At 35.0% G+C, this 72,089-nt stretch overlaps 1 protein-coding gene across 2 annotated transcripts; it reads left to right on the plus strand.

Moving 5' to 3' along the window:
* Positions 1 to 11,041: 11,041 nt before the first annotated feature.
* Positions 11,042 to 50,017, plus strand: LOC110603396 (cytochrome c6, chloroplastic). Of its 2 annotated transcripts, none has more exons than XM_043951620.1 (6): positions 11,042 to 11,217; positions 11,288 to 11,417; positions 34,062 to 34,162; positions 37,742 to 37,773; positions 48,976 to 49,039; positions 49,638 to 50,017. In XM_043951620.1, the coding sequence occupies exons 1-6, from the start codon at positions 11,158 to 11,160 to the stop codon at positions 49,776 to 49,778; spliced, it is 528 nt and encodes a 175-aa protein (XP_043807555.1). In that variant the 5' UTR covers positions 11,042 to 11,157; the 3' UTR covers positions 49,779 to 50,017. The 2 variants fall into 2 exon arrangements, with proteins under 2 accessions (XP_043807555.1, XP_043807556.1); XM_043951621.1 differs by having other exon boundaries at positions 11,294 to 11,417.
* The last annotated feature ends 22,072 nt before the right edge of the window (positions 50,018 to 72,089 follow it).

The raw sequence follows: 72,089 nt of genomic DNA on the forward strand, positions 1-72,089 counted from the left end.
GTGGAGTACGCTCCTCACAACCAAATCTCTCCTTAGGTTTAGATTAATTAGGAAACATTCGCTAATCAACCACTAGCTAACAAGTTGCCAAGGAACGTCCTTAGGATTTTTTAATTTTCAACTGTTATCTGTTTTAAGAAATAGAGAGACCTAATTCTAACTAATCAACCACGTGGTGAACTTGAGTTAGGTTATGCAACTTCTTAGTTTTTACACTAATGGTTACTTGTGTTTGAACAATCTAAGCAATTACGGACCTAATTATTTAAACTAACAATATATTATTTTGCAATTAAGAGCAAGGGGCCCTATTGATCCTAACAGCAAGGCAATAATGACATTGATCAAACCAAAATTAGGCTCATTTTTCATGTTATTATTGATGTTAAATTACACATTTTCTATCTAATTTTGTGGTTTTAATCTTGTTTTGCAGAAAAAGGTGTAAAATGGTAAAATGGTGAAAAATGGCCTTAAACACTCAAAAGATAGTCTGGCCAAACAAAAGACCCTCAAGAAATGGCTAAGAAAGCTGCCCAAAGAGAATGGAAGAGAAATCCAAGAGATCAAGTTTGGTGTGCTGACTGTTCGGTTATCAAAGCCGGTCAAAAATAACCTTTTTGGTTATCAACAATTTTACAACTACAGATAGTGGCAAAAGGATCGAATCCACAGGGAATTGATACTTACCTATTTTCCTTATCAAGACCAAGTAAACAAACTGAAAGCAAAATAAAAAGGGGGGTTTTGAGATTGATTGAATTAAGCTAATACTGAAAGCAATAAAATAAAGCAAATAATTAAAGTATAGAAGATTCAAATATGAGAAAAGCTCTAGTTGAAGAATTGGATCCACTTTAGTTGTTGGGATTGATCATTGATACTTAGGTTCCTTTGTTTGATTCAATAAATTAGTTATGGAGATGGAGGACGCTTCTCACCAACATATCCCTCCTTAAGCATAAATTAATTAGGAAACGTCCTTTAACTAATCACTAATCAACAAGTTGCCAAGTAACGTCCTTGGGCCTTTGGCATCTAACAACTGTCAATTGTATTAAGAAATAGAGAGACCTAATTCTAGCTACCCAAACAAATGGTGATATTGCTAGATCATGCAATTTCTTTAGTTTTTACACCAAGAGTTACTTGTGTTTGAATAATTCAAGTAATTATGAACTTAAAACTATCCAAACTAACAAATTATTACCTTACAATCAAGAATCAATTGGCCCTATTGATCTAAACCACAAAGCAACAATGGAATTAAGCATGAAATTGCATAAATATTGAAAAACACAAGATAAACAATGTATGTTTAGATCTCCCAATCCATAAAATAACCAAAGTTTCACCTAATCTTTAACTAGAAAAAAAGGTTTCAGCCACTCATGGCTGAAACAAAACTCAAAAAGAAAGAGAAGAAGAAGAGAAGGAGTGGCCGGTGGTCTTGGCTTGAAGGAAGGTGTTCGACCGAATAGGACAGAAGTAGAGAAGAGTGAGGCGTGCGACACTTGAAGCTTTTATAGGCTAAAAGTGTTGCCCTAAGTTTCCTTGTGAGGTGGAGCCTTCTTTTGAATTTCAAATTTTGAATGTCCTCTTTTGAATTTTGAATTTTGAATTTTGAATGCTTGAGAGGTAAGTGCATCTTCTTGAGATTTAGCTTCTTGAATAAGCTAAATTTTGAATTTTGAATGTTCTTGAAGATTTGAAATTTGAATTTCAAATTACTTGGCTGAATGTGCTTTCCTTATTTATCTCCTCTTCAGTTGCAACTTAGGTTGTACAAGCATGCTTGTTCTCCTTTATCCTATTTTAGCCAGTTTTAGGAGCATTTTCTCCAAATTACCCCTTTACACTATTTTCCACAAAATAAGATCAAAACCACAAAATTAGGCAGAAAAAGTGTAAATTAATATTAATAACATGATGGTCTAAATTTGGACTGATCATGTGCCAATATCAGTTTGCCCAAACAACAGCCCAAACCAAGTTACAACAGAAAATGAAAAAGGATAAAAAGTAGTGCAGACTTACTGTTTGACCAGCTGTTTGCCCAAACAACTGAGCAAACAATTCCCACAGAGCAGAGACAGAGAAACAGACAGCACGGAACTGACTGTTTGACTGGCTGTTTGCCCAAACAGTAGGGCAAACAAATTTTTGCAGCAGAAAAGCGAAAAAGCAGAATTTCAAAAAAGAATTTTACAAGAAATGGAAAATTGACTTAAGGTTTAGCTCAACCTATCACCCCAGACCAATGGTATGACTGAGGTGACAAATAGGACCATCCTATAGGGGCTAAGGAAAAGGCTCAACAAAGCCAAAAGTAACTAGCCCGAGGAGTTATCTCACATACTATGGGCATACAAAACCACCCCTAGAACAATTATAGGAGAAACGCCCTTTTCTCTTGTATATGGGACCGAGGTAGTCATCTCGTGAAAATCCAATTAGGTAGCTTCTGAACACAACACCTTGAGATTTTAGGGAATTCCGAAGAAATGCAATTTAATTTGGACCAAGCAGAATTTTTGCAAGAAAAGGCCATAATCAAAATGGTGGTTTACAGAAATAAGATATCTAGAATGTTCAGTAGTAAGGTCAGGCCACGTGCTTTTAATGTGAGGGATCTAGTCCTTAAAAGAATAAATATAATGGGTGTCAGTGCTGAGTCTGGTAAGTTGGGTGAGAACTAGAAAGGACCGCTTAGGGTCTCGAAGATTATTCGCCCAGGGTCATATAAGCTGGTGATGCGAACATGAGAATGACACGATTTTTCAACAATAAGCTGCACATTAAAGTCTTCACATTCTTCAAAGATTTAATATGGGAAGCTTTGAATCACAGGAATCAAGGAGAATGTGAGCCATTCATTCTGAATACCATATTTGAAAGACAAGAAAAAGAAATGGCCTTATTTTTCTTAAAATTCTTGGGTCCAACTTTAGCCATCATTTATTTAATTTTAGAAACTCATATATGAGGTATCTTAGTGTGTTTCGATGTCTTGTATAATTCTATATGGATTAGGAGTCAAATTAGTAGGATTAGGTATAGTTTTTCTTATTCAAATAGGATTTCTTATTTCAACTAAGATTTGTCTTATTTTCTTATTTTAATTAATATTTATTTTGTTTTTCTATTCTAACTAGGATTAGAAAATATTTGGCTATAAATAGCCTTTATTTTGTATGTAGGGGAAGGAAGTTAATAAATAAACATTTGATATTATTTTCCATTATGAAGATGGTTAATTCTTTGTGTCTCCAGGTTTAACAACTTATCAAGGTTCAACCTTGTGGCATTATAATATGGGTTTTTTCCATACTTAGTTAACTTATCAATAATTTCTTGTAGTCTTCTCTAGTTGAAATCGCTCTATTATCTATATTTCTAATTACATTGATTGATTACGGGTGTAGTAGAGCAACCTTTGAAAGATATATTTATCTCGTTCTTTATTAGTGTATATTCGGAATTTTTTTTATCACATATTGATCCTGGATTCTGCATCAGTTGGTATCAGATCTAAATGTTAAGATAAATTCTTACTTATCTTATTTAAAATTTTTAAATTTGAGTTTTCTTGTGTTTTTTATTTTTGGCGTTTTGGTCTTTTGCTAGTTTAATTTGTTTATCATCTAAATTGATTTGAGTATTTGTTGATTTAATTTTGGTTGTTAAATTAGTTAAGTTTCATTCTTGATCAATTCGATTGAAAAAAAAATAGAAAATTAAAAAGAAAAAGAAGAAAGAGAGTCGAAAAAGAAGAAAGAGATTCAAAAAAGAAAAAGAAGAAGAAGAAAGAAAATCAAAAAGAGAAAGAAAGGAAGAAGAAGAAAGAGAATTCTTTACGTATCTTGGAGGAATTCTTCTTCTTGTTGGATTTGTTTTCCTTCTCCTAGTTGAATTAGGACTTGAGGTTTCTTGTGCCGAAAAATTTCTTTCCTTTTCCATAAATATTTGGATTCTATTGTTTTAGGGGCTATTTGGATTGACTTTCTCTTATTTTAATTAATTTGATGTCATATTCTATCACCCACATACTTGTGCATGTTTAGAGCTTCAAACAAATTTCTTTGAGACAAAATAATTAATTTAGCTCCAAAAAATTAATTATACATGGAAATCCTTATTTAGTTTAAGTATTTTTGCTTTATTACTTTATTGGGTAGAAATATTTTAGATTCCATATTTGATTTACTTTGTAGTAATTCAAATTCTTACATTTTGGCCTAAATTGTCTTTTCTCAATTCTTGTTTGTTGATTTTTTTCTTTAGTCTTGTCATCTTTGTTTCCTTTACATGGTTAGGGTATTATTTGATTGTGATTACACTCTAAATTGATAAAATCAAGTAGTACATATCCTTGCCTTTGTGCTATCATCCATTTTTGTCTTGTGTCTTCTTTCTAGTGTGTTTCAACTTACTCCTTATTGTTAGGATGTTAATCTTTATTTCTAAGCGTTCTTTTGAGTTGGTTGGTTGGCCTAAGTTCTGAAGTTCAATTTGAGGAATTGCAAAGAGTGGTAATATAGTACAAACACATAAAAAAAATGCTTTGCTACTAACTCTATTTTTTTTTTCTTGTGATCTCTGTTTTTATTCTTAACCATGAGTTTAGATAAATATGGAGATGATAGAGAGGAACTTGAGATGGAGTTTAAGGAGAATATTTCCTATCTTATGCTTTATTTTGCAATAAATAGCTTTAAAAATTGTATTCAGCATTGTAGAAATGAATGGATAAGGAAGTTACATATAGCCTTAGAAAAGCTATGTTATTAATTGAGGAGCTTCAAGTTTATGAAGAGAATTCACGTGAAGCAAAGTTAGAGATGAAAAGGTTTATTAATAAGAAAATAGAAGAGATAAGAAAGAGGAGGATGGAGAAAGAAGGGGAGAAAGAAGAGGCTAAAGTTTCAATTTCAACTTCCAGAGAGATTGGAATTGAAGAGGAAGTTGTAACGCATGAAATTAGCAAAGTTCTTGCTAAAAATTCCATCATTGAGCTTAAAGAAGAGGTTGTAATTGACGATGGACATGATTGATAAGGTGGAGGAGGTGAATGGGGTTGTTTTGAAAGTTGTAGAGGAGAATGGGTCACATCCACATGATCTTTGTATGAATAACATTGTTATGCCTAGTTCTCTTATTCTTGATGTGCAGGTTGTTGATGAGAACATCCATGAAGAGAGTTTCATGCTATTTCTACCTATTGAAGAGGAGGTCTTCGAAGATGCATTGGTTCCTAAAGCTTCCATTCCTGACATGAACATGAGCAAGATTCAAGGACGAATCTTTTCTGAAGGAGGGAATGATATAGATCCAATAGGGCATACTTGCAACAATAGTGTGGAGCAACAACCTTATATCATTCAAATGGGTCTAAAAGGAGTTCAAAATCATATCTATATAAACTAAATCCACTTGGGGCGTGCTTCAATTTATATGGGGTAGATTCGGTGCAACACTTACAACTATGGGCTTAAGGAGCATAATCAAGCCTATGAGCTAAAGCTACAAAAAGAGAAGCCTAAAGTGAAGATGAAGGAACACTTTTGTGAAGATTCACGTCCATTGAGTCCAATTAAAAGGTATACAAATCCATCAAACCAAGTTGACAGATTTAAAGAAATATGTGCAATTGTGCAAATTAAAGAGCATATGGAAAGCATGTGCACAACTCATGAGCAGGCTTGGGGGACGTGTTTATGTATGTTATTTGTGCCTTAATGATGTATTTTGTTAGCCCATTTATTTGGGTTAAGCTTATGCTATATTATTCGCTTTAGTATTACTAGTTTAGTTGTTTAAACCTTATTTTTAGGCCTTAGTGTGCTGCTCCTTGCTATGGGCTTTTAATTTTCGTCCGGCCTTGTTTGGCTCTTTAGGGTTTAGTTTATTCTTATTCTTTCAAGGTTAGGTTTAGTTTTTCTATATAAACTCCAACTGTCCTTTGCATAAGGAGGACTTTTAATCAAAATTCAAAATTGTTCATGCTATTTGTCTGTCTTTATTATTGTGAGAGTGTGAGATTTCATTCTTCCAATTGCATCAAGAATCATTGTAAACTTATCAATTCAATTTTGCCGTTTGTTTTGTTTCTTTAATCCTTAATCATTGGTGTTCTTCTTGTTCTTTGCATTGGGTGCAATAGAAGGGAGTTTATTGTTGATCTTTGGAGTTTTTCCATCTTTTCATAGAGTTCTTGGACTTGATTCACAAGGTTCCATGTCAGGAAGGAAGTTAATGAATAAATATTTGATATTGTTCTCAAGTATAAAGACGGTTAATTCATTGTGCCTCCATGTTTAGCAACTTATCAATGTTCAACCTTATGACATTCTAATATGGATTTTCTCCATGCTTAGTTAACTTATCAAGAATTTCTTGTGGCGTTCTCTAATTGGAATCGTTTGATTATCTATATTTCTAATCACATTGGTTGATTAGGGGTGTAGTAGAGCAACCTTTGGAAGATGTCTTTACTTTGTTCTTTGTCAAGTGTGTTTAGGGTTTTTTATCACATGTTAATCCTGGATTCCGCATCAATTGGTATCAGAGCTTGGTAGTAGATAAATTCCTATTTATCTACGTTTGCTTGTTTTATTTGTTTACTTTCAATTTCATTATTTTTATTTTAAATATTTGCTTCATTGTTCATTTGTTTCAGTTTTTATCTTGTTTATTTCAAAAAAAAATTATTTTTGTTAAGTGAGATTTAAAAACAAAAAAAGAGAGAAAAAAAAAAGTAAAAAAATATGGCATATAGAAGATCCAAAAAATTTCATCTAAGTGACCAATCAAAGATCCTTAAATCATTAAGTGAAGATTGTGATCTCATAAAAGTGCGGATCAAAAAATTTCAAAAAGAAGCAAAAGTCTTAGAGAATCTTCTACTACAATGGACAAAACAATCTCAATTGCCACCATAACATGTTGATAATGAAGAGGTTTCAACTATATTTGAGGAGATAAAAAAAAATGTTGAGGATTATTCAGTTGAAGAAATCCATGCAATTGATATAGAAGCTCCTTCAATAGATCAAAGTCATGCAAATCAAGTTGCTAGTGAGATTGTTGGTGAAGAACACAAGCTCGAAGATGATTAACTTATCAAGAATTTCTTATGGTATTCTCTAACTAGAATTGCTTGATTATCTTCGTTTCTAATCACATTGGTTGATTAGGGGTGTGGTAGAGCAATCTTATGAAAAATATCTTTACCTTCTTCTTAGTCAAGTAGTGTGATGGGGTTTTTTTATCCCGAGTTGATCCTGTGTTCCACATTAGCTGGCCAAATTAGATGGTCAAATCATTCCTCATTCCTAGAATATCTATAATTTGAGAAAAGTTTTATCAATAACAAGTTAACGAGGTATTTTTTCACATGTTGTGTTCTTCGGTGATAAGGAACAATGGGATTACTTTCTTAAAAAAAAATACAAGAATAGGCCACAAGGTGGATTCCGCCAGGCTAGATCACATGCCGGATTCTGCCAGACCATTAGGTATTGGTTCCACTAAATGAGGCCACAAGGCGGATTCCGCCAGGCCAGGTCATAAGGCAGGTTCCACTAGACCATTTAGGTGTTGGTCCCATTAAATGAGGCCACAAGGTAGGTTCCGCCAGGCCAGGTCACAAAGCGGGTTTCGCCAAACCATTCTGGCATTGGTCCCACTAAACAAAGCCACAAGGTGGGTTCCACCAGGCCAAGTCACAAGGTGGGTTCCTTTAGACTATTCGAGCATTGGTCTCACTAAACAAGGCTACAAGGTGGGTTTTGCTAGGTCAGGCCACAAGGTGAGTTTCGCTAGGCCAGGCCACAAGGTGGGTTTCACTAGGCCAGGTCACAAGGCGGGTTCTGCCAGACCATTCGGGTGTTGGTCCCACTAAACAAAACCACAAGGCAAGTTCCACCAGACCAGGTCACAAGACGGGTTCCTCCAAATCACCAATCCAGGCATTGGCCCCACCAATCCAGGTGTTGGCCCCACCAATCAAGTCATTTATGCTAGACAATCGTGAGGCGGATATACTAATCCCCAAAAGACAAAGGACAAAGGTGTCAGTCAAAGATTAATGACCAAGAATCCAGACCGGGTGAAAGTCCCTTATTGTCAAATTTTCTCAAGGCGTTTTATGATGGAAAGGTGGGAGTCCACCAGGCCACAAGCTCAAGTATTAATCATATTTTGCAGAAGATTCTCCAAATTATTTTATGTCTGTTAAATCGGGTGTTAAAACTCTGCAAAAAAGATATGCTTCAGCCCCCTTTTTTGGACCAAAAATGGTGGTCACCAGATTCACAGTTTGGTTGAAAGGTAGCCTCGTACCAATTGTTTAAATCATTGATAGTGACAAGAGGAATAAACAAATGCCTAAGATTAGATATACAAAATATATAAGATTAGATATACAAAATATATATTTTTATTACAAAATATCACAAAGGGATAAGGTGGACTTCAGTAAGTCTCTATTACATCAGAATGTTCTAAAAATCTATTAGCAGAGACCCAGTTGGTAGGGTTGTCTTTAGCCTCTCAACCTCATCCTCTAGAAAGATGTCATCTGTTCAGGAAAAGCCGCATAAAGGATCGTTTCTCCAACTGCTTTTCTGGTCTGGCCCTTGGAATGAATCTTGCACAATTCAACCCCTTTCCCTAGAATCGTGGCACTGAAAAGCTGTTATAGTCAAACTGGTTGCAGTCCTTAGGGCTAAGCATTATGCTTGCACCTTTATGAAGATCTGCCTTCAGTTGTTCTTCGAAGACCATTATGATATCCTCCGCACAGATTTAGTTATTCTTAGGAAAAGAAAAGAAAATACCCCCATTTATGTTTCATACAGATGACAATCATAAACAAAAAGAAGAGAAAGGAGGGTCCTTATACAGTGGCATAACCGGCAAAGCTTTAAATATGCTTTGAAAAAAAAGACAACCATTATGACTAAGGGAAGGCAAAACGATGCAAGCAGCAAAGGCCAATCAAAACATACCACGAAATCGAAAAGTCAAACCGTCACCTTCAAATCTAAAGAATCGAAGATAAATGGGGAGATCTATGATGCTGCATAATAATCGTCCAAAGTAAGTCATAAGTTGTTACCACAAATCAGGGCCATGTAGCAAGGATATGATAAGTAAGCAGTCTCACCCGAGATAAGGAATATATGGACATCTCAAACACCCGGATCGGCATCAAGACTCGCCCTTCCCTCTATAAGGCGAGTCTCGGTACACAGTTACTGTTAAGCAGGGACAGTCCAGTGTATTCTCATTATACCTATAATCACGGGATTACCAAACTATTAGCTAATGATATCCCTTATTAAGCAGCTGACCACATCATTATCGGTTTATCGGGAAATGTCATATTTATCTCCACTTTCTTACATTATAAAAGAAGAATTACAGAGGTAAAAGTATGATATTCTCTTATACTACGGCATGATATTCTCTTATACTACTCAAATTCTAAGCAATTCATTACATTTGTCATATTCCCTAGTATACTGACTTAAGTATCGGAGTGGCTGTCGTGGGCACCCACTGCCTCATGTTCTCTTCTTTACAAGTTTAGCTAATCACAATATAGTTCCATTCTGACCATATCATCAATCTAATCTCTACAACATCAAATAGTAAATTTTTTAAAACGTTAGAGATGTTTTAGTGTATTTTTCAAAATTGACGGACTAAATAGTGAGTTTTCCTATACTACAGAAACCAAATAGTCATTTTTTCTTTTTTTAATATTTTCTTAAATGTGTGTAGCACAAGCGCTAACTTTTTGACATAGTATTGGACATATTTAGTCTAATATCTACAACATCAATTAATAAATTTTTTAAAATGTTAGAGATATTTCAGTGTATTTTTCAAAATTGACGAATTAAATAGTGAGTTTTCCTATACTATAGAAACCAAATAGTCATTTTTTTTTTTTTAATATTTTCTTAAATGTGTGTAGCACAAGTGCTACTTTTTGACATAGTATTGAACATATTTAGTCTAATCTCTATAACATCAATTAGTAAAATTTTTAAAATGTTAGAGATATTTCAGTGTATTTTTCAAAATTGACAGACTAAATAGTGAGTTTTCCTATACTACAGAAACTAAATAGTCATTTTTCTCCTTTTTTTAAATATTTTATTAAATGTGTGTAGCACAAACACTAATTTTTGACATAGTATTGGACATATTTAGCATTTTTAAAAACTTCAGAGCATATGTGGCAAAAATATTTAAAGAAAAATTTACTATTTAGTCTATACAGTATAGTGAAATTTATTGAAATTTATTGGTTAATTGCTTTGTTTTCAAAAATATATTAAAATATCTTTAATATTTTAAAAACTCTACTAATTGGTCTCTTTATTAATTTTAATCGTTATTTATTATTAAAAAGACTTAAATACTCTCGGTAAAGAGAGATTAATTAGTAAACTTTTTATAAATTTAAGTGATCAACTAATAAATTTTTTCAAATTATAAAAATTAAATAGTAAAATATTTAATCGCTAAAACTAACGGATGAACTAACTCGTACGCTTTTTAAAATGTTGAGAACTTTTTAGTACATTTTTTAAAATTAAAAAATCAATTAATGAATTATTTTTATAATATATGGAGTAAATGATTTTTTTTTAATTTAAAATTGAACTTATTTATGCTCCAAGAGAAAAAGATAAGGGGGATCTGGATTTATTTTTAATAATTAATTTTAATTCACTTAAAATTAGTGAAAATTTATTTGATATTATTTATGGTTCAGCTGGTAAAATTATCAATTTAAATAATTTAATAAGATGTTATTAAAAATTTATTTTAATTTAAGTTCATATAATTTTAAAATAAATAAATATATAAATTTATTTTCAATAAAAAATTTATTATTTAATTTTATATATACATATAATTTTAAATTTAATTACATTAAAATATTTTTAACATCTTAAAAACTCCACGTATTAATTTAAAATTGAGAGATGTGCTGACCAATTGCTACAAAAACAAATGTCTCCACGCCAGCACATTTAAAACCGCGGCACTTAAAAACTAACCTAAAGCAACCCGAGCCATCCCGTTTGCACAGTTGTTCATCCTCAGCCCAATCTGCCAAATAAATCAATCCATCAAATGCAGATTCTCTCTCTCATTGCTGGCTGTAGAAACGTAGCATACAACTCCCTTTCAGCGGTATCTATCTATCTATTTTTCTTTGTGTATTTATCGAAGCAAATGAAGAATGACGTGATTGCCTTGCAAGGGAAAGAAAAAGCATAGAGAAATTGAAAACCTAGCTCCTCACAAGCGGATGGAAGTGAAGTTTGTGCAGAGCTTGGCTCCGCCTCTGATTGCTGCTTTTGTCGCTTTATCCCCCTTGTGCGACACCCCAGGTACTTTGTTTTCCTTCACTAACTTGGTTACTTGGATGGATAAGTTATCCGTCAGATATTTTATATTCCCAACATATCCTTACTTTTCTTTTTCCTTTCCCAATCCTTTCATTCGCGGTTAAGAGTTTATAAAACTTTAAATAGAAAATTATTATTTAGTTGGTTTGGTAATAAAATTAATTAATTAATTTATATATTTATAAATTTTTAAAAATTTATTAATTAATTTTATTTATTATTATGTATTATAAAAAATTTAAAATAATATTAATATGAAAAATCTAATTAATAGATATTTTTATAAAATTAAGAGATCAATTAATTTTTTTATATCATTTACACTAAATAAACTATTAAAATTAATTAATAAATTTATTAAAATTTTATAAATATTTTACTATATTTTTTAAAATTAGGGCAAATTAATATACTATACATCATAAATACTAAATAATAAAATTTTTAATTTTAAATCATCTTCTAAACTTTTTATTAAAGTTGGAATAAATTCAAACAAAAAAACGCCAAATAAACAATAAAATTTATTTATAATTTCAAATAAATTTTAATTTATTAAATCTATTAGTTTAGAGAGCATTTTACATTTAAATAGACTGACTCAATATAAATATAATTTAATTTTAATTCAATAGACTAAACATATATTACTTATATATATATATATATATTAGAGCAATAAAATTTAAAATAAAAAAAAACAGCAATATCAAATACAAACTCTATAAAAAAAACATAAAAAAATGTATCACGAGTACTGAAACTTATATATTTTATTATTTTTTTATATTATTGGTAGCATAATTACTTTATGATTTAAGATAATTACGTTTCTAGTATAATAATATGATTTTAATTATTATTAAATTCTTTTACTTTTCTAAAACTATTATAAAAAATTAAATAAAAATAATTATATTATGAAATTATGAGTTTTAAAAAATTACTTATTAAAATATGCTGAAAATACGCCAGCAACATACGTTTTAGAGAGAGTATATATATATATATATATATATATATATATATCCAATCAAATTATTATACTTTTATTTAAAATTAAATAACCTCAGTTTATTTTTTTTAAATAAACTCTTAAATTTTACTTTAAAAAAAAATCAAGATTTAATATAATATCTTTTACTAATAAAATATTATTTTTAACTTCAAATATCAAAATTTTAGTATTTTAATTAATATAAAAAATAAAAAATATAGTAAATAATTTTTAAAATTATAAAAATAATATTTTATTCTTAAATAATATTTATTAAGTTAAAAATTTATTTAACCTTAAAATAAAATTAAAAATTTATTTAATTAAAAAAATAGAATTGAACTTATTTATTATCAAGTAAAAATACAAGTGTTAACTGGACTTTGTTTTTTATATATAGAATTGAACTTATTTTCTGGTTTGCTTTAATCTAATGAATAAAAATATATTACTTAGGAAATTCTTTATATCCTAATTTTTTTAAAAAAATTAAAAACAAATTTGAATGGAAATTAGAATATTACTGTTCAAAATGATTTTGATGCAAATTTATTTTTTTGTTCAAATCTAGTTCAAAATATTCAAAAATTACAAACATAGTATTATATATATATATATATATATATATATATATATATATATATATATATATATATATATATAATAGAATATATAAATTGATAAAATTTTATATTTACAAAATATTATTTATATGGTTTCTATAAGGTTTAGGGTAATTTACATGAACCTTCTGAAATTTAACAAAATTTACAGAGTAATACTTCATTAAATTTTTAATAAAAGATTAGTCTCTAAATTTAATTTCTATCTAATAAAATAGTATTTTCGTTAATTAAAAATATAAATTACTGTTAATTGCCGAAAATATAAATTACTGTTAATTGCCGACCGTTGATCAGAGGTTTTATGTTTTTTATGATCAAAATACTCTTTTAAATAGTTAATATTTTTTTTAATAATAAAATGAGAGATTGCTATTTTAATTTTTTAAAATAGATAAATTTATGATTTTTATCTATTAATATTTTTTATTTATTATCATTATAAATAATTTTAATTTTTAAAATATAAAAATTGATATTCTGTAAGTATACAAATTTTTATACTTAAAAAAAAATCAATTTAGGCAGATTCCAACTATAATATATAAGTATAAAAATTAATTTTTAATTTTAGTTATATATAAAATTTTTATAGGTATAAAAATTAATTCAGATGAACTCCTAAACATAAAAACTAATTTTTAATTAAGTATAAACATTAATATTTAATTTTAAATCGATCATTTTTATACTTACATAATATAAAAATTAATTTTTAAAAAAATTAAAATTATTCATTATTAATTTCTATACATAATATTAATTCTATACTTTAAAAATTAAAATTATTCACTATAATAATAAGTAAAAAAATAATGGATAAAAATAAAAAATTATCAATTTTTAAAAATTAAAATAGTAATTTTTTAATTTTTATTATTAAAATAATAAATAAAATAACTTTTAATTAAAGAAGATGGCATTTTAATCATTAAAAAAAAATAAATTTCTGCAACTAATAGAAATTTACAGTAATAATTTAGAGACTAATTTATTAGTAAAAATTTAATAAAAATTTATTTCTAAATTTTATTAAACCTGAGGAAGGTCGTATAAATTACCCTAAAATTTAATATTATACAAAATCTCGTACTTAACATTTTTTTTAATTAATAGTAAATTTTTTTATCATTATTTATTTTAGTCCAATTTTAAAATTTTATATTAATTATCATCCATGGTCAAAATTAATAATTAAAGGTGCTGCCATGATGATATATGACATGGCATCAACAATAGTATTTTATTTGTTGTTATTGACGTAGCATATAGTATCATAATAAAATTATTCAATATTTTTTTAATTTTTGTCAATTATAACTAAATTCCTCAACTAACTAATTTTAACTTACATTAGTTAAAGAAATATTTATTTTTCATATTTTGAAATTTAATATTTATTTTATTTATAATAACAGTAAATTTTCCTTTCTCACATATATTTTCTTTTAAAAGAATAGTAAAAATTATTTGTGAAGATAAGTAAAGATTCTAATTTCTTTAAAAAAATTAAAAAGTCATATAAAAATTAATAATAATAATAATAATAATTTTAATTTTATTGTGATGGTGAGTAAAGGGAAGATGAGATTCAACGTATAATTTGTTATGGAATGTAAGACAGGATGAGAAAGGCAAGTGGAGGAAGGAAAGAGAAAGGTCCTATCTATTTTTCATTCTCTTTTCACCCCTTCCCTTGTTTCTACTCCATTCCTCAACTCATTACTTTATATTATTTCCACTATCGATAGTCTCTATTTTTCCTCCACTCTATATCATATATATATATATATATTTGAAAAATAGAGTTACACTATAATTGACTAAATCTATATAAAAAAAAAAAATGTGAGATGGTGGGTGCTCATGGCAGCTACTCTGACCTTAAATCAATAAACTGAAAGATAAGGCGAATGTAGAACTTGAAAATAGTTATGTAAGAGAATTGTATACATTTGCCTTTATGATTGTTCCCATTTTATATTGTAAGAAAATGTGAATAAATATAGCATTTCCTGATAATTCAGCGATGATGTGGTTGGCTGCTTAATAAGGGATCCCGCAGAGTTAACTAGTTGGGGATCCCGTGATTACAGGTGTGCTGGGTTATGACTGCTAACGGTAGCTTTATGCCCAGACTCATCCTATCCAAGGGAGGGCATGTTGATGAAAAACCGGGTGTTAAGGTATTCGGGTCTTCCTTTCTTCGGGTGGGACCGCGTTATCCACTTATCAGATCCTTGCTATGTAGCCCAGTTTTGTGGTGACAACTTATGGCTTACTTTGGGCGATCGTGATGTAATATCAAAGGTCCCGCCGCTGGTTTTCGATTTTTCAGATTCGAAAGTGACAATTGTCTTCAAAATCTGTGGCACATGGCTTTTTGAGATTGGCCTTCCTCTGCTCACACCGTTTTGCCTACCTAACTCTTTAATGATGACTGCTCTGTTTATCGAGTCACATTTAAAGCCTACCGTCAAAACTATCTTATAAGAATTCTTCTTTTTCCCTAAACATTACTTTTGCTCACAACTAGAATCTTTGCTTCTAAAAGACTCGGTTGCTTCTTTCTCTTTATATTCTCTTTCTATCACAGTAATTTTTATTTTTTTTTCTCCTTTTAGAATAAATAGGAATACTTCTTCTTCTTCACTTACTCCCAGTGGAGGTTCTGCCTCAAACTCCTCATTCGATAGTCGCATCTGTGCCCCAACCCCTATCATTCCACTGAGAGCGGCTCAAGAAAGCGAAGGTAGCTCAATTAGTGACATCATGTCCATCCTATCGGAGCAAGATGTAGATCGCCTTCATGACAAATATCAAATTCCTCAAGAGACATTTTGTGTCTTTGCTCCTTCCTCAAGCGTTCGTTTGCAAGAGGATACTATTATAGTCTCCGAGGAGCAGCTGAAGGTAGGTCATTTGTTCTCTATGAACTCATTTTTTATTAATGTCCTTCGGTTTCATAAGCTTTCGGTTATCTAGTTGCATCCCAACAACTGGAGAATCTTAGTGGCTTTCAGTTTGTTTGTCTTAGTAACAACAACGAACCAAGTGTAGCCCTCTTCTCTCAGCTATACCAGCTGGGTACTCGCAAAAATGAAGAGTTATAGTTTTTTAGCGGGCGAAAATGCCAGATGATGTTCGACCGGATACCTTCTTTATTAAAGCGGTGGAAAAACAAGCTTTTTGTCCTCCATCACCGGGTCCGAAGGGTTTTGGGTGCCTTCAAACGAGCTGGAACCTATGGATGGAACTGAGGAAGGATGGGGTCCAACTGAGGAGGGATAAGGACATGGCTTTAGTCTTTCTCTTGATGATGGTTAGGTCCCTTCAGAAAATGGACATTACCAAGGCGGTGAGGAACGTTATTTTGTCTTAGCAGAGTCATCTTCAGGCGAGCTAGACTCGAGGTCCTCACCTATCCAGCCTTCCCAGCCTTGGGGGGATCACTTTCCTGGCTAGAGATCAGGGTACTTTTCTTTCTTCCTTTTTTTATATTTTAAACTATTTTACTTACTTTTCAATCTATGTAGATATAGCAGGATCAAGAAGTAAATTTGCTGAAGCAATATGTGTTGCCCGTAAAGGACAACCGATCCCCCTCCTAAGTGTGCTCACGGGCAAAAGAAATGGTCATGCTTCCTCCTCCTCCTCCCCAACCTACAATAGAAGAGTTGGCTCCCTCACAACTTGAATCTTCTATAATGGGTGCCTCTGCATCTGTCTCAGTTCCTAAGCCTTCTGTTGCATTCCCTGCTTCTACTGAGACTACTCCTACGAGCGTAGGGTTTGATTCTTTGTGGCCTCTTAGCATTCAACGCCTAGCATTGGCGCTAACCTGAACGCCCTTTCTCCTTGAGGATCCTAACATGGCTGTCATATTAACCAAGAATGCCTTGAGGCACAGGGACCATCACCTCCTGACTGAGCTCGAGATGGATGAGCTTTTTGACAATGTTATGCACTCTATCCTGGAGAGTGCTCTCTATGCCTATGTGGCCAAAGAGAGTAACAAAGTCCTAAAGCGGGAGTTTGGCGCTCAAGAAACAGACAGGAGCCTCCTGGTAGAGGAATGCTCGAGGCTGAAGACTCGGGTTAATGAGGTATAAGGCATCATGAAGGAGAATCTAGAGTCAGTGGATAAGCTCCGGGCTGAGTTGGGTGAGGCCAATGCTTCCAAACTGGCCCTGGAGAATCAAGCAAAGAGCGCTAGGGATCAAGTGGCTTTTCTTCATTGCCAAGTGCGGGAACTATAGTCTTAGGCTGAGGAAGCCCGGATTGCCTCTACCAAGATCGCTGAGCTTGAAGCAAAATCTCGAGAGACGATGGCCTAGGGTGGGGAGATGTTCGTATAATTCTAGGACGCCATTAAGAAGGAGCTTCTCAGGCATTTTCCTATAGAGGACTTCTCCTAGATCGATGACACCTTGCCTGACGAGGAGAATGAGGATGAGGATGGTAGGGACGGAAGAAGGGACAATTGAAGAAAACCCTTATAACCCGGCTTCTAGTGCAATAACCAATGATGAACCTGTAACAGAAGCTCGGGAGGAGGCGACTGATGATGTCCCTCCTATCCTGTAATAAGTCTTTTATTTTAATGAAAAATATTTAATTTTGATAGCTTTGTATGATTATTATTCAGCCATAAACCTTATCTACTCAAGACTTAAATGATTTCTTTTTAAAACTTTGCTAACGGATTAATACCCAAACCATGATAGCGATAATAAAATAAATAACATGAAAACTTTTGAACAGTAGGATTAACACCCAGACATATGGCCTAGCGAATGCTTGCTTTGGACCTGAGGTACCTTATAGGATTTCTTATAATCTTGACGCTAGTACTGGTCCACGAACAGCCATCTTGTGGCTTGGACCTCAAATGCCTCGAAAATTTTATATGGAGCTAACACCCAATAGTTGAACCTGATAGAACCTGCATCGTGACCTGGCATGAATGACTTGATTAGTGAACCAACGCCTAGTCTTCTTGCTTGGCTTATGCTCGCCTTGTGGCCCAGCCTAGCGGATCCCGCCTTGTGGCCTTAGGCATCAAATGCCTTAGAACTTTATGTGAGTCGAAACTAATGCCCAGTCACTTGGCTTGGCTAATATCTGCCTTATGGATTTGGCATAAAATGCCTTTTTTAGTGGGACCAAAGCCTTGTCTTCTGGCTTGGTGGAACTTGCCTTGTGGCTTTGGTCTCATCGATGCCAGATTGTGGTCGGCGGAACTAGGGGAGAGCATAAATCGGTTTGAACCGAAAAACTGAACCGAACCGATCAATTTCGATTTAATGGTTTGATTAATCAAAATATTCAGTTCGGTTCGTTTAGTATTTTTCAGCTTATTCGGTTTTCGGTTTGGTTCGGTTTAAACGTGTTAAATAACCGATAAACTGAAAAATCGATTTTATACATACTTTTATTATGTGAAACACTGATTTTATACGTATTTTTAAATTTTACATGGATTTATATGAATTTTTTAAGTATTATCATTATATATTCAAACAATATTTATTAATAAATTTATGAGAAATATTTATTAAATTATTCTACTGAAATTAAAAGCATAAAATTAAAAAAATTACAGATTTCAGTTTGAAGTAACCGAATCGAAGCGAACCAATTTTTATCGGTTCGATTTGATTCGGTTATATTTTTATAATCGATTTTTTCGATTTTTAATATTTTTACAATTTGATTTTCAGTTTTTTCGGTTCGGTTCGTGTAACGACCCGAAAATCGGACCGCTACCGGCGTTAGGATCCAGATCGGCTTAAGGCCGCCGGGACCCGTAGCAAGCCTAACATATAACCTGTAAACCTGTATAATCCCATACATGATCAACAACATACATAAAAATTTAAAACTTTTCCTTCAAACATCCAACTCAACCTGAACATACATGCACATAGTCATAATCATAATCATGATCCCTCTGTAGGATCTCATCAATGCCCCAATGGGCAATACAACATGAGATGAGTTGGCTTTCATGAACATTATAAAACATTTTTTATCATGTAATAAAAGGGATACCTCATACACAATGTCAAGCACAATATCTAATCCTCAATATCATTACATGACTGAAACTGTACTTTTACATAACATTAATACATTTATCATGTCCACACTATCTATTACATAAATCAGACTTCATTACTCTTGTAAACCTCCTGGTCTACCCTGTACCTGCAATCCTGGGAAAATGGGAGAGGGGTGAGCTACTAGAGCCCAGTGAGCAGAATAATAAAAACATTTAAATCATGTGGATCATGGAATGCATCACATCACATCTAATCACATCAAGGATGAATTTGTCACCAATAGCCCTCTACATGGTCCAACTGTGCCAGAACGTAGAATGGGTCCTGGTCTTTCCCTTACATAACATATCATAACATAACAGTGTCCAACTGTGCCAGAACGTAGAATGGGTTCTGGTCTTTCCCTTACATAGTGCCAGCGAACGTAGAATCGGTCCCACTGGTCTTACTTTCCGTACCGTACATATCACATCGTCATATCATAGATCGAGGGCTATGGATCATCCAACATTCATCCACATCAACATTTAACATATGCAATGCAACATATTCGTGAATTCTAATGCAAGCAACCTAGTTCATCACATGGCATTCATGATGCATGAAGCATGCTAAAAAGTACATTATTTGCTTTAAAACATAATAAGTTATTCCACTCACCTCTGGACAGCTCTGACCAGACACTGGGGCAACAGACTCACAGCTGGGGTCCTCGGTTCCTCGGGTCCGAACCTACACAGGTGGACTCAAATGAGGGACCAAACATATATGAACATAACTCTAAACTATTCCCCAAAAACCCCCTAAAACATCATGAAATAATCATAGAGAAACATGCAAGAAATGGCTGAACAGGGCACTTTCGGCGGCAGGTTCGGCGGCCGAAAGTCCCTCCAGAGCCGAAAGTCAGGCAGGTTCGGCGGCACCTTCGGCGGCCGAAACTCCCAGACAGAGACGAAACTCATGCATGTTCGGCGGCACCTTCGGCTGCCGAAAGTCCCAGACAGAGACGAAAGTCTCTTTTCAGGGGCAACTTCGGCAGCCGAAAGGCCTGCCTCCCCAGCCATGTTCGGCGGCCGAAAGTTCCTTCGGCTGCCGAACCTGGTTTCTGCCAAAGGGCAGAAACTTGGCTCCCTTATGCATTTATGCCTCCAAACTCATCCAATCATGCATAAACCTATTCTACAACATTCCCAAGCATTCACAAGCAAACATACAAGCTCCTAGGGGCATTAAACCAACAAAAACCCCAACTACAACACACAAGCAACTCACATTGCTCAAAAATACATATAAAACCCATAAACCTAACTATGAGCTAAACATGCATTCTACCCCCATGAACTTGCATAAAACTTGCTTAAAACATAACATAAGCTAGAGATCGACTCTTACCTCTTGAAGATCGAGAGTAGAGGCGACCAAACTTGGAGTTGGAAGAGATTCGGGTTCTTGAACCTCAAAGCTCCAAAACTTTGGTCAAAAGCTCAAATCTTCAAAACGAAGTTAAAACAAGTGAAAAACTTGAAAGATCTAGAGGAAAAACATCAAAGATCGGTGAGGGGCGGCGGAAAGCTCACCTTGGCCGAAAATGGAGAAAAACTCGCCCGTTTTCGGCTAAGGGACCCTTTTATAGTGGCTGGCCAGGCCACGTTCGGGGGCCGAATGTGCCTCCGCATGCATGCCATGTTCGGCGGCCGAACTTGAGGTTCGGCGGCTGAACTTGAGGTTCGGCGGCCGAACCTGGACTTCCCTCCCTTGTGCTTTCAGGGGCCTAAAGGCGCTCCCGAAGGCATGCATGTTCGGCGGCCGAACCTGAGTTTTCCTCCAAGGTTGTTTTCATGCAAAAACTCATTTCCATTTTACTTAAAACCATGAAATACCTTAAAACATTTTATGTAAACATGTTTCTACCCTACTAGAGGCTTCCAACATCCGAGATTCCACCGGACGGTAGGAATTTCGATACCGGAGTCTAGCCGGGTATTACATTCTCCCCCCCTTAAGAACATTCATCCCCGAATGTACCTCAACTAGCACACATAGCATGGCATAAAACATAACATACATACACTGCACAAAAACACATAGGGATCTAACCTTAAAAGAGATGAGGGTACTGATGGAGCATAGACTCCCGTGTCTCCCAAGTGCATTCTTCCAAGTTGTGGTGGTTCCACAGGACTTTCACCATCGGGATTTCCTTGTTTCTTAGCTTTCTGATCTGGGTGTCTATGATCCGTACTGGCTGTTCAACATAGGTGAGATCCTCTTGGACCTCCACATCAGGCTCACTAAGAACCTTGCTCGGATCTGACACAAACTTCCTCAACATCGAAACATGGAAAACCGGATGGATTCTTTCCATCGAAGCAGGTAAATCCAGCTTGTACGACACATTCCCAATCTTTTGCAAGATTTCAAAGGGTCCGATGTATCGTGGGGCTAGTTTACCTTTCTTCCCGAAGCGAACCACTCCCTTCATTGGAGACACCTTGAGCAATACCAGATCCCCCTTCTGAAACTCTAACTATCTTCTGCGGACGTATGCATAGCTCTTCTGTCTGCTGGCAGCAGTCTTGATTCTCTCTCTGATTATGGGTACCACCCTGCTGGTGATCTCTACTAGCTCAGGCCCTGCCAAGGCCTTTTCTCCAACTTCCTCCCAGCAAACAAGTGATCTGCACTTCCTTCCGTACAAAGCTTCATATGGAGCCATCCCGATACTAGCATGATGGCTGTTATTGTAGGCAAACTCCACCAAAGGTAGATGCTGCCTTCAAGAACCGCCAAAGTCCAGCACACACATTCTGAGCATATCCTCGATGGTCTGGATGGTCCTTTCTAATTGTCCGTCCGTCTGTGGGTGGAAGGCAGTACTGAAATCCAACCTAGTACCCATGGCATTCTGCAGACTCTGCCAAAATCTGGAGGTGAACTGGGGCCCTCTATCTGACACTATCGAAACAGGAACCCCATGCAGCCTGACGATCTCGTCCACATATACCTGCGCCAACTTGTCCACAGAGTAGCCACTCCTGACAGGAATGAAGTGAGCAGATTTGGTGAGTCTGTCCACAATCACTCATATGGAGTCCACTCTGTTGGACGCCGCCGGTAACCCCACTACAAAGTCCATAGCTATATTTTCCCATTTCCATTCTGTAATAGATAGCGGGTTAAGCATTCCAGCCGGCTTCTGATGTTCCAGCTTCACCCTCTGACACACTTCGCAGGCTGACACGAACTGTGCCACTTCTTTCTTCATAGCTGGCCACCAATAAACCTTCTTTAGATCTTGATACATCTTGGTGGCTCCGGGGTGAATGCTGTATCTTGCATTATGAGCCTCCCTCATAATGTCTCCTTTTAGCCCTATGTCATCTGGTACACATAGTCTGCTCCCATAGCGGAGGATCCCCTTGCTGTCGAATCTGAACTCACTATCATTGCCTGACTGAACAGTCCTGGCAATCTTCACTAACTCCGGGTCCTCATGCTGTTTCTGAGCCACCTGCTCCAGAAACACGGGTGCCACTCTCATCTGGGCTACCAAGGCACCTGTACCAGACAACTCCATCTGTAGACCTTCCTCAATGAGCTTGTAAAACTCCTTCACCACTGGCCTCCTCTCTGCCGAAATGTGGGATAAACTACCGAGTGATTTCCGGCTTAAGGCGTCTGCCACAACATTTGCCTTACCCGGATGGTACTGAATCTTACAATCATAGTCACTCAGCAGCTCCACCCATCTCCTCTGTCTCAAATTCAAATCTCTTTGACTCAGGATGTACTGCAGGCTCTTATGATCTGTAAAGATCTCACATTTAACCCCATAGAGGTAGTGCCTCCACATCTTGAGTGCAAAGATTACTGCTGCCATCTCCAGGTCATGTGTGGGGTAATTCAACTCATGCTTCTTCAGCTGCCTAGAAGCATAAGCGATCACCCTCTCATTCTGCATTAGTACACAATCCAGTCCCACACGGGACACATCACAAAAGACTGTAAAGTCCTCATCACTAGATGGCAGAGCTAAAACTGGTGCTGAAGTCAACCTCTTCTTAAGCTCTTCAAAACTCTCTTCGCACTGGTCGGTCCACACAAACCTCTGATTCTTCCTGGTTAGTCTGGTCAGAGGAGCTGCTATCTTTGAGAAGTCCTGTACGAACCTCCTATAGTAACCTGCCAAACCCAAGAAACTCCTGATCTCCGTCACTGAAATGGGTCTAGGCCAGTTAGCCACAGTTTCTGTCTTCTTGGGGTCCACCTCAATCCCATTCTCTGACACTACATGCCCCAAGAACGAAATGCTCCTCAGCCAGAACTCACACTTAGAGAACTTGGCATACAAGCCATGCTCCCTCAAAGTCTGCAGAACCAACCTCAGATGATGGGCATGCTCCTCTGCGTTCCTGGAATACACTAAGATATCATCTATGAAGACAATAACAAAGTGATCCAGGTATTGGCTAAATACCCTGTTCATGAGATCCATGAATGTTGCAGGGGCGTTAGTTAACCCGAACGGCATTACAAGAAACTCAAAATGCCCATATCTGGTCCTGAAAGCTGTCTTCGGCACATCTTCATCCCTTATCCTTAGCTGATGATACCCCGATCTTAGATCTATTTTGGAGAAACAACCCGCTCCTGCTAGCTGGTCGAATAGATCATCGATCCTTGGCAGAGGGTACCTATTCTTGGTAGTGACTTTGTTCAACTGCCTGTAGTCGATACAAAGTCTAAGGGATCCATCCTTCTTCCTCACAAACAAGACCGGAGCACCCCAAGGTGAGGTGCTCTGTCGGATGAAGCCCTTCTCTACCAGCTCTTGCAACTGTCCTTTCAACTCCTTCAACTCGGCTGGGGCCATCCTGTAGGAAGGGATAGAGATCGGTCTAGTTCCAGGCACCAACTCTATCTCCCTAGCAGGTGATAAACCTGGAAGCTCATCAGGAAAGACATCCTGAAACTCTCTGACAACTGGCACTGAGGCTGGCTCCCTGACCTGACTGTCTATCTCTCTCACATGAGCTAAGTACCCCTGACATCCCTTCCTAAGCAACCTACGAGCCTGAAGAGCTGATATCAGACCTCTAGGTGTGCCCCTCTTGTCTCCTCTGAAGACGACCTCTGACCCGTCCTGATCTCTGAACCTGACTACCTTATCCCTGCAGTCCAAGGTAGCACCATGGGTAGATAGCCAATCCATCCCTAGAATGACGTCAAAGTCTGTCAAATCTAGAACCACAAGGTCGGCGGAGAGGCATCTTCCCTCAACAAAAACTGGACTGTACTGGCAGACTGACACTGCCACTGACGGGTCACACTTGGGTCCACTGACCCATAGGGGACACTCTAACCCAGAGACTATCAGACCCAACCTCTCAACGGCTCTCGGAGCAATAAATGAATGAGATGCACCCGGGTCCATTAATGCATACACATCAGAACACCCAATGACGAGATTACCTGAAACCACGGTGTTGGATGTGTTAGCCTCCTGCTGAGTCATGGTGAAGATCCTGGCTGGAGCTGATGGACCTTCACCTCGGGAACCAGAAGAAGAGGTTGCCCCTCTCCCTCTACCTCTGCCACTGCCCTAAGTTGTGGCTGGAGCTGCTGGCTGTGCCACACTACCAGAAGCTGTCTGCTGGAGCTGGCCCATAAAAGGCGCTCTAGGACACTCCCGAGCTATGTGTCCCTCCTGTCCACATCTGAAACATGTATTAGTCCCAGCTCGACACACTCCCCTGTGTGGTCTTCCACATCTCTGACATTCTGTACCATCTGAGCCTGAACTCGAGCCACCGCCAAATCCCAGACCGGATTTCAACTTGTTCCAAAACTTATTCTTCTTCGGCTTCTTGGTGGTGTTATCCCACCTCTTCTTACCTGAGCTCTGAGAAGAGAAACCTGGTCCTCCTCTGCCTGGGGTCTTAACCCCTGAAGACTGGGTCACTGACTGCTTCACTGACCCCTCAACTATAGCACTCGCCTCCATCCTTCGAGCCATATCCACCACAGTGTGGAAACTTTCTCTCTCAGCTGACTGAATCAACGAGGAGTACCTAGAATGCAGCTTCATAACATATCTCTTGGCTTTCTTCGTATCTGTATCTAGAGCTTGCCCTGAGAAAGGCAATAGCTCCAAGAATTTATCCGTGAACTCCTCTACACCCATGTGCTCTGACTGCCTCAGTTGCTCAAATTCAATCATCTTCAGTTCTCTGGAACTGTCTGGAAAAGCCCATCCCACGAACTCATTCGCAAATTCCTCCCATGTCATGCCGTCTAGTCTCGGGTCCACATAACACTTGAACCATTCCCGTGCCTTCTTGCACTTTAAAGTGAACCCTGCCATCTGAATGGCCCTGCTATCATTCGCCCCTAGCTCATCAGTTATTGTCTTCACTACTCTCAGATACTCAAAGGGGTCATCCCCTGACTTGTATTTGGGAGCATCCAGCTTAAGGTAATCTGTCATCTTTACCTTGCTCCCACCAGTTGAGCTAGGTCTAGGAGGTTGAGTAACTGGGGCTGCTGGTTCTGTAGGTGGTGGAGGTGGGGGTGCAGCATTCCCCGAGGTGGGGTTTGCCGGGTTTGGATAGAAGGGTGAGGGTGGATAAGCTGGGTACTGTATGTAAGGTGGATAGAAAGGTGGATAAGGCATGTAGGTAGGGTAGGGGTTAAAGCTGGAGTAATCCGACGTGCCTCCCATCGGATACCCTGAACCCTGTGGGAAGGGTGGATAATGGGGTGGAAAACCATACCCCGAGGCCTGAACGCCTCCCTGAGACTCCCCCGTCCCTTCTTCCTCCATGCTCACATCCAGGTTCCCATCCCTCCTCTGATCCTCTTCCATAACCTCCCTCACATCTGAAGAACTTCCTCCTCTATCAGTCCCCCTTCTGCTAGCGTCAAAAGACCTTCTAGGGTCCCTTGACACTCTTTCTCTGTTGGCTCTACAAGACATTGCCCTAGGCAATGTAGGAGGACGGGCGCTCGTGCCCTCATCCTCAGGTGGTACTCCAGTCAATCTTGCCGATCGACGGGTTCCTCTCATCCTGTTTTCTGAAAAACAGTACACATCATACAAACATCAGCATCATATGGTTCATGTGGGCACACATGAACCCTCATCACATATACATCATTCATATCATAGCATCAATGCACATGTATATAATCATGGCATTTCACATCATCATACAAGACAGGACTCAACATCCTATCCTAGTGGACATGATCTTCCAATTGTGCTTGACCTTCTAGAACATCTATGAGCCCGACACTCTAGGTCCGACCATATGAACCTAGGGCTCTGATACCATTCTGTAACGACCCGAAAATCGGACCGCTACCGGCGCTAGGATCCAGATCGGCTTAAGGCCGCCGGGACCCGTAGCAAGCCTAACATATAACCTGTAAACCTGTATAATCCCATACATGATCAACAACATACATAAAAATTTAAAACTTTTCCTTCAAACATCCAACTCAACCTGAACATACATGCACATAGTCATAATCATAATCATGATCCCTCTGTGGAATCTCATCAATGCCCCAATGGGCAATACAACATGAGATGAGTTGGCTTTCTTGAACATTATAAAACATTTTTGATCATGTAATAAAAGGGATACCTCATACACAATGTCAAGCACAATATCTAATCCTCAATATCATTACATGACTGAAACTGTACTTTTACATAACATTAATACATTTATCATGTCCACACTATCTATTACATAAATCAGACTTCATTACTCTTGTAAACATCCTGGTCTACCCTGTACCTGCAATCCTGGGGAAATGGAAGAGGGGTGAGCTACTAGAGCCCAGTGAGCAGAATAATAAAAACATTTAAATCATGTGGATCATGGAATGCATCACATCACATCTAATCACATCAAGGATGAATTTGTCACCAATAGCCCTCTATATGGTCCAACTGTGCCAGAACGTAGAATGGGTCCTGGTCTTTCCCTTACATAACATATCATAACATAACAGTGTCCAACTGTGCCAGAACGTAGAATGGGTCCTGGTCTTTCCCTTACATAGTGCCAGCGAACGTAGAATGGGTCCCACTGGTCTTACTTTCCGTACCGTACATATCACATCGTCATATCATAGATCGAGGGCTATGGATCATCCAACATTCATCCACATCAACATTTAACATATGCAATGCAACATATTCGTGAATTCTAATGCAAGCAACCTAGTTCATCACATGGCATTCATGATGCATGAAGCATGCTAAAAAGTACATTATTTGCTTTAAAATATAATAAGTTATTCCACTCACCTCTGGACAGCTCTGACCAGACACTGGGGCAACAGACTCACAGCTGGGGTCCTCGGTTCCTCGGGTCCGAACCTACACAGGTGGACTCAAATGAGGGACCAAACATACATGAACATAACTCTAAACTATTCCCCAAAAACCCCCTAAAATATCATGAAATAATCATAGAGAAACATGCAAGAAATGGCTGAACAGGGCACTTTCGGCGGCAGGTTCGGCGGTCGAAAGTCCCTCCAGAGCCGAAAGTCAGGCAGGTTCGGCGGCACCTTCGGCGGCCGAAACTCCCAGACAGAGGCGAAACTCATGCATGTTCGGCGGCACCTTCGGCGGCCGAAAGTCCCAGACAGAGACGAAAGTCTCTTTTCGGGGGCAACTTCGGCAGCCGAAAGGCCTGCCTCCCCAGCCATGTTCAGCGGCCGAAAGTTCCTTCGGCTGCCGAACCTGGTTTCTGCCAAAGGGTAGAAACTTGGCTCCCTTATGCATTTATGCCTCCAAACTCATCCAATCATGCATAAACCTATTCTACAACATTCCCAAGCATTGACAAGCAAACATACAAGCTCCTAGGGGCATCAAACCAACAAAAACCCCAACTACAACACACAAGCAACTCACATTGCTCAAAAACACATATAAAACCCATAAACCTAACTATGAGCTAAACATGCATTCTACCCCCATGAACTTGCATAAAACTTGCTTAAAACATAACATAAGCTAGAGATCGACTCTTACCTCTTGAAGATCGAGAGTAGAGGCGACCAAACTTGGAGTTGGAAGAGATTCGGGTTCTTGAACCTCAAAGCTCCAAAACTTTGCTCAAAAGCTCAAATCTTCAAAACGAAGTTAAAACAAGTGAAAAACTTGAAAGATCTAGAGGAAAAACATCAAAGATCGGTGAGGGGCGGCGGAAAGCTCACCTTGGCCGAAAATGGGGAAAAACTCGCCCGTTTTCGGCTAAGGGACCCTTTTATAGTGGCTGGCCAGGCCACGTTCGGGGGCCGAATGTGCCTTCGCATGCATGCCATGTTCGGCGGCCGAACTTGAGGTTCGGCGGCCGAACCTAGACTTCCCTCCCTTGTGCTTTCGGGGGCCTAAAGACGCTCCCGAAGGCATGCATGTTCGGCGGCCGAACTTGAGGTTCGGCGGCCGAACCTGAGTTTTCCTCCAAGGTTGTTTTCATGCAAAAACTCATTTCCATTTTACTTAAAACCATGAAATACCTTAAAACATTTTATGTAAACATGTTTCTACCCTACTAGAGGCTTCCGACATCCGAGATTCCACCGGACGGTAGGAATTCCGATACCGGAGTCTAGCCGGGTATTACAGTTTGGTTTAGAACCGAACCGACCACAGCCCTAGGCGGAACCCGTCTTGTGATCTGACCTAGCGGAACCTACCTTGTGGCCTTGATTAGTGGGACCAACGCTTAGATTGTGGTTTGGCAGCAGCTGCCATGTAACTTAGCCTGGCGAAACTTGCGTTGTGGCCTTAATTAGTGAGACCAATGCCTGAATTGTGATCTAGCGGTACCCACCTTATGACTAGGCCTAGTGGAACCTGCCTTGTGGTCTTGATTAGTGAGACTAATGCTCGGATTATGGTCTGATGGAATCCGCCTTATGACTTGGCCTGGCGGAACCCACTTGTGGCCTTGATTAGTGGGACCAACGCCCAAATTATGGTCTGCGGTACCCACCTTGTGACTTGGCTTAGCAAAACCTACCTTGTAGCCTTTATTAGTGGGATCAACGCTCGAATTGTGATCTGGTGGAACTCGCCTTCTGACTTTGCCTGGTTGAATCCATCTTATGGCCTTGATTACTTGGACCAATGCCCAAATTATGATCTGGCAGAACCCACCTTGTGACCTGGGTTGGCAGAGATTGCCTTGTGGCCTGCAATGAATGCTTTTTAATCTTTTTCGAAGAAGGCAACCCCTTCATTCCTTGTCATTGAAGAACACAATATATGAAAAAACACCTCATTAACTGTCATTGATAAAATTTTCTCAGTGTTACAAATATTTCATGATTCGACCATCTAATTTGGTTAGGCTATAAGACCTTGGACAAATAACCTTCGAGACTCTAAATGGTCCTTTCTAATTTTTGTCGAGCTTACCAGATCGGCTGTTACATCTGTGGTTTCCTTACTTCTCTTGATCATCACTAGGTCCTTCTGCAATTACATGAATAATCCCATAGGCTCCCGAATCAGGGGTAGTTTTAGGAGTTGTTGCTTCGGGTTTAGGTCTCATCTCTTCTCTATCCTTTTTGGTGAAATTTAGAAGAGTATCGTCTCTTATCAGACTCTCGATCTTATCTTTCAGTTGCTGACACTTCTCCATCGTATGATCATGATCTTCATGGAAACAGTAGTACTTAGTTCTGTCTCGTCTTTCCACTTTCTCGGGATTGAGCTTAGGCGGCAACCTGACTTTTTTGTCGTTTTTCCTTATTCATATTAAAATACGTATCCGTGAGTCATTCAATGGAGTATAATTCTTATACTTATTTTGGTCATCCCTCCATTAGGAGACGGGATAACTCTTGTGATCTCCTTCATGTTCTCGCCTCTCCCGCTTTTGGCTTTGCTTTTTGTTCACCCTCTTGTCTTCTCTAAGTGCTTGGATTTCATCATCTAGCCCGATATACTTTTGGGTTTTGTCTATCAATTGTTGATATATTGCGGCTGAGTTTTTTTATTAAGGAATCCATGAATTTTATATTGCACGTTCCTTTCTTTAATGCTTCCCACGCTATCTCATGATTTAACTCCTCCACCTGTATTACTTCAACATTAAATCGTAAGATAAAACTCCTTAAAGACTCGCCTTCTCCTTGGTAGATTTTTTGCAAGTCAGAGGAAAGTTTATTTAGGAGGTATACAAATAATAAGTTTGGATTTAAATAACGTAGCAAACTGCGTAAACTTTTTAATTAAACTTGGGCTCAGATGTTGATACCATTTTTGAGCCAAACTTGTGAGTGTTGATGGAAACACTCGGCATAACATGAATTCGTTGATATCTTGAAGCTGCATAGTCGTCCTGAAGATCGTCAGGTGGCTCTTGGGATATGTTGTTCCATCATATTTGTCCAAGTTAGGCAGCTTGAACTTAGTTGGAATATTTCTGCTAAGATTTCTTCCAAAAGAGGCGAGGAACCATCCAAGTCAAAGTCCTCTTGCTCCTTCTAGTACCATTGCATAGCCTTACCAGCTTCTAATCGATGCCTTTCGGAGTCCTTTAGGTCATATTTTGACCGCCTCTGTCTAAGTCCTTTGGGTATTTATGGAGGTTTCCTCCTTTCTTCTAGAAGTCATGTTGGACGTCTCCCCTCAAGTCTTATACTATTCGAGGGTAGCTTGCAAGCTTTGGATGTATTGGAGCATCTACTTGTTGTTCAAATTGTTGAGATCTGCTTCATTGACCATTGAGGATGTGTTTTGTCCACTACTAAGAGAGAAAAAAATGATGGCGCCCTCATTAGTAGCAATATTAGCAGTAACTCATGAACTACTGGCCATTTTGAGAGAAATTTCTTTCTAAGAGAAAATGAATAAAAGACCGGATTTAATCCAAATGAACAGGAAGGATTCAATGGATTTTCTTGGTAACGGAACCAAATGATGCGACTGAAAAATAGAGCTGTGCTGTGATTGGATAAACCTGCAAAAGAAAGAACGTGAGGTGGTGGGTGCCCATGGCAGCTACTCTGATGTTCAAGTCAGTAAACTGGAGAATAGGACGAATATAGAACTTGAGAATAGTTGTGTAAGAGTTTGGTACTTTTATCTCTGTGATCGTTCCCTTTTTATACTGTAAGAAAATGAGGATAAATATAACATTTTTTGATAATCCGGCGATGATATGGCTAACTACTTGATAAAGAATCTTACTGGGTTGACTGGTTGGAGATCCCTGATTATAGGCGTAACAGAGTTCGCTGGGATGTGTCTGCTAACGGTAACTTTATATCGAGACTCGTCCTATCTAGAAGAGCGCGAGTCTTGATGAAAAACTAGGTGTTAAGGTGTCCGAACTTTTCTTTTCTCGGATAGAACCACGTTATCCACGTATCAGATTCTTGATACGGAACTCAATTTTATGGTAACAATTTATAGTTTATTTTTAGCGATCGTGATGTAATATTATATATATATATATAGTTGCTGACAATTTTTATATAATTTTGTTGATACTTTTACATGATTTTCTTATTTTAAAAATTAAAATTATCTATTTTACTTATAATTTTTATAAAATTGCATAAAAAATATATGGAGAAATATAGAAAATTTTATATTTATCCTATTAAGTAACATAAATATTTATTTCAAGTAATTTAGATTATAATATTTTAATTGGCTGTAATTGAAAACATTTGAAAATTTTACTATAATGGGTAAAAATCGATAAATTCTGAATACTTGTATTATGATACTATGTGATAAATCAATAATAATAAATAAAATAATATTATTAAAGTCAATCAATTGCTCATTAACATTCGCAGATTCTTAATTTGATCATAAACTATAATTGATAAAAAAAATTTAAAATTAGACTAAACCGATAAAAATAAAAGAATGGACTATAATTAAAAAAACATTAAAGTATTAGTTTTTTTTTCTTTTATAAACTATTTAACCTTTCTATAATAAAAGCTAAAAGGAAGCTAAATGAGTCAATATAATCTCTCTCTAGAAAAAATTTTAAATAAATTTTTATAAAACTTTTCATAATTTCATTTTTAAATTTTTAAATTAAAAAATTTTAAATTTTTTATTGCAAAAATTTTTCAAAAAAATTAATTTATTTAAATTTTTACAAAATTATTAATTCCAAATCGATATAAAAGAATTGAATCAAATCGATTTTAACCCTTACATAATAAGTAAAAGTCTGTAACTAAGCATAAATTGAGACTGAACTATGTCAATTAGTTCTGGTTTTTAAATTGGACCAGAACCTTATAATAAGTATCAGTTATAGGCTTTTTCTCTAAATTGGAGTGGAAATTGGTCGATTTAAAATAATAATTTAATTTCAGTTAGACTTTAAACTTTTAAAATAAATTATCTGATAAAATGCGCCATTTAAAATTGATATACGTACAAGTCAATTATTAAATAATTAAAGATTAAATTTTTTTATTTTTCTTTTTACTTATAAAAATATTATTTGAATTTAAATATAATACCATTTTATTTTTTATATTGTGCAAATGATACTTTTGTACAGTGTAATTATATATTTACTTATTAATTCAATAATATTTATGTTTATTTCTTAATTTTTTATTTTATTTTTTTACTTTTAAATTTTTTAAATTCAAATCGAATTGACATATTAAAATTTAAATTTAAATAGAATCAAAATTGAAATTATAAAATTATAATTATAAGTATTTTAAAACTGAATTGAATTTATGGAAACCGAAAAGAATCAAAACTATTTTTAAACAGTTACAAATTAGATCAGTATCAAAAACTAAATCCTACTGTGGATTTCAAACTGGAATTAGACTAAACCAATATTTGTCGTTAATCAGGTCTATCTTCCCAACTAAAATAGTTAGTAAAAGATAACCAATATCAGAATAATTGATAAATAATACAAGTATAGTTTAAAATAAGATTAAAGGATAAAATAATTCTAACTTTTTTAACAAATTATATTTATATTTCAATTTTTTAATTTTAAATAATTAAATTATAATTTTGATATTGATCACGATTTTTAGACATAATTTTAATAAAATTCAATTTTGCTATTTATCATTTTATTTGACTTTTTTTATTATTTTTTAATTTATATTTTTAAATCTATTAAATAAAATAATTGTAACATTTTTACAAAATTACATTTATATCTAAATCTTTAAAGTATTTTATAAAAAAATTTAATTTTTTTATAAAATTATGTTTGTATTCTCATTTTTAAAGATTGGACGGTGAAAATGCAGCTATCAAGACACCCACAAAGTCACGTTTATATACTCCTAAATAACGTTTATATCCTCTAAATAATATGTAAAATCTAGATTTGCCCTTAATATTTGTATTATCTAGATTTTATATATTGATAATCTAAATTGTTTAAGATATTATTTTAATTTAAAATTAAAAATTAGTTAGTTCTAGCTAATTTTATTTTTTAAAAAAATTATTATTCGATCTCCATTACGTAGAAAAACTCAATGATTAATCGTTTGATTTTAAAAAAATATTAAAATATGTATAAAATTTTTAAAAATTTTACTAATTAATTTTTTCATTAATTTTAACTATTAAGTGTCGAAAAAAATCTAAAACATTCTCAATCGAAGCGATAATTAATTTATATTTTTATAAAAAGAATCTAATTAATAAATTTTTTTGTATTATAGAAACTAAATAATAGAATATTTAATGTTTAAAATTAATAAAGGATCAATTAGTATATTTTTAATATTTTAGAGATATTTTAATATAATTTTAAAAATTAAAAGAGTAAATTTTTTTTATATTATAGAAATTAAATAATAAATTATTTTTTATTTTTTATTATTTTTTTGACTATTCATATTTTGCTTATGGTTGTAATTTTATCATATTGTTTTGATGTAGTGTCACTAGGACAGACAACTGCAGATATACAGAAAGGGGCAATCTTATTTAGTCGTTCTTGTATTGGGTGTCATGACGCGGGTGGAAACATAATTCAACCAGTAAGTCTAATTAACTCTTTTTTTAAATTTTATCTCTCTTATTTTGTTGCAGTCATACTCCCATTTATTATTTTAGAATGTTCAATAAGCAAGACTATTGAAATATTAAGTTTTTAAGTTCAAACTTGTTACGGTTAAATATCTAAATTAGCCTTCAAACTTTATCATCAAAGTCAATTGAAGTCTTCAAGTCCTTATAAAATCAAATCTACTTTCTTGTAATTAGAATATAATTAACTGAAGAGTGATAATTTTTTATCTAAAAGAATTAATAATGTATTTAAACTTAGAATTTCATTGTTTAAATTTAATTATATTAGCACTTGTTTTTTATTAAATATAGAATCAAAATTTACTTAGTTTTTCAATTATCATCTAAAATTTGAATGCATAATAAATTGAACACAATTAATAATTCAAGGAACTACAATCTTCAATCACTAAAATTCAAAATTACTAGTTCTAATTCAGAATTATCAAGAGTAGAACTAAATAAAACTTGAATAATTTGTTGACAATTGAAAATCACACAACGATTTGGTGGTAGAAATTTTGCAGCAAATAACACGCACTGACTCAACGCTAATGCTAACGTTTCGAAAATCACCGAAAAACCATTGCCCTCTGAGTAACTGGAAATAGTTCTCTCAAGCATTTCTTCAGAATTATCAATATTAGTTGTTATTTCAATATTATTATATATAATAATAATTATAATATTATTTAAGGATATAAATAACTTTAGTACGTTGCATATGTCCAAAAAAGATACCTGTTCCGTGTCTTTCTATGGACACTACAAGTTTGCAACTGTTGAGAACAATTATTCTCATCAATGTCTTGCAACCGTGGTTTTCAAACACTTCTTTTTTTTTGAAAAAAAAATAAAGCAAAATGTCTTTTTAGTGTAACTGCTTGTGATCTATAGGAAGTGAATTTCATTTTGTGACATTCAATTTTTCTATTCTTTTTCTTTTACGCTTTTGCCTGTTTTTTTTTTAATTCCTTTCATATTTTGATTTGAGTTTTTATGGTTAGAAAGAAAAAAAAACGAGTAATATTTTTTTAAACAAGAAATAGGAATTAAAGAAGTAAAATCTAAAATCTCTCGGATTTACTCAAATACACTTATCACTATACTAAATCTATGAGTTCAAGTAATTTTAATTTTTTTTAATAGGCATTATATTCTAGGGATAAATTTTTATTCCACCTTTTATGTCAAGAAAGGAAATTAAAGGTAATTTTTCTAAAATGTATTTTTATGTCAAGAAAGGAAATTAAAGGTAATTTTTCTAAAATGTATTTTCCAACTAAAAATTTCTTAAATTTTATGTAGGGGCTTTGTTAGAAAAAAATTTTAAAAGTTTATAAATTTTTATATTTATATTTTTATAATTTTAACTATAAACTTTAATCAATTTTAACTGTCATACGTTGATTATTTTTTAAAATACTTATTAATAAAAAATTCTAAATATTTACCTTAATTTATATTTAAATATATCAAAAATTTAAACTGTTTTCGATTTATTATAAAATTAAATTGAATGTGAAAAATTAATTATAAATTATAATATAATTCATAAAGTTTTATTTGATTAATAAAATAGTTATTAAAATACATATTTTTATTTTAATAATATTTTTTTATTAGTTCCATTATTTATTTTTTATTCTTATTTTTATATACATATTGCATATTAATAAAAATTTAAAATATAAAAAATTAATAATCTAAAAATATATAATATTTCATTTTATTTAATATTATTAATATAAAATATGGTTTTTAAGATAATAAATTAATATATATCATATGTATACTTACATAGATGAACAAACCAAAGAGAGAAATATTAAATAGGTGATAGGTCAACAACTTATGAGAGATGTGGTTAAAAAATATGAACTTTTATGAGATATGACTTTATAAATTAAAATATATTTAATATTATTAATATGAAATATATTTTTCATAAATTAAAAATATGGCTGAAATATATAATATTTATACATTATATAATTTTATATAATGAAAATGTATTTATAATAAATATTTATTTAGTATAATATATTTAATATTATATAAAATAAAATTATTTTTAATATAAAATTTAAATTGAAGGACTATATATTTTATTAATATAAAATTTTAGAAATTATATTTTAATTTTCTATTAAATTTTTTATATTTAATTTAGTTTTCTCAATTATAATTATGATAAATTTAAAAATTTTAATTGTATTATTTAAAAATTTAAAATTTAAAATATAAATATAAATTAAATAAACGTTTGAATTTTCTTAATCTAATAGATTTCTTAAGGAATAATTTATGTTATATGACATAACATGTGATTAAAAAGGATTAAAATTAATTGAATTTAATGATTAAAATTGAGGTAAATATTAAAAATTGAATTTATTATTTAAAATTTTAAATTTAGAATATGAATGTTAAAATTCATAAACTTTAAATTTTTTTTTTCTGATAAGCTTTTATTCAATCTTTTATTTATCTTCCATTCCTTTTATCATTTTTATTTTCCCTAAATTTCTACAATACTTATATCTTCTCCTGAGCTCGATAACCCTAATAATGTATGTCTCACTAAACAATAATAGCTAAATCCGTTGACATTTGACAAATGTAACTTAGACCATAAATATTATAATAATATTTTTAAAAAATCAAGTTCATAATTTTCTCTATTTAAAAAATAATTTATATTTATTATATTTATTTTAATTAAATTAAAAGTCATAATTAAACTAATAAATCTAAAATGATTAAATTCATTAGACTAGATATAATTGTAGTCATAAATAACCGTTTACTTTTAATTTTATTAGAGTTAATATGATAATTAATTTTTAAATGATTCTTAATTTTTTAGGAATATTTCACCATAATATTTATGATCTATAACTATGTAAAAAATTATATTTATTGATATAAAAAAATTCAAAAATAAATTATTGGCTGAAATTATAATTAAACTGAATTAAAATTAAAAATTTAATCAAATCGAAATAGGATATATTTGTTATAAAATATTTAGAATATAATTATTGAAATTAATGAAGTCTAAATATTTTTTTTGATAATAATTTAGATGCCAATTTAAATAATGATATGATATTTCTGTTAAATTTAACGATAAAACGTAATATAGGATATAAATAAAATTGAGTGATTAATATTGAATATATTCAATTAATTTTTATAATTTAAAATATAAATAATTTTTTCGTCACTATCCTTTTGATTAAGAATTTGATTAAGGTAATTAAATTTTTTATAGATGAATTTTATTTACATTATTTATTTTTTTAACCCCACATGCTAAATCTTTTTATAGAGTAAGTTTAACTAAACTAAAATTTTGTATTAAATAATTTATATCAATTAAAAATTCTCTTGAAAAATAATGGATTTTTGTTAAACAAATAGAGTTCAAATACTTACTTTTTTGTTTTAGTCCATGGACATTGATAAACGTAGCCATTTTTCCTGGTCTCTAATTCATACTGAAAAAAAAAAAAAAAAAAATCATAATGCCTTATTCATTGCAGGGAGCCACTCTTTTCATGGAAGACCTGCAAAGGTAAATTAGCCTATCCTAATTCCAATACGCTACCAGAGTTCTTTTTTTTTTTTTTCAATTAGTAACGAAATTTTTTCAATTATTAATTTAATAAAATATAATAATGTTTAGTGATGGATTTGGTTTTCTACTATGAAAGTCGTTGTTAATCTAGAAATTAATAACAAATTTCATTTGATAAAACTTTAAAAAATAAAAATTTAAATTCGTTAATAAATATATTAATGAATTTTAAATTTGTTACTAAATTTTAAAATAAAAAAAAACAATTTTATGTTAAAATTTTAAATTTGTCATTATATTTTATGTTAAAATATTATTTTATTATTTTAAATTATTTTAATTTTAAGATAATTAATTATTATAAAATGAAATAATAAACTTAAAGGCAAGTAAAAGAAAATAAAAGAATATAGAAAAAAATAGGAAAACGAAAGAAATTGAGGAAAAAGAAAGAAAATGAAAGAAAAAAAAAGAGAAAATTGAGAGAAAATGAAAAAAAAAAGGAAAAGAAGTAATAAAATGAAAAAAAATAAGAGAAATAAAAAGAGAATGGAAGGTGTAAATGTTACAGGAGGGAAAAATAATGTTTACTCTATTATAGATACAATTAGAAATCTCATATTTATATATAATTTAAGGAATAAAAAAGAAAAACTAACTATACTATTACATAATTATCTATAAAGAACTGACTAACTATATTACTCTAGAATAATTTAGAATAATTATTTTTCTTTATTTTCTTGAATAACTGAATTTCTTAATACCTCGCAAGCTGGAGAATGAATATCAAGCATTCCCAGCTTGACCTTTAAATTGGAAAAATAGGTAGAGTCGGTGGTTAGTGAAAATGTGAGCAAGTTGAGTAGCTATGGAGAGAGGAAATAATTTAAGAACACCAATATATATTTTTTCTTGAACAAGATAACAATCCAATTTAATGTGTTTTGTGCGCTTATGAAAAAAAGGATTAGCAGCAATGTGGAAAGTACTTTGATTATCACAAAAAACCATCACAGGGGATTGATAAGTAACCTATAAATCATGAAACAAATAAGTTAACTATTGTAATTCACAAGTGAGAGTAACAAGGGCTTTATATTCAGCCTTAGAGGATGAACGAGAAACTGTGTGTTGTTTCTTAGACTTCTATGATACAAGGAAGAGCCAAAAAAGACACAAAAGCCAGTCATAGATCTTCAAATGTCAACGCATCTAACCCAATCAAAACCACTAAAACCTTTTAACTGAAGATCAAATGTTATAGAGAAGAAAATATCAGAACCTAGACTGCTTATGTGCTACCTACAAATGAAAATTAGTAGAATATAATAGGTATTGACTTAACTATTGAACAAAATAAGTTAGATCAGATCTTGTAGTGGTAGATATAATAATTTGCCAACAAGTCTTCTGTATGTAGAAGGATCAGGCAAAAGAGTGCCTTTATTCTTTTGAAGTTTAAGGATACTGCTCATCGGTGTCTAAACATGTTTGGAGGCAATGTAACCTGCATCAGGAAGAATATCTAAAGCATATATTTTTTTTTATTAAGTACAATACCCTTGGAAGATCTAGCAATCTCTAATCCCTCAAAAAAAAAAAAAAAAAAACTTAAGATTTCTCAAGTCTTTGATTTTGAAAGAGGTGTCAAGAAAATCTTTAACAAGTTGTATTTTTTTTATATCATTGCCAGCAAGGATAATGTCATTCACGTAGACTAATAGAGCAGAAAAAGAAGAAGAATTATGTTTAATAAAAAGAGAATAATCAAATTTATTTTGAATGTAACTAAAATTAAGTAAAACGGTAGAAAGATTGGAGAACCATTGTCCACTAGCTTGCTTTAGGCCATACAAAGACTTGAGAATCTTGCAGACTTTAGGCTTATAAAATGAAAACTATATTTGAAACACATGGATAATAAGAAAATAGGCCACACTCTCTCCAACACATATAGACATGTAATACAATTTCAGATCACGTAATGCATGTATAGGCAAATTGCACTTTGGCCAATTTTGTTATTTTAGTATTTTAGTATTTGTGGGATTTGTTTTAAATTAATTTAGCCTAAATTAGAAGGCAAATTCATGCAGCCCATTTAGAAAGGAGATTTCTCCAAAACAATTTAGGAAAATAATCTTTAATGTAATTTAGATTTGACTATTTGACTAGATACCCTTCCTATATTATAATTACACCTTTCCGCACCAGAATTAGGGTTGAAACTATAAAAACGCCCTTAAGGTGGCAGTTATGAGGACAATAAATAAAAATAATGTTATGAATAATAGTTTGGTTCTTCTTCATTTTTTAGCAATTATCAAAGTTCAATCTTGTGACATTCTAATATGAATATCTTCTATACTTAGTTAACTTATCAAGAATTTCTTGTGGCATTCTTGAAACTGGAATAATTTAATTATCTATGTTTCTAATCACATTGGTTAGGGGTGTAGTAGAGCAACTTTTGCTCCATAATCTTTGTTTTTAATCACATTGGTTGGTTAGGGATGTGGTAGAGCAACTTTCTGGAATATATCTTGCCTTGTTCTTTATCAAGTTGTGTGACGGGATTTTTAATTACATGTTGATCATAGGTTCCACATCAAGTTATCGCTCTGATACCAACTAATGCGAAATCCAAGACCAACATGTGATAAAAAATCCCGTCACATAACTTGACAAAAAACGAGGCAAAGATATCTTCCAGAAGGTTGCTCTACTACACCCCTAACCAACCAATGTGATTAGAAACATAGATAATCAAGTGATTCCAGTTTGAGAACTCTACAATAAATTCTTGATAAATTAACTAAGCATGGAGGATATCCATATTAGAACGCTACAAGGTTGAACCTTGATAAGTTGCTAAATAATAGAGATGAACTAAAATATTATTCGTAACATCATTTTTTTCATTCCCAATTATGGCTGCCACCTTAAATGTGTTTTTATAGCTTTCAAACTCTAATTCTAGTGTAGAAAGGTATAATTACAATATAGGAGGACTATCTAGTCAAATAGTCAAATCTAGATTACATTAAAGATCATTTTCCTAAATTGTCTTGGATGAATCTCCTTCCTAAATGGATTGCATGAATTTGTCTTCTAATTTAGCCTAAATTAATTTAAAATAAATTTTAAAAAATACTAAAATACCAAAATAACAAAATTGGTCTAAATACAATTCGACTATATATGAATTACGTGATTTGAAATTGTGTTGCGCATCCACATATGCTGAAGAGTGCGTTGCATATTTTCTTATTCTCCCATACTTTCCAAATATAGTTATCATTAAGCGATGATAATTTGACTTGTCATAATTTGGAGCTTCCCATATTAAATCTTTGAAGAGTGTGAATACTTCAATCCATAAGTTGTTGAAGAATCGTATCATTCCCGTACTTGTATCACAATATGCCCACTGTGCAAAAACTATGCAGCTTGAATTACTAGCCCTTGAACATAATAACACTTGGGTGATCACTGAACTTCCTAAAGGGAAGAAAGCCATAGGCTGCAAGTGGATTTACAAAGTTAAATATAAATCTATTGGTGAAATTGACAAGTTTAAAGCCCGTCTAGTAGCCAAAGGCTACAATTAAATAGAGGGCTTGGATTACAAAGACAGTTTCTGTTGAAAAGTGGTAGAAAAAGATATAGAAATTAAATGAAAGATGAGCAGAATATTTGCTTGAGGCGTGATAATAATCACTGTCCTTAAGGATAATTCGCCTACGGTTGCGTATCCTCCAGGATTCAACAAGCCTTCTGAATTACAAATAACCCAGGAGCAAGAACAGCAGCAAATATTAATTACCGAGAAATAGAGAAGAAGCAGTAGAGAGAAAGAGAAGCATTTGTTTTTTGTGTGATCCTGAATAACGTAAATGCACTGCTATTTATAGTGCTTAGCGTTATTCAAATCCACAATATCAGCTAAAAATATGGTTTAATTAAGATAAAGATTAAGATATCCACAATATTAGCTAAAAATATGGTTCAGTTAGGATAAAGATTAAAATAACTTAAAGTGGAAAAAATCTTTTTAACCAACTTAAAATCTGTAACTTATTTCAAAATATTTTAAATTATTTATGATTCTTTTGAAATAATTTGTTAAATATCCAACAATCCCCCACTTATTTCAAAAGGATTGGAACATAAATTTAAGTAAAATATTTTTTGGGTATAGTAGAATGTATTAATTTTGGTGTCTTTTGAATTGTGAAAGATAATTTACTGAATATTTGGTGAAGTTTAAACTTCTATGAACCAAACGATTCTTAGTATAAATTAAACTTTTCACCAATCACAATGTACTTTCACAATTCTACTGTTTGACGCGGTGTTGTACTAATAAGCCATGCGTGTGCCTGGAAGTTCATGAGAGCTCTAGAAATTTGCTTTCAATCTCATAGGAGCGGCTCCACTCCACTCTCATATAGGTCATTCTATCAAGTGTATACAGCAGCTTATATGCCACCTATAAAGGATATGAAAATAATTAAGAGTTTTAACTCAACCTCACTTTCTTTGCAGTTTTAGCACTAACACCACAGGTAGGACTTTATAAAGTGCTTAATATAAATCAACTAATGATTTGTTATTACCCATATGAACTTATTTCATGGGATCGCCAATCATATAGGTTAGGTTACCATCATTGTTGACTTCCTCCAATAGGCTGTAGTCCCATACCCCTCGATGTTTCATTTATTAATTTCTTTCCCAAGGGTTTAGTCAGAGGATCGGCCAAATTCACTTCTGACTTCACATAATCAATAGATATAACTCCATCTTTTAGTAGCTGCTTTACCACATTATGTCTCAACCGAATGTGTCTATTTTTACCATTAAAGGTTTTATTTTTTGCAATGGCTATTGCAGCTTGGCAATCACAATGAATAGACACAGAAGGTGTTGGTTTCATTCCTAATGGAATGCCTGCCAAGAAGTTTTTCAACCACTCGGCCTCATTACCAGTCAAATCTAGAGCATTAAACTTTGATTCTATGGTTGATCTAGCAATAACAGTTTGTTTTGCTGATTTCCACGATATTGCTCCACCACCTAGGGTGAAAATATAACCACTAGTGGATTTGATCTCATCTGAATCTGAAATCCAATTTGCATCGCTATACCCTTCTAACACAGCAGGAAATTCACTATATAGAATACCATAATTTATGGTACCTCTCAAATATTTCATTAAACGTACCAAAGCATTTCAATGATCATGGTTAGGACTTTAAGTGTACCTGCTCAGTCTACACACTGCGTAAGCTATATCTGGTCGAGTAAAATTCATCAAATGAATTAAACTTCCAATAATTTGAGCATATTTAGACTGAGATACAACATCTTCAATATTTTTCTTTAACTGACTGTTAGCATCAAATGGAGTGTTTACAGGTTTCACATCAAAATTCTCAAATTTCTTTAGAAGTTTTTCAACATAATGTTCTTGAGTCAACATTAACCCATGATCATTTCGTACAAAATTCACACCCAAAATTACTTTAGCTTCTCCCATGTCTTTCATTTTAAATTTAGAAGATAAAAATTGTTTTGTTTCTTGAACTATATCAAAACATGAACAAAAAATGAGCATATCATCCATATATAAGCATATAATTACACAATCATTTCCAATAAGTTTTGTATAAACACATTTATCAACCTTAATAGAAGAAAAACCATTACTTAACAAAACTTGGTCAAATTTTTTATGCCATTGTTTTAGTGCTTATTTTAAACCATATAAAGATTTAAGCAATTTACAAACTTTAGTTTCTTGACCTAAAACAACACAACCTTCTGGTTGTACCATGTAAATAATCTCTTCTTCGAAATCACCATTTAAAAATGCAGTTTTTACATCCATCTGATGGATATAAAGTTTGTAAATAGAAGTCAAAGCAATTAAAATTCTAATTGAAGAAATTCTAGTAACAGGAGCATATGTATCAAAATAGTCAATGTTTTGTTTTTTAGTAAAACCTTTTGCAACAAGTATAGCTTTATATTTATCAATTAAACCATCAAGATTTAATTTCTTTTTGAAAATCCATTTGCAACCAATTGGTTTTGCTCCATGTGGTAGATCAACAAGTTTCCAAGTATTATTTTGTAAAATAGAACCAATTTCAACTTTAGTAGCTTCTTTCCGAAATAATGCATTAGAAGAAGAAATTGCATCTGAAAAAGTTAAAGGATCATCTTCCAAAAGATAAGCATAAAAATCATTTCCAAATGATTTTTCTTTCCTTTGTCTTTTTGATCTTCTTAACTCTTTAATTTCACTTTCATTTATATTTTCACTAACAGATGCATTAGAAACAACTTTATTTCTCAGAGGAAAAATATTTTCAAAAAACTCAGAATTTTTCGTTTCAATAATAGTGTTACAATCCAAAACATCACTTTTGAGTACAAGAAATCTATATGCAGTACTACAATTAGCATAACCAATAAATAAACAATCAGAAGTTTTTGCACCAATTTTTCTTTTCTTTGGTTCAGGAAGCATAACTTTGGTTAAACACCCCCACACTTTTAAATATTTTAAGTTAGGAGGATAACCCTTCCATAATTAATAAGGTGTAATACCAATTTTTTTATAAGGAATTCTATTTTATAAGTGATATGCAGATAAAATGGCTTCACCGCATAGATTATCTGATGCATTAGAACTAACAAGTAAACAATTCATCATTTCCTTTAAAGTTCTATTTTTTCTTTCTGCTACCCCATTTGATTAAGGTGAATATGGTGGGGTAATTTCGTGGATTATGCCATATTTTTCACAATAATCATTAAGTAAGACATATTCACCTCCTCTATCTGATCTAATTCTTTTAATTTTTCTATTTAATTGATTTTCTACTTCATTTTTACATGCAAGAAACATGTCAAAGGCTTCATCTTTATTTCTTAAAATATATACTTTAGTATATCTAGAAAAATCATCAATAAAATTTCATAGTATCTTTTTTCATCTCTAGCCATAGTTTGTTTTAAATCTCCTAAATCAATATGAATTAAATTTAATAATTCAATTTCTCTAAAAACAGAAGCACAAGTTTTCTTTATTTGTTTTGATTCAGCACATACTTCGCATTTATCTAAGCATGAATAATTAATATTAGATATAAGTCCAATTGCATGCATCTTCTTAATATAAGGTAAACTTACATGACTCATTCTATCATGCCATAATTTAAAAGAATCAATCAAGTAAGCAAAAGAATCAACATTTTCATCATTAACAATCTTGAAAACATTCAATACAAACAGTTCATTATTACAATATTCCTTATCTACAAACACATTATTTTTAGTTATAACTACTTGGCCAGATTCAAATGCAACTTTCACTCCATTTTTACCAAGCAGAGCAACAGAAATCAGATTAGTTCGAATTTCAGGGACATGTAGCACCTCATTCAGTTTCAAAAATTTGCCAGATGTGAGACGAAGAAGCACTTTGCCTTTTCCAAGAACTTTGAGTCACCAAGAAACACAGAATCTTCTCCTGTACTGGCTTGAGTGTAGAATGAAAAAGCACTTCTATTTGCACAAATGTGCCTCGTAGCACCTGAGTCTATGATCCATTCATTCATATTAGCCACAAGATTGGCTTGAGAAATGACCGTAGCAATTATGTCATCTACTTCCACCAAATTTGCCTTTGGTTTAGCAGGATTGTCATTTCTCTCCATTCTTTTCCTACATTGAGGTGCATGATGGCCTGGCTTGCCATACACAAAACAACTACCTTTTTTTCTTAAAAGTAGGATTATTAATATTTGGTTTATAATCATATTTCTTTTTATACCTTTTGTTTTGGTAGTGTGGCTAGTCTTGGATTAAGTTGGCGTTGGCAGCGATCTCTTTTCCTTTAGCTTTCTTGATCTCTTTCTTGTTTGTATTTTCAATGATGATATGAGTGATAAGCTCAGAAAGGGACAACTGCTTATGTTTATGCTTGAGTTGCTGCTTGTAGTCGCTCCACAAAGTCGGTAATTTTTCAATTAGCAAACCAGCAACAAGCTCCTCTTGAAGTGTTATATTTTCTGATTTCAGGTCCTCAATCAATTTGTGGTATTCATTGATTTGTGCCTTTATATCTTTATCATCCACCATCTCCCATTTGTAAAATTTGCTAATAGTAAATTTCTATTTGCCAACATCCTCAGCAGTATATTTGGCAATTATGGACTCCCATATTTGTTTTGCTTCTTTATAAGAGCAATAAACATCAAAGAGATCGTTAGATAATATTCTAATAATAGTGTACCTACATACCTTATTAGCATGAACCCATAATTCCCATTGTTTATTGGAAGTTTCTGCAGGTTTCGCATTGGTGAGAGCAAAAGCAACTCCATACATATCAAGAACTGAAAATACGTTCCTGCCATCATTTGAAATTATCACCATTGAACTGTTCAATTTTGGAGACATCTAGGAATGGCTTGGACATTGTCATGGCAGGTTACATCATAGCAGTAGGAACACCATTTGGAATGCCAGTGGCAGAAGGATCAACAGGTTCAGTAATGAAAGTATTGTTAGAAGAGGTAATTTCAGCCATTATCCTTAAGATTGTTGAAAAGTGGTAGAAAAAGATATAGAAATTAAATGCAAGATGAGCAGAATATTTGCTTGAGGCGTGATAATAATCACTGTCCTTAAAGATAATTCACCTACGGTTGCGTATTCTCTAGGATTCAACAAGCCTTCTGAATTACAAGTAATCCAGAAGCAAGAACAACATCAATTATTAATTATCCAGAAATAGAGAAGAAACAGTAGAGAGAAAAAGAAGTATTTGTTTTTTGTGTGATACTGAATAACGTAAATACACTGCTATTTATAGTGCTTAATATTATTCAAATCCACAATATCAGCTAAAAATATGGTTCAGTTAAGATAAAAGTTAAGATATCCACAATATGAGCTAAAAATATGGTTCAGTTAAGATAAAGATTAAGATCTCCACAATATCAGCTAAAAATATGGTTCAGTTAGGATAAAGATTAAGATAACTTAAAGTGAAAAAAATCTTTTTAACCAACTTAAAATCTATAAATTATTTCAAAATATTTTAAATTATTTATGATTCTTTTGAAATAATTTGTTAAATATCCAACAGTTTCTCCCCTATTGCCAAATTAACCACTGTCAGACTTATCATAGCCGTAGAAACCAATAAACAACGGCCCATCTTTTCATTAGATATCAGCAGTACCTTCTTATATGGTCATTTGAATGAGGAGATTTATATGCAACCTCCTCAGAGATATAATAAAGCTTGCCAGGACAAGTATGTCTCCTCAACTAGTCTCTTTATGGCCTCAAGCAGCCTAGAAATATGACATATAATTCTCAAGATTCATTACTGAATTTTCTCAATCATCTCATGATTATTATCTTTTTGTGAAACATGCTTTTGATTCTTTTATGACACTCTTGATATATGTGGGTGATGTAATCATCACTAGAACTTCAATATCGGATATCACTGCTATTAAGAATGCGCTACATTCAAAATTCTCTATTAAGGATTTAGGATTCCTTAAATATTTTTTGGGCCTCGAAGTGGCAAGGTCTCCTGATGCTACACCGCTTAGCCAAATTAAATTTATCACAGACATTTTGAGAGATGCTGACATGCTCTATTGGAAGTCATCCCCTTTTTATTACCTAAAGGGCTTCATTTGTTTCTTGATTCTGCGCAAGCTCTTAATAGGCCAGATACCTACAGAAGGTTAATTGGCATACTTCTCTATGCCAACTTAACTAGACCATACATCAGTTATGTTGTTCAGTTTTTTAGTCAATTCATGTGTACTCCTAGGCAATCCCATTGGGAGGCAGCGATGCATGTCTTGAGATACTTAAAAGGTACACTCTACTAGAGTTTGTGCTTTCCTATTTTTGGAAGTTTATAGCTTAAATTTTATTGTGACTCAGATTGGGCCGCTTGTTCATTCTCTAGAAAGTCCCTTATTGGTTACTGCATATTCTTTGGTTTATCCTTGATTTCTTGAAAAACCAAGAAGTAAAACACTATATCTAAGTCTTTAGCTGAAGCTGAATATAGAGCTATAGCCAGCACTATCTCAGAACTCCTCTGGATCACCTACCTTCTTCAAGCTTTACATCATGAGATTTCACTTCTCATTCCTCTACACTGTGATAAAAAGGCAGCCCTCCATTTAGTTGTAAATCCAGTTTTCCATGAACGAACAAAGCACATTGCCATTGATTATCATGTAGTACAAGAGCAACTGCAAAAAGGCTTCATCAGCACATCCCATCTCCCAACTTTAGAACAAGTAGCAGATCTTCTTACCAAGCCACTTTCTGCTAAACATCACTAATATCTCACTTTCAAGTTGCATCTGACTCATCTCCTAGCTCTAACTTGGCGCCGGGAGAGGTGTAGAGAATTAAATCCATATTTATTTTACATATAAATATTTCTTAATGCAAATGCTTTTTTAATTTCTATTCTTAGTTGGCTCACATATAACATGTTTGTATAAATATCTTCTAAGGCCTACTTAGGAAAACCTCAGCTACAAAAGACTATATCAGCTATTTTCCATAGCCTATATAGGCTTACCTTTTGTATAGAACAACTCCATTCTTCTCGAGACATTTAATAAAGTGTTTTTGTATTCTCCTCATCTCTCTGTCCTTTTTCTTCATGCAGTAATACATTAATAGTTAGTCTAGTTATATATATAATAAACTATTTGCTCTTAAAATTAAATTTTTGATCCATTCTTCCGTTCACGGATATTAGCAACTCATTTATCAATTTAAGAATTACTCGAACTAGACTGTCTTTCTTTATTTTTTTAATTGTATTTTAAGTATAATTATATTTACAATTAAAAAATATTTTAAATTAGATAGCCATTAAATTTAACAAGTTAATGTAAAAAGTATAATTTTATTAATGACAGAGAATATGTCATTTTTGTCATAAGTTAATTTCAGACCTTGATTCGGAAAAAACACAAATTATCAGATGTTTTTCTTAATTTTTTATAATTTTATTATAATCAATTAGATATTTGTATATGACTAAACATATATATATAATATTATAAAAATGGCATCTAAATTTGGTGGCTAACGTGGTAGAAATAATGGAATGGGTTGCACCTGCAGAAATGGAGCAGCCACTGAAGAAGAGATATACCGCATTACTTACTTTGGGAAGGGAAGAATGCCGGTAAATTTCCTCAAACTTTTCCCTTTAGACCACTCACTTTGTTTAAAACTCATTGTTATTACCACATTAATATGAATTTATTTTTCATTTTTAAATTTACATTATATAGTAATCTTGAATAAACAACATATAAACATGTATTTGAGCGTATATTTTAATTAATAAATGAAATATTTAGTTAAAATTATAGTAGATTCCACATTAAAATTTAAATAAATAGCATTGAGCTAAAAAGTTATATTTACTTTTAAAAGTTATATTTACTCTTAAATTACACAACGAATTTAATAAAACTAAATATTATATTTCGTTCTAAATTTACACTTAAATTACTATTAAAAAATTAAAAAAAATTATAATTTGTTAGGATTTATAAATGAAAGTCTTGTTCTTTTAGTATATTTGGATTTATTTAATATTTTTAGTGATAATTTAAAAATAAATTAAACTAAAAAATAAATTTATATTTTCTATTCTCATTCTAGAATTTAGAGGTAAATTTAATCTATTTACCAATAAAATTATAGTGGTATATACCTTTGTTTAGTTAGGAATTTTCCGCAGATATAAAACTAACTCTAATATTGTGAGTGGGCAGGGATTTGGGGAGAATTGCACGCCACGAGGCCAATGCACCTTTGGGCCACGTTTGCAGGATGATGAAATTAAGTTGTTGGCTGAGTTTGTGAAGTCGCAAGCTGATCAGGGCTGGCCTAACAACCAAATTATTCAAGATTGATGATGGCTTCCCATAATTCTCTAGAAAGAAAATAAAAATAAAAATTAAAATAAAAATGAAGAAGAGAGAGATCGCTTGCCTATTTAGATTAGGAGGCTATGTAATTTTCAACGTAATTCTTTAAACTTATACAATTGGCCAGTGTCCTCTTCCATAACCCCTTTTGGCCAATTCCTCTCAACCTTGACGATTGTGATTCATAAGATAAATGTATTGCATATGACCTCGTGTTTTTTCTATTTTGGTTTTTTCAGTTGCACATATTCATTAAGTTTCATTTATGTTAAATAATTTTTAAATCTTATATATATATATATATATATATATATATATATATATATATTAGTTAATGCTTAATTAATTTTTTTAGAAGTTTTTAATAAAAGTACTAATTACCAGTTCAAAAAAAAAATAAAAGTACTTATTAAATAGGTGGTCTGTTGACTTAAAAAGACCCAACTTTAAGTTTTTTTACATTTATAACTTACATTTCTTTACATTTATAACTTAAATTTTTAATTTTAGATCAATAAGTCCCAACTTTCAAATTTATTATAATTATAAAATAGCGCCAATTTATTTTTTATCAAAAATAAAATTTAATACATTGCACTCACATGGAATTATTTTATTTTATATTTTTTAAAAATCCATATAATCAGCTACTTAACTCTAGTCTAATCCACATTTAATCACAACCCAAATCTCTAATTAGTTTAAACCCCTAATTTAAAGAATTGAAATCTTCAATTTAAAATTCCTAAACCTATCGCAAAACAACATTCTTGAGGACCTATTTTTCTTCGTTGGCAGTAAGCATGGTCCACAAAGAGAGAGGGGGCGAGTTCTGCAAACATTCCAGAGGACCCATTCTTCCTCGTTGGCAGTAAGCATAGTCCATAGAGAGAGAGTGCGAGTTCTTTAAACCCACGAGAGGACCCATTATTTTTCGTTGGCAGTAAGCATGGTTTGTAGAGAGAGAAGGAGCGAGTTCTGCAAACCCACGAGCGTTGTCCTCCATTTGGCACTTCATTGTCTCCTAAAATAGCTAGCAAGCGAAAAATTTAGAAGGAATATCTGAAGAAAAAGCAAAGAAGGTAAGATTCGACCAACTTTCAAAAATAATTATTTGTATCTTTGTGAAATATTATTATATTAATAGCTTCAAGAAAATATGTGAGATGCATATTTTATTATTGTAGTGTATTGCATTGTGTATCTTTTATTGTATTTATGTATTATTTACAATACTTATCATGTATTTGTAATTGGATTACTAATTTGCACAGTATTAGTATTTATATTTGAGATTTCTAATATGGATCATTTGGCTTTTATTAATTGGGTCTTTTATTTATATTTTGATAGACTAATTGAGTTATTTCAAAATATTATATTGTATATTTGAAATTTGTAACAGTTTTCCTATTGAAGTTCATGTGGGAGGAAAGTTTACTGAAGGGCAATATGTCAAGTATTCAGGAGGTATTTGTATACTAGATAGTTGGACAAAATTGTGAGAATTTGACTTACACTGATATTGTAAGTAAATATAAGGAATTAGGCTATTGTGAAGTGACAAAAATAGGATACTATAAACCTAAAGGCAACTGGGAGTTTTAGTTTTTGGTGAAGAATAATGCTGAAGTAAAATAAATGTGGTTGGAGGGTGCTGAATTTAGATTTTTGAAACTTTTCATTGAATGCAAACCTATCACTGCAAATAGTGAAGAGGGAGATAAATTATTCTGTGAAAAACATTATGGATCTAGTAGTAGAAGAGCTCTTAATAATAATAGTACTAATGATGTTGGGGAAGTTAGTGTTGTTGATGTGCCAATTACTATACAAGCAAGTGAGTCACAGTTCCAAAAAGAAGTAATAGAGGTTCAGATAAATGATGTTCCATTTATTAATAATAGTGATGATTTGTCAAATAACAGTGAGCATGTACCAATACAGGAACATGAGGAAGATAGTTCAATGGAAGAAATTTTAGATGGAGATTATGAAACAGATGATGAAGAATTTCTTTATGCAATGAAAAATAAGACAACATTGATAAAGGCTTACATGAAGAGTTTGAAACCACAATTGAGACAGATAAAAAGGGGATTGAGAATAATAGTAGACAACCTGATTTAGAGGAGGATGATGAGTTTGATACACCATATAGTAGTGATGAGAACAACATTGATTTCATGAGAAAGCAAAAGAAAAAGAGATTGGTTTATAACTCCAGCTGCAATCACAGTAATTTGACTTTTAAAGTAAGGATGATGTTTGACAGTGGCAAGCAATTTAAAGACTGTATTACCAAATATACCATTACTAATGGCTATAACATTAGATGGAGTAGGATGAATAAATTGAAAATGGAAGCAAGATGCAAGGGTTCATGTCCATGGGTGATATATGCATCTCAGCCAAAAGGGGAAAGGACATTCATAGTGAAGAAGTATAGTGCAAATCCCTGCTGTTATAGGACACTGACAAACAAGCTTGCAACTTCAGATTGGCTAGCTTAAGAACTATTGCATAGATTTAGAAGAAACCCAAATTATGGTATCAATGAGATGATACTTGACATACAGGAAAAACATGTATTAATAGTTAATAAATGGCTTTGCTACAAGGCGAGAACAAAAGCTTTGGCTATTTTAATAGAGAATTTGGATGGTTTTTATGCAAAATTAGGTTCTTACATTGCTGAACTTAAAGAGATAGATGGTGAAGGAAAATTTGAACTTCAAACAGAAGCTATTGGTGCTAATGGTGGTCCAGTGTTCAAGAGGCTTTATATTGGATTTTCAAGCTTAAGAAAGGGTTATCTGGTAAGATGTAAACCTTGTATATGTCTAGATAGATGTTTCTTAAAGACTGGTATGGGTAGAGCACTATTCTGTGGAGTTGATAGAGATAGAAATAATCAAATGTTTCCTATCTCTTGGTATGTTGTAGAAGGAAAAAATGAAGATAGTTGGAGATGGTAACTGACCATATTGTTTGAAGATCTCAATATCATTGATAGATTTGGTTTAACACTAGTATCTTATCAGCCGAAAGTAAATCAATATCAATAATGATTTATTTGCATGTAATTTTCATAGTTTCAAATTTGGTGATTCATATTTGCAAATTTGATTTATAAGGATTGGCTAATACAATAAAGGATCTAGTGTCATATACAAAGCACTGAAATTGTACAAGACATATATATGCAAATTGGAAGAAGATGCACAAGGGGGAGGAATTCAAGAAGTTGTTTTGGAATGCTGCTTATGCAACTTATGAGGCTGCCCTTAAGAAGCACATTAATGCAATGAAAGAGTTAAGTGTGACAACATATGAAGATTTTATGGTGCAGGATCCAAGAGTTTTTTGCAAAGCATTCATTAATTGCAGGCCTAAATGTGATATGGTGACCTCCAATCTTGTAGAAACTTTTAATTCATATATATGCAAGGCTAGAACAATGCCTATAATTTCAATGCTTGAGGATATTAGAAGTTGTCTTATGGAGAGAATTTACACCAAATTACAGAATATGAACAAATTTGAAGATGCAATCTATCCAAGGATAAGAAAACAAATTGAAAATTCTAAGTTGGACACCAAGTTATGGACTGTCAGACCAGCAGTGGGAAATAAATTTCAAGTTGCAAATGGGGAGAGTAATCATACCTTCTTTGGCCATTAAACCCCCCAAATGCATTGACTTGCTGGTCCTCTTCTTGAAGGGAAGGACATAGGTCAGTTGGGTGTCCTATGTTTGTACATATTCCACATGGCCTTGGTTGCTGAAGTTGCTGAGCTTGTTGGGCCTGTCCTACAATAAGGCTACGGACAGCAGAAGTTAGATTAGAAATTTGGAAAGCTAGGGAAGATGTACTTACCTCGTTTACTCTCCTTGCCAACTGCCCTTGGTCTCCATATTACTTTGAGGATGCTGCCAAGGTAGAAATCAATTCCCTTATGGCTTGGGGTGTCTTGTCTTCAATTGAGACTCCACATGCTGCATCAATGAACTTTCTTTCTGAAAGTAGCAATCCTCCATAGAAGTATTCTATGAGTGATTTGTCTGAAATGTCATGTTGAGGGCAGCTTGTGCACAACCTTTTGAACCTTTTCCAATACTCATATAAGTCTTTAAAATCTCTTTGCTTTACACCACTTATCTCTCTATGGATGCCAATAGCTTTTGAGGTTGGAAAGAATTTGCTCAGGAATGCTCTTACCATACCAGTTCATGAGGTGATGGATCCGGGAAGCAAGTAGAACAACCAATTTTTGGCATAATCATCAAGGGAAAAAGGGAAGTCTCTAAGTTTAACATGCTCTTCAGAAATACCTTGGGGTCTTAATATTGAGCACACAATGTGAAATTCTTTTAAGTGCTTATGGGGGTCCTCATTTTTCAAACCTCTGAATTTGGGAAGGAGATGTATCCGACCTGTTTTTAATTCAAAAGGTGTTGTCAAAGGAGGATAGGTGATGCACAAGGGTGCTTAGTCACCTATAGGTGTGGCCAGCTCGCGTAGTGTCCTTTCTTGCTGCATTGGGACTCTTATGGCTGCATTTTTAGCTTCAATTTCTGCATAGACAGCAGGTGGTTCAGCAAGTACTCGATTTTCTGGTGCAGCGGCTTGCATCTCGGCTTTTGGTACAGGTGCGACAGTAGGTGCAGCAGCTGGTTCAGCAAATTCTATAGCAGGTGCAACAGTTGATTCAGCAACAGGTTAAGTAGCAGATTGTATGGCAGATACTAGATTTGTTGTTGTTGCTGATGAAGATGGTTTTGGGGCCTGGTTCCTCAAGTTTGCTTGCTTTCTCAAGCTCTTGGCAGTACGCTCAATTTCTGAATCGTAAAAAAGAGCTTCTTTATGGCCAGTCTTGGTCATTAAAGGAAAATTCATTAGTTAAATCAAATCCCCGGCAACAGCGCCAATTTTTAATAGCGGTTATCGAAGCTGTCAAAAATAAAACTATTAGTAATCAACAATTAAAACTGCAGATAGTGATAATAGGGTCAAATCTACAGGGATTTGATATTAAGGACTTTCCTAACAATGACTTGGGCAAGTTAACAATAAAAGTAAAATAAGGGGGTTGTTTTTTTATGATAGTGAACTAAAATTAAAACTAAAGTAGTAAAAGAGAGCAATAATTAAAAGATGAGTAAATCAATAATAACAAGACTCTAGTTGAAGCATATGATCCATTTCAGTTTGGAATTGATCATTGATACTTTGATTCTTTTATTTATTTCAATAAATTAGTTTAGGTTGTGGAAGACGCTCCACACAATCAAATTCCTCCTTAAGTTTAGTTTGATTAGGAGATGTTCGCTAATCAAACACTAGTTAATAAGTTGTCAAGGAACGTCCTTGGGGTTCTTCACTTTTCAACTATTAACTGCTTTAAGAAATAGAGAAACCTAATTTTAACCTTGCCAACTGCGTGGTTAAGTTAGATCATGCAACTAATTGTTACTTGTGTTCAAATAATCTAAGCAATTATGGACCTAAATTATTCAAACTAACAATATATTGCTTATCCAAGTAAAAGCAACAGGTCCTTATTGATTCTAAAAGCAAGGCAATAATAACAAGAAGAACAAGTTGCATAAATATTAAAAAATAGAAGTTTGACAATGGAGTCTCAGATATTCCAATTCATAACAAAACTGAAACTTCTCCTACTCCAACTAGAGGAAGATGTGTTTAGCCACTCATGGTGGACAAAAAATACATAAGGAGAAAAGAAAGAATAGAAGAAGGTGTGGTGCTGCAGATGTTGCTGCCGAAAAGTGGATGATCTTCTGCTGCTGCTTGCTGCCCTTTTATAAGTGAGAAACCCTAGATTAATCCTTCTTGAATTGAAATTCTAATTTGACTTGGTCTTTGATTCCTTCTTTGCTTTGTATTTCATCATAAATAGACCTCTTAGAATGAAGGACTTCTTTTTGTGCGGTTTGGAGGTGTCTTGGATGAGTCTTGGAGTATTTGAGGTAGGATAGAACTCTTAAACTCTTAAAATTTTGAATTTCTGCGTTTTCTTGCATTTCTGTACTTTTCTATTGGCGACAATTGATTTGGGCAGTGATTTGGAAAAATCACCTGCCCAAATCGTTTCTGCAAGACACTTCCGTGTTTCAGCTATCACTGGCTTATGGTGATTGGGCTAGTGATCCGGGCAAATTGTCCTGGGCATATCACGACTTTCTTTCACTCGTGAAGCTTTCTTGGCCATTCGTTAAGGTCAGCACTTTGAGCCATTTTTTACCAAGTTTCTATTTTTCATCTTTCCTGCAGAAAATATCATTAAAAACACATATTAAGCTAAAAAATGCATAATTCATCAATAATAATAATAGTAAAAATGTAGCTAAATTATGCTTGATCATGAAGCATGAAATTGTGGATTATGTAGACCCTTATTATAGCAAGACGCAATACACTGAGGTATACAGTCATGCTATAGACCCATTGAATGACTCAGAAATGTGGTCAAATGTCGAAGGTCCTCTAATTAAACAATCTCATCACAAAAAAAAAATGCTTGGAAGACCTAAGAGAAATAGGAAGAAGGATGCATTTGAAGAACCAAAGATAAGTTCCGAAAGGTTAAGTAAGGAAGGAGTGGTGATGATTTGCCAGCATTGCTTAAAATCAGGACATAATAGAAGGGAGTGTCCTGATAAAGATAAGCCACATGTAGAAAAGCCATCTAAGGTCAGAAGATATATCAATTGTAAACACTATTTTATTAACAATTTTAAAACTTTGATAATCTATTTATGTATTTATTTATAGGATAAGATAGGAAGACCAAAGACAAGTTCACTGAACAAAAGAAATTTCTGAGACCAATGTAAGCAACGCATCTGTAGACCAGATTATGAGACAAAATGCAATAGACAGAAGAGTATCAAGACAAGAACATGGAGTACTTATTTCAGAGACCAGTGGCAATATTTATGCTAAGGTATTACATTTAATGTCTCTTTGATGTATTGTTTGTTATATTGATTTGATAAGAAATAATGGTTGTTTATGTAATGTGTACAGATACCAGAAGAGTCATCTGTTACTTTTATTAGTGGACCGGCATCAATTGTTGCTGCAGCTAGAAGAGTAGAAAGTAGCAATGCAAGCCAATCTTTTCAAGCCATTGGATCACAATCACCATATTCCTAGAATGCATCCCAAGAAGACATCCATCCTTCATCAATGCAGATAAACAAATTGCCTGTTAGGAGACCTCAGTATTAGAGAACATAACTATTTCATATTGCCTTTTATTTTTTGCCTATCAATGTACAACCAGTTTATTTTTGGTCCATTGTGGTTTAGCTGCGGTTACATTATGCCACATTATTTTGGTATTATGTGGTTGGATTACATTGACATATAGCCACTAATTTGGGTACTTATTAGAATAAAAATTATTTTGGAATGCAAAGTGAATTTATCTGTTATTTTGCAACAATTTAATGTTATTTGTCTCTCACTTTTGAACAAATGACTATTATTATATGCTTGAGAATGAGATTATTATTTGTTGCTATATATTTTATTGTTTAAACATGATTCAATATTCAAACAGGTTGCTTTTTTGGGATTTGGAATCTATTTCATATTGCTTTCTATTATTCTATTTTTTAAAAAATAGAATTCAATAAGGTCCTTTGTAATTATTATTCTAGATCAGTTTAGGTCTTTCAGAAATTGAAATATAAAAAAATTATAAAATATGAGTGCTAGTGGAGGAGGGTATGCATAATTGTCTTTCTATATTAGTTCTCTATCATTTGGATTGATACTAATGGTCAAGAAATTCAAGGAATGCTTGAGGTTACAAAAGAATCTCTAACCTGAAGCATTCATGGAATTTTACCTGTCAAGAGTATGATATTTTGGTTTTGATGCTTTGTTTAAAAATATGTCCTCTATCAAACTTGATAATATGGTTGTAACTATCAAACTCTCATTTAATTAGTCAAAAATAAAAATTTCACAAATTCAAACAATCTTGCAACACTTTCATTAAAAATATGAAATTTTTGTGTTTTGCAAGTACATTCATCATTACAAATAAAAGGAGCAACAAGCATAGTGAAATTATACAAATAAATCTAACTCTTCCATCACATGACTCGGCACATTTATCATATTGCAGCTTGTGAATTGTTTGAAGAAGCTTGATTTTGTCTTCCCTTAGCTCACGGATCTTTAGTTTTTTCATCAATAACTTTTCTTCTGCTCCTTTCAATTTTTGTTCCACATTGCAGACATGATCATCCTCAAAAGCACTTGCTGCCTCTAAAGTTTCTATTTTGTTAAAAAGTATATCAAATGCAACTATTTCTCTTGAATCAAGTCTAATCTCATCATCTAACCATAAAAGAAATTGCAATTTGTAACCAAATGCAAAAACGTATTCAACATAAATTTGTTTAACAGTAATATTAACACAAATATAAACCCAGCAAAATAATGAATATTGAACTTCTTAAGTATAAGCTACTACTTTTCTTATAAATTTTTTTAACTAATTTCTTCTATTGATATTAAGAAAACTTTTTTAAAAGTACACAGTTCGAATTCTTTTATAAGACATTTGACAAAATTTCAAAATTTCCACAACAGAAAATACCAATATACATAATCTCATTCATTTCTAAGTAACTTCAACGCAATATCACAACAGCCCTCTTAGAATTTCTAGGTTCAAATATATTACATAGCTCATCTTTCTTCAAGAAGTTGTATATATCTTTTAAAAGTTCTATACAAATTAATTTTATTCTATTTTTGTTAGTGCAGAAATCGACATTTCCCCATTAATAGATGAAAGAAACCATAAATCATGTGAACACATCTTAATTATTCATAACAAACACAATGTAGAAAAAGCAAAGCCAAAAAAAAAGAGAAAATATTTAATAAAAAAGTATCATAACCATCCAAAGGCTATTACCTTTCTTAATGGATAACAATAAAACCCATCTAAGTAAATTTCTATTTCAACGTAATATCACATCAACTCTCTTAGAATTTCTAGGCTCAAATATATTAAACAGCTCACCTTTCTTCAAGAAGTTGTATACATCTTTTAAAAGTTTCATATAAACTAATTTTATTCTATTTTTGTTAGTGCAGAAATCAACATTTTCCCCATTAATAGATGAAGGAAACCATAAAATCATTTGGACACATCTTTATTATTCATAACAAACACAATGTACAGAAAGCAAAGCCAAAGAAAAGAGAAAATATTTAGTAAAAAAGTATCACAAGCATCCACCGGGTATTACCTTTCTTAATGGATAATAATAGAACCCATGAAATAATCATGTATTCACAACCTATTATGTAACATCCTCAAATCCATAGCTAGAGTAGTGCCACAATTAGGTATGGGTTAGGCTAATTCACCACTTGAGCAAGTGGCATTAGGGGAGGTGTTAGCTTATCCCGAGTTACTTAGGGGAGGTGCTAGCATAACTCTAAACTGCTAATAACTGAATCATAGAAAACTCAAATAAAGAAACAGATACATTCAGAGATAAAGCAGATAGTGTGATTAGCAAGTCGGAACAAGTCACTTTCGGAAGGTGCTTAGGGTTTCCCGGTGTGCTTGCTTGAGGTGCTTGTTTAAATCCGTCATGCTTACTTAAGTAAAAAGGACTTCTAAAGGCTAAATGCATAATTTAGTAGGTCAATCTATGATTATTGAAAGTTTGAAAACTAAATTAAAGCATGGTAAAGAGTTTAGTAGGTTAAAATGTGAATATGGAAAGTTTAAAGATAAAATTTAGTTTAGTCATTCATGTTTTCCACCTCTTCACCTAAACCCTCCATGTGTCACCTAACTATGTATGAAAGAAATGACAAAGCAAAGTGAAAAATTGGGTTGTCTTCTCCATCACCTCATTGTCGTAGTTCACACCATTGAAAAATCAAGATTTTGTTTTGTCTTCCTTCCACCAAATCCAAGCAAAAATCTCATCAAATCAACTTATTTCTTTAACCAAAATTCACCCTAAGATCAAGAGATAAAGGAAGAGATACATATTGAAAGAATTGAAGAAGAAAAGTTTAGGGTTCCATATGCACCAAGCTTGAAAATCAAAGGTGAGCTTAGAAATGTGTAAGAAATAGCATCTTCTCATTTGTTCATGCATGAATATGAATTATAAAGCTTTAATTTATAATTTATTCAATCATTTTCTAAGATATAAATTGACCTAGGTGAAGGAATATCAAAGGGAAAGGAGATAGCTAGAGAGTAGAAGTGGAAAAGAAAGAGAAATTCAAGAAAGGTTTGGTGTTTGTATGATTTTCTGTTTTCCTTTGATTTTCTCATAGATATGTGAAGTTAGGGATTGATTTTACTTACTGTAAATGTTGCTTTGATTGTATAAAAATGTTATATAAATATTAAAATAGTGTTTGAAAGGCTTAGAGTAAAGAAATTTAACATGAGAGCTAAAAGTGCAAACCTGGCAGAATAGGTTGTAATAGGGCAGCTTGTGTTAACAAGTTCATAAATTATTGTGAATTTATTAAAATTAGGACTAAGATATACCAAATAAAAGCTGAGACAAAGAGCTAAAACTTCCATGAATTGACAAAATTCTAAATCTATAGGTAAGATGATATAAATTGCAAGTGAACCTAAACTGGACACAATGATAGTGCATCTAGAACAGAGTGTATTGATTATACCATAACTAATTATGTACTCAGTGAGATTTATCAAGACTAGTGCCAAATGAATCTTAAGAAGTATACCTAAAACTTTGTAGAAGACACTTAAGCTAAATTTGTATGAAAATGCATGAATTTAATATGTTTTGTGATACTATAAACAAGTATCAATACTGAACTGATTAAGATCTTGTTGAACAGCTTATAACGAAAAATTCATAACTTAAACTAGGATGATCAGATTTGTATGAATTATACCTTGTTGGAAAGTGACTCGCGGTTGTCGAAGCCAGTAAAAAATAACTTTTCTGGTTATCAACAATTTACAACTGCAGATAGTGGTGAAAGGATCGAATCTACAGGAAATTGAGAACTTACCTATTTCCTTATCAAGACTAATAAAATAAACTGAAATAAAAATAAACTGAAAAAGAAGAAAACTGAAAACTAGATAAACTGAAACGAGATAAACTGAAACGAGATAAAACTGAAACGAAATAAAACTGAAACGAGATAAAACTGAAATGAGATAAAACTGAAAGCAAAATAAACTGAAAGCAAAACAAACTGAAAAGAGATAAAACTGAAAACGAGATAAACTGAAAGCGGAATAAAAATAAATTGCAGTAAAAGTAAAATGGGGGGTTTGAGATTGATTTGATTAACAAACTACTGAAAGTAATTAAAATAAGCGAATAATAAAATAAAAGAGAAATAAATAATAAGAAAGCTCTAGTTGAAGAGTTGGATCCACTTCAGTTGTTGGGATTGATCATTGACACTTAGTTTCTTTTGATTGATTCAATAGATTAGTTATGGAGATGGAAGACGCTTCTCACCACCATGTCTCTCCTTATGATTAAACCAATTAGGGAACGTACTCTAATTAATTACTAATTAACAAATTGCCAAGGAACGTCATTGGGCCTTAGGCATCAAAACAATTGTTAATTGCATGAAGAGATAGAGAGATCCAATCCTAACTACTCAAACGCATGAGATGTTGCTAGATCATACAATTTCCTTGGTTTTTACACCAGGTGTTCTTATGTTTGAATAATCCAAGCAATTACGGACTTAAATCACCTAAACTAACATATTATTACCTTGCAATCCAGAATCAATTGGCCATATTGATCAAAACAACAAAGCAACTATGGAATTAACCATGAGATTGTATGAATATTGAATAACAAAAGATAAACAATGTTTGATCAAGTCTCTCAATCCATAAAATAACTAAAGCATCACCTAATCTTCAACTAGATAAAAGATTTCAGCCTCTCATGACTGAAACAAAAATCAAAAATAAAAGAAAAGAAGAAAGGTAGAAGAAGAGATGTGAATCCCGTAGGTGTCTCCAAGGTGGTGTGTAAACATTGTGTGGAGGCTCCTTATGTGTCTTTTTATAGTTGAAAGTGCTGCCCTAGGTCATACTTGCTTCCTAATTAGTGAAGAGGCTGCCCAAAGTGTTGAAAAGGAAAGAATCGCGTTGCAAATTCTCCAGAAGGAAGGAGGCATGCGGATTGCAGAAGAGGAAGTGGAGCGCAGTCATTGAATGCAGAAGGGAAAGTAAATCTGTCCAGTCTTTCCTTTTTAGGTGGAGCCTTCGTTTGAATTTTGAATGCTGAACGCAGAAGAGGCAAGTGCGTCTTCATGAGATCTTGCTGCCTAAATAGGAAGATATGACTGCTGCAGTGTGTGTACATCTTTGAACAAGGAAAGAAAGATATGCGATTTGAATTTCAAATAATCTTCTGACTGAGCCTTCCTTATTTGCTTTTACTTCTGTACTTTCCTTATTTGAAAACTTTCCTTTTCTGAAAACTTTCCTTATTTGAAAACATTTCTTTTTGGCACTGTAACGACCCAAAAACCGGACCGCTACCGGCGCTAGGATCCAGATCGACTTAAGGTTGCTGGGACTAGCAGCAAGCCGAACATACATCCTGAATACCTGTCAAATCCCATACATGATCACACATATCCATAAACATGAGAACTTTTTCTTTTATTTTACCAAGCTCAACCTGCGCATGCACATAAACATAAACATAAACCACACACTGGAGCCTCATCACATACTCCAATGGGGAATCTCATCAGACATCAAGCTTGGTTGAACATAAACATCATAAAACATAGATCATGTATATACATGGGATTATTCAAACATACTATGGTCAAGCACAATTCTAATCCTCAATATCAATATTACATAACCTGACTGCTCATATTCTTACATCATTAAACAAATCATCATGTCCACATCTAACTATTACAAATCACATGACTTTACTTTTCTTGATTCCCTGATCTAGCCCGTACCTGCAAACCTGGGGGATATAAGGAAAGGGGTGAGCTACTAGAGCCCAGTGAGTAGAATACTATAACATTTAAAACATATGTCATCATGTAATGCATCATATCACAGACAAATCACATCAAGGGTGAACCTGTCACCAAATAGTCCCAGCATCCTATCTGTGCCAGGCCGTAGAATAGGGTCCTGGTCTTCCTGTCATATCATAACATTACTTACCATTGCCCTAGGGCCTCATCTGGGCACCTGGTCTTTGCGTTCCATACCGTGCCAGGCCGTAGAATGGGGTCCTGGTCTTTCATACCGTGCTAGGCCGTAGAATGGGGTCCTGGTCTTTCCTCAGGGACTAATTGGATCATACAGCATTCACCCACATCCACAACAAAGAATGCAGTGCAACATATTCGTGGATTCTAATGCAACAACCTATTATATCACATGGCATTCGTGATGCATGATTCATGCTAAAACTTGCATTAATTTAAAACATAAGATTTATTCTACTCACCTCAGGCTAACTCTGACAACGAACTGAAGCAGCTGACTCACTGCTGGGGTCTTAGGTTCCTTGGGTTCGAACCTACACAGGTGGACTCAAATAAGGGACCAAACATACTAGAACATGACTCTAAAAATATCCCCCAAAAACCCCCTAAAACACCTCAAAATAATCAAAGAATTCATGCAAATGAGGGCTGAACAGGGCACTTTCGGTGGCAGGTTCGACGGCCGAAAGTCCCTCCAGAGCCGAAAGTCATGCACCTTCGGCGGCACTTTCGGCGGTCGAAGGTTCTCTCTAGAGGCGAAACTCATGCATGTTCGGCGGCACCTTCGGCGGCCGAAAGTCCCCTCCAAAGACGAAAGTCCACTTTCGAGGGCAGGCTTCGGCAGCCGAAAGCTTACCTCCACAGGCAGGTTCGGCGGCCGAAAGTCTCTTCAGCTGCCGGACCTGAGTTTCTTCCAAAGTGGCAGAAACTCCGCTCTTATGCACATTTGCCTCCTAAAACCTTCAATCATGCATACAACTCAACCCAAAACATGTATAAATACATACATAAGCTCCTAGGGGCTTCAAACTATCCTAAACCCCAACTACAACACATCAAAAGCAACTCAGCAACCTACATTATCCATAAACACAACACAAAACCTAACAAAGCTCAACTAACCTAAGCATGCATTTCTACCCCAAGAATCATCTTGAAACTTGTTTAAAACATATAATGAGCTCAAGATCGGCTCTTACCTCTTAAAGATCGAGAGGAAAAATGATCCTAGCTCGGAGATGGGAGAGATCGAGTTTCTTGAACCTCCAAGCTCCAAAACTTGCTATTTGCTTAAAAATCTTCAAAACAAAGGTGAAAACTAATAAAAATCATGGAAGATTTGAAGGAAGAACTCAAGATCGGTATGAGGGCGGCGAGACTCACCTTGGCCGAAAATGGGGAGAAAAAGCTCACCCGTTCGGACATGGGGACCCCTTTATAGGTGGCTGGCCAGACCACTTTCGGGGGCCTAACGTGCCTCTGCATGCATGCCATGTTCGGTGGCCGAACATAAGGTTCGGCGGCCGAACCTGGACTTTCCTCACTTATGCCTTCGGGGGCCTAAAGCACTCCCGAAGCGCATGCATGTTCGGCGGCCGAACTTGAGGTTCGGCGGCCGAACCCGAGTTTTCCTCCAATGCCATTTTCATGCAAAAACTCATTTTCTTTCTTGCTTAAAAACATAAAATGCGTTAAACATTTTATAAAAACATGGTTTTACCCTTCTAGAAGTCTCCGACACCCGAGATTCCATCGGACGGTAGGAATTCCGATACCGGAGTCTAGCCGGGTATTACATTCTCCCTCCCTTAAGAACATTCGTCCCCGAATGTTCCTCAACTAGCACATGCAAAGCATATAACACATCATACACATGAAACACATGAAACATACAAGAAACTAACCTTAGAAAAGATAAGGGTATTGTTGGAGCATGGACTCCCGTGTCTCCCAGGTGCATTCTTCCATATTGTGGTGGTTCCAAAGGACTTTCACCATCGGGATTTCCTTGTTTCTCAGCTTCCTAATCTGGGTGTCAAGAATCCGCACTGGCTGCTCAACATAGGTGAGATCTTCTTGGATCTCCACATCAGGCTCACTAAGAACCTTGCCCGGATCTGACACGAACTTCCTCAACATGGAAACATGGAAAACCGGATGGATTCTTTCCATTGAAGCAGGTAAATCCAGCTTGTACGACACATTCCCAATCTTCTGCAAGATTTCAAAGGGTTCAATGTATCGTGGGGCTAGCTTACCTTTCTTCCCAAAACGAACCACTCCTTTCATAGGAGACACTTTGAGCAATACCAGATCTCCCTCCTGAAATTCTACCTGTCTCCCACGGATGTCTGCATAGCTCTTCTGTCTGCTCACAGCAGTTCTAATCCTCTCTCTGATAATGGGCACCACCCTGCTGGTGATCTCAACAAGCTCAAGGCCTGCCAAGGCCTTTTCCCCCACTTCTTCCCAGCAAACAGGTGACCTGCACTTCCTCCCATACAAAGCTTCATATGGAGCCATCCCTATGCTAGCATGATAGCTGTTATTGTAGGCAAACTCCACCAAGGGTAGATGCTGCCTCCAAGAACCGCCAAAATCTAGCACACACATTCTGAGCATATCTTCTATAGTCTGGATGGTCCTCTCCGACTGTCCGTCGGTCTGGGGATGGAAGGCAGTACTGAAATCCAACCTGGTACTCATAGCATTCTGCAGACTCCGCCAAAATCTAGAGGTGAACTGGGGCCCTCTATCAGACACTATCGAAACAGGAACCCCATGCAGCCTTACCACTTCATCCACATACACCTGCGCTAACTTATCCACTGAGTAGTTGCTCCTGACATGGATGAAGTGAGCAGATTTGGTCAGTCTGTCCACAATCACCCATATGGAGTCTAACCTATTGGACGCTGCTGGTAACCCCACTACGAAGTCCATAGCTATATTCTCCCATTTCCACTCTGGAATAGGTAGTGGGTTGAGCATTCCAGCCGGCTTCTGATGTTCCAGCTTCACCCTCTGACATACCTCGCAGACTGACACAAACTGTGCCACTTCTCTCTTCATAGCTGGCCACCAATAAACTCTTTTCAGATCCTGGTACATTTTGGTGGCTCCAGGGTGAACACTGTATCTGGCATTATGAGCTTCCCTCATAATGTCTCCCTTCAGCCCTACGTCATCTGGTACACACAATCTGTTTCCATAGCGGAGGGTCCCCTTACTGTCAAATCTGAACTCACTATCCTTGCCTGACTGAACAGTCCTGGCAATCTTCACTAACTCTGGGTCCTCATGCTGTTTCTGAGCCACCTGCTCCAGAAACACGGGTGCCACTCTCATTTGGGCAACTAAAACACCTGTACCAGACAACCCCAACTGTAGACCTTCATTCATGAGCTCCAAAAACTGCCTCACCACTAGCCTCCTCTCTGCTGAAATATGGGACAAACTGCCAAGTGATTTCCGGCTTAAGGCGTCTGCTACCACATTCGCCTTACCCGGATGGTACTGAATCTTGCAATCATAGTCACTGAGCAGTTCTACCCATCTTCTCTGCCTCAAATTCGAATCTCTCTGACTCAGGATGTACTACAGGCTTTTATGATCTGTGAAGATCTCGCATTTTACCCTATAAAGGTAATGCCTCCATATCTTGAGTGCAAAGATTACCGCTGGCATCTCTAGGTCATGTGTAGGGTAATTTAACTCGTGCTTCTTTAGCTGTCTAGAAGCATAAGCAATCACCCTTTCATTCTGCATTAGCACACAACCCAGTCCCACACGGGACGCATCGCAAAAGACTGTGAAGTCCTCATCTCTAGTCGGCAGAGCTAACACCGGTGCTGAAGTCAACCTCTTCTTGAGCTCCTCAAAGCTTTCTTCACACTGGTCGGTCCACACAAACCTCTAGTTCTTCTTAGTCAGTCTGGTCATGGGAGCTGTAATCTTAGAGAAGTCCTGGACGAACCTCTTGTAGTAACCTGCCAAACCCAAGAAACTCTTGATCTCTGTCACCGTAGTGGGTCTAGGCCAGTTAGCTACAACTTCCACTTTCTTGGGGTCTTCCTCGATTCCATTTTCTGACACCACATGCCCTAAGAAGGAGATGCTCCTCAGCCAGAACTCACACTTGGAGAACTTGGCATACAAGCCATGTTCCCTCAAGGTCTGCAAAACCAACCTCAGATGATGGGCATGCTCCTCTGCATTCCTGGAATACACTAAGATATCATCTATGAAGACAATAACAAAGTGGTCCAGGTACTGGCTAAACACTCTGTTCATGAGATCCATGAATGCTGCAAGGGCGTTGGTTAACCCGAACGGCATCACAAGGAACTCATAATGCCCATATCTGGTCCTGAATGTTGTCTTTGGCACATCCTCTTCTCTTATCCTCAGTTGATGGTACCCTGATCTCAGATCTATTTTGGAGAAACAACCTGCTCCTGCTAGCTGGTCGAATAGATCGTCGATCCTTGGCAACGGGTACCTATTCTTGGTAGTGACCTTGTTCAACTGCCTGTAGTCGATACAAAGTCTGAGAGATCCATCCTTCTTTTTCACAAATAGCACTGGAGCACCCCAAGGTGATGTACTCGGTCAGATGAATCCTCTATCTACCAACTCTTGCAACTGCTCCTTAAGCTCCTTCAATTCTGCTGGTGCGATCCTGTAGGGAGGAATAGAGATCGGTCTGGTTCCAGGCATCAATTCAATTTCAAACTCTATCTCCCTAGCAGGTGGTAAACCTGGCAGCTCGTCTGGGAAAACATCTAAGAACTCTCTGACCACTGGCACTGAGGCGGGCTCTCTAACATGACTATCCAGCTCTCTCACATGAGCTAGAAAACCCTGACAACCCCTCCTGAGTAGCCTATGAGCCTGAAGGGCTGATATCAAACCTCTAGGTGTACTCCCCTTGTCTCCTCTGAAGACAACCTCTGACCCATCCTAACATCTGAACCTGACTACCTTATCTCTGCAATCCAAGGTAGCACCATGGGTAGATAGCCAATCCATCCTTAGAATGACGTCAAAATCTGTCAAATCTAGAACCACAAGGTCGGCGGACAGGCATCTTCCCTCCACAAAAACTGGACTATACTGGCAGACTGACTCTGCCACTGATGGGTCACACTTGGATCCACTGACCCATAGGGGACACTCTAACCCAGAGACCATCAATCCCAACCTCTCGACGGCCCTCGGAGCAATGAAAGAATGAGATGCACCAGGGTCCAATAATGCATACACATCTGAACAACCAATGATGAGATTACCTGACACCACGGTGTTGGATGTGTTTGCCTCCTACTGAGTCATGGTGAAGATCCGTGCTGGAGCTGATGGACCCTCACCCCTGAAACCCGCTGAAGAAAAGGCTGCCCCTCTCCCTCGACCTCTGCCACTAGCCTGAGTCGCGGCTGGAGCTACTGGCTGAGCCACACTACCAGAAGCTGTCTGCTGAGACTGTGCCATAAAAGCTGCTCTAGGACACTCCCGAGCCATGTGTCCCTCTTGCCCACATCTGAAGCAGGCTATCGTCCCAGCCCGGCAGACTCCCTTGTGTGGCTTACCACACCTTGCACATACTGCATTATCTGCATCAGAGCTTGAGCCACTACCTAATCCCAAACCTGACTTGATCTTGCTCCAGAACTTGTTCTTCTTAGACTTGGCTTTACCCCATCTCTTATTGCCTGAAGCTGCTGCACTCAAGGTAGAGGGATCTAGCCTTCCCCCACCCGGGGTCTTGGAATCAGAAGACTGTGCCACTGATTGCTTAACTGTCCCCTGAATGATGGCACTGGCCTCCATTTTTCGGGCTATATCCACTATGGCATGGAAGCTCTCCCTATCTGCTGACTGGATCAAGGAGGAATACCTGGAATGGAGTTTCATGATATACCTCCTTAACTTCTTCTGGTCTGAGTTAAGATTTTGCCCTGCAAACGGCAACAGCTCCAAGAATCTGTCTGTGAACTCGTCTACACTCATCTCTTTTGTCTGCCTCAGCTGCTCGAACTCAATCATCTTCAATTCTCTTGAACTGTCAGGGAAAGCCCATCCTGCAAATTCATTTGCAAACTCCTTCCATGATAGGCCGTCCAAGCTCGGGTTCACATAGTTCTTAAACCACTCTCGGGCCTTCTTGCATTTTAGTGTGAACCTAGCCATCTGAATGGCTCTACTGTCATCAGCTCCTATCTCATCTGTAATTGTCTTGACCCTCTCAAGGTACACAAACGGGTCATCCCCTTTTTCATACTGAGGAGCACCAAGCTTCATGTAATTGGTCATCTTGACCTTGCTCCCCCCAGATGAGCTAGGTTTAGGGATTTGGGTTTCTGGGACAGTAGGTGCTGCTGGTGGTGGAGGAGGTGCAACATCCCCTGGGGTAGGGTTTGTTGTATCTGGATGGTAGGGTGGGGGGGAGGATATATAGGGTACTGTGGGTACGGTGGGTAGAAAGGTGGGTATGGCATCTGAGAGTGATAAGGGTTAAAACTGGGGTAATCCGATGTACCTCCCATCGAATACCCGGGATTATGTGAAAAGGGTGGGTAGTAAGGTGGCTGAACAAATCCCGAGGCCTGAGTGCCTCCTTGGGACTCTCCCATCCCCTCTTCCGACATACTTACTCCGAGACTGCCATCCCTCCTCTGATCCACATCCATCTGATCCCCCACATCCTCTGACATATCCCCTTGTACTGTTCCCCTCACTGATATGCTTCTACCCAGATCCAAAGACCTTCTAGGGTCTCTTACTGCTCTTTCTCTGCTGGACCTACTTGACATTGCCCTAGGCAATGCAGGAGGACGGGCATCAGTGCCCTCGTCCTGGGGTGGTACTCCAGTCAATCGTGCAGATCGACGAGTTCCTCTTATCCTGTTTTCTGAAAAACAACATACATTACATAGAACATTAGCATCAAATGGTTCATGTGCAAACACATGAACGCGCATCACATACATCACATACATAGCATATCATTAATGCACATGCATAAAATCATGGCATTTCACATCATCATACAAGACAGGACTCCACATCCTATCCTAGTGGACATGATCTTTCCTATTGTGCTTGACCTTCTATGACACCTATGAGCCCGACACACTGTAGGTCCGACCATATGAACCTAGGGCTCTGATACCACTCTGTAACGACCCGAAAATCGGACCACTATCGGCGCTAAGATCCAGATCGACTTAAGGTCGCCGGGACCCGTAGCAAGCCGAACATACATCCTGAATACCTGTCAAATCCCATACATGATCACACATATCCATAAACATGAGAACTTTTTCTTTTCTTTTACCAAGCTCAACCTGCGCATGCATATAAACATAAACATAAACCACACACTGGAGCCTCATCACATACTCCAATGGGGAATCTCATCAGACATCAAGCTTGGTTGAACATAAACATCATAAAACATAGATCATGTATATACATGGGATTATTCAAACATACTATGGTCAAGCACAATTCTAATCCTCAATATCAATATTACATAACCTGACTGCTCATATTCTTACATCATTAAACAAATCATCATGTCCACATCTAACTATTACAAATCACATGACTTTACTTTTCTTGATTCCCTGATCTAGCCCGTACCTGCAAACCTGGGGGATATAGGGAAAGGGGTGAGCTACTAGAGCCCAGTGAGTAGAATATTATAACATTTAAAACATATGCCATCATGTAATGCATCATATCACAGACAAATCACATCAAGGGTGAACCTGTCACCAAATAGTCCCAGCATCCTATCTGTGCCAGGCCGTAGAATGGGGTCCTGGTCTTCCTGTCATATCATAACATTACTTACCATTGCCCCAGGGCCTCATCTGCGCACCTGGTCTTTGCGTTCCATACCGTGCCAGGCCGTAGAATGGGGTCCTTGTCTTTCCTCAGGGACTAATTGGATCATACAGCATTCACCCACATCCACAACAAAGAATGCAGTGCAACATATTCGTGGATTCTAATGCAACAACCTATTATATCACATGGCATTCGTGATGCATGATTTATGCTAAAACTTGCATTAATTTAAAACATAAGATTTATTCTACTCACCTCAGGCTAACTCTGACAACGAACTGAAGCAGCTGACTCACTGCTGGGATCCTTGGTTCCTTGGGTCCAAACCTACACAGGTGGACTCAAATAAGGGACCAAACATACTAGAACATGACTCTAAAAATATCCCCCAAAAACCCCCTAAAACACCTCAAAATAATCAAAGAATTCATGCAAAGGAGGGCTGAACAAGGCACTTTCGGCGGCAGGTTCGGCGGCCGAAAGTCCCTCTAGAGCCGAAAGTCATGCACCTTCGGCGGCACTTTCGGCGGCCGAAGGTTTTCTCTGGAGGCGAAACTCATGCATGTTCGGCGGCACCTTCGGCGGCCGAAAGTCTCCTCCAGAGACGAAAGTCCACTTTTGGGGGCAGGCTTCGGCAGCCGAAAGCTTGCCTCCACAGGCAGGTTCGGCGGCCGAAAGTCTCTTCGGCTGCCGAACCTGAGTTTCTCCCAAAGTGGCAGAAACTCGGCTCTTATGCACATTTGCCTCCTAAAACCTTCAATCATGCATACAACTCAACCCAAAACATGTATTAATACATACATAAGCTCCTAGGGGCTTCAAACTATCCTAAACCCCAACTACAACACATCAAAAGCAACTCAGCAACCTACATTATCCATAAACACAACACAAAACCTAACAAAGCTCAACTAACCTATGCATGCATTTCTACTCCAAGAATCATCTTGAAACTTGTTTAAAACATATAATGAGCTCAAGATCGGCTCTTACCTCTTGAAGATCGAGAGGAAAAACGATCCTAGCTCGGAGATGGGAGAGATCGAGTTCCTTGAACCTCCAAGCTCCAAAACTTGCTATTTGCTTAAAAATCTTCAAAACAAAGGTGAAAACTAATAAAAATAATGGAAGATTTGAAGGAAGAACTCAAGATCGGTATGAGGGCGGCGGAGACTCACCTTGGCCGAAAATGGGGAGAAAAAGCTCACCCGTTCGGACATGGGGACCCCTTTATAGGTGGCTAGCCAGGCCACTTTCAGGGGCCTAACGTGCCTCCGCATGCATGCCATGTTCGGCGGCCGAACATAAGTGTAACGACCCGGAAACTGATAACCCTCTGTAACGGCCCGAACCGCTACTGGCGCTAGGATCC

Source organism: Manihot esculenta, chromosome 16 (genome assembly GCF_001659605.2).
Source record: "Manihot esculenta cultivar AM560-2 chromosome 16, M.esculenta_v8, whole genome shotgun sequence".
NCBI lineage: Eukaryota > Viridiplantae > Streptophyta > Magnoliopsida > Malpighiales > Euphorbiaceae > Manihot > Manihot esculenta.

Excerpts from the sequence above, each read along its gene's own strand:
- LOC110603396 (XM_043951620.1), top strand. The coding sequence starts at position 11,158 with ATGCAGATTCTCTCTCTCATTGCTGGCTGTAGAAACGTAGCATACAAC. Across the intron at positions 11,218-11,287 it reads CATACAACTCCCTTTCAGCG|GGAAAGAAAAAGCATAGAGA; the intron begins GTATCTATCTAT and ends TTGCCTTGCAAG. Across the intron at positions 34,163-37,741 it reads GTGGAAACATAATTCAACCA|GGAGCCACTCTTTTCATGGA; the intron begins GTAAGTCTAATT and ends TATTCATTGCAG.